At 44.3% G+C, this 72089-nt stretch overlaps 1 protein-coding gene across 1 annotated transcript; it reads left to right on the top strand.

Annotated features, from left to right (window-relative positions):
- Positions 1-14642: 14642 nt before the first annotated feature.
- On the top strand, positions 14643-71590 carry ARID3A (AT-rich interaction domain 3A). The gene is made up of 8 exons (XM_040420412.1): positions 14643-14986; positions 17553-17796; positions 50407-50479; positions 52350-52533; positions 59673-59923; positions 60024-60284; positions 65836-65928; positions 71249-71590. Exons 1-8 carry the CDS (start codon positions 14643-14645, stop codon positions 71395-71397), a joined length of 1599 nt encoding a protein of 532 aa, XP_040276346.1. The 3' UTR covers positions 71398-71590.
- Positions 71591-72089: the final 499 nt, after the last annotated feature.

Below are 72089 nucleotides of genomic sequence, written 5' to 3'. Positions count from 1 at the left end.
GGTGTCGGACCCCCACCGTTCAAATACTGATGACGTCTATAGAGGACTAGCAGAAGGACCTGGCTTTGCACGGGTATATTTCATCTATTTAATTTTATGTTTCCGTGTATCGTAAAAAGATATTGACAGTTTCCCCCATAACAGTGACCTCTACAGTACCCGTCCCTTTAACAATGACCTCCACAGTGCCCACCCCTTTAACATTGGCCTCCACAGAGGCCACCACTTTAACATTGACCTCCACAGTGGCCGCCCCTTTAACATTGACCTTCAGAGTGTCTGCGCCTGTAACAGTGCATGCCCCTTTAACAGTGACCTCCACAGTGCCCGCCCTTTTAACAGTGACCGCCCCTTTAGCATTGACCACCCCTTTAACAGTGACCTTCATAGTGGCCGCCCCTTTAACAGTGACCTTCACAGTGCCCGCCCCTTTAACAGTGACTTTCACAGTGCCCGCCCCTTTAACAGAGACCTCCACAGTGCCCGCCCCTTTAAAAGTGACTTTCACAGTGACCGCCCCTTTAACAGTGACTTTCACAGTGACCGCCCCTTTAACAGGGACCGTCATAGCCCCCGCCCCTTTAACTCCTTAAGGATCGGGCTCATTTTCACCTTAAGGACCAGGCCATTTTTTTGCAAATCTGACCAGTGTCACTTTAAGTAGTGATAACTTTAAAACGCTTTGACTTATCTAGGCCATTCTGAGATAGTTTTTTATCACATATTGTACTTCATGACACTGGTAAAATGGAGTAAAAAAAAAAACGACATTTTTATTTATAAAAAAAATACCAGATTTGCACAAAATTTGGAAAAATTAGCAAATTTCCAAGTTTCAATTTCTCTACTTCTATAATACATAGTAATACCTACAAAAATTGATATTATTTTACATTCCCCATATGTCTACTTCATGTTTGGATCATTTTGGGAATGACATTTTATTTTTTGGGGCTGTTACAAGGCTTAGAAGTTTAGAAGCAAATCTTGAAATTTTTCTGAAATTTAAAAAAACCTACTTTTCAAGGACCAGTTCAGGTCTGAAGTCACTTTGTGAGGCTTATATAATAGAAACCACCCAAAAATGACCATTCTAGGAACTACACCCCTTAAGGTATTCAAAACTGATTTTACAAACTTTGTTAACCCTTTAGGTGTTCCACAAGAATTAATGGAAAATAGAGATACAATTTCAAAATTTCACTTTTTTGGCAGATTTTCCATTTTAATAATTTTTTTCCAGTTACAAAGCAAGGGTTAACAGCCAAACAAAACTCAATATTTATGGCTCTGATTCTGTAGTTTACAGAAACACCCCATATGTGGCCGTAAACCGCTGTACGGGCACATGGCAGGGCGCAGAAGGAAAGGAATGCCATACGGTTTTTGGAAGGCAGATTTTGCTGGACTGGTTTTTTGACACCATGTCCCATTTGAAGCCCCCCTGATGCACCCCTAGAGTAGAAACTCCAAAAAAGTGACCCCATTTTAGAAACTACGGGATAGGGTGGCAGTTTTGTTGGTACTAGTTTATGGTACATATAATTTTTGGTTGCTCTATATTACACTTTTTGTGAGGCAAGGTAACAAGAAATAGCTGTTTTGGCACGGTTTTTATTTTTTATTTACAAAATTCATCTGACAGGTTAGATCATGTGGTATTTTTATAGACCAGGTTGTCACGGACGCGGCGATACCTAATATGTATACTTTTTTTTTTATTTATGTAAGTTTTACACAATAATATCATTTTTGAAACAAAAAAAAAATCATGTTTTAGTGTATCCATATTCTGAGAGCCATAGTTTTTTCATTTTTTGGGGGATTATCTTAGGTAGGATCTCATTTTTTGCGGGATGAGATGACGGTTTGATTGGCACTATTTTGGGGTGCGTGTGATTTTTTGATCGCTTGCTATTACACTTTTTTGCTATTACACTGTTTTTATTTTTATTTTTTTACGGTATTCACCGGAGGGGTTAGGTCATGTGATATTTTTCTAGAGCCAGTTATTACAGATGCTGTGATACCTAATATGTATACTTTTTTTATTTATGTAAGTTTTACACAATGATTTGATTTTTAAAGCAAAAAACATCATTTTTATTGTTTCAATAGTCTGAGAGCCATAATTTTTTCAGTTTTTGGGCAATTATCTTGGGTAGGGTATGATTTTTGTGGGATGAGATGACGGTTTGATTGGCACTATTTTGGGGTGCGTGTGACTTTTTGATCACTTGCTATTACACTTTTTGTTATGTAAGGTGACAAAAAATGGTTTATTTAGTTTAGCACCGTTTTTATTTTTTATTTTTTACGGTGTTCATCTGAGGGGTTAGGTCATGTGATATTTTTATAGAGCCGGTCGATACGGACGCGGCGATACCTAATATGTATACTTTTTTTTTGTTTATGTAAGTTTTACACAATAACAGCTTTTTTAAAACAAAAAAAATTATGTTTTAGTGTCTCCATATTCTGAATTTCTGAGCCATAGTTTTTTTTATTTTTTGGGCGATTGTCTCAGGGCTAATTTTTTGCGGGATGAGGTGACGGTTAGATTGGTACTATTTTGGTGGGCAAACGCCTTTTTGATCGCTTGCTGTTGTACTTTTTGTGATGTAAGGTGACAAAAAAATTGTTTATTTTGTGCAGTTTTTCTTTTTTACTGTGTTCATCTGAGGGGTTAGGTCATGTGATATGTTTATAGAGCCGGTCGATACGGACGCAGCAATACCTAATATGTATACTCCCCCCCCCCCCCCCCCTATTTTTTACCAATTTTTTTAACTTTATTTGGGGAAAATTAAGTTTTTGTTTATTTTTACTTGAATCTTTGAATTTTTGGGGGGAAAACTTTATTTCTTCAACTTTTTTTTTCACTTAATTTTTTTTCCCACTTTGGGACTTCAACTTTTGGGGGTCTAATCCTTTACAATGCATTCAAATACTTCTGTATTGGAATGCATTGGCTGTACGAGTAATACAGTGAGTATTACTCATACAGCTTCCTGCCTGTAAGATCCAGGGGGCTGGATATCACAGGCTCGTCACCGGAAGGCAGCGCAGATGCCTCAGGAAGGCATCGCGCTGCCTTCCATGCCATCGGGTCCCCCCTATAGCCCCACGGGGACCCGATGGCACCGCCGCCAGCAACCGCCACCACATGTAAAAGCCGCAAACCGCAGGTCTGAATTGACCTGCGGTTTGCAGCGATCGCCGACACGGGGGGGTCACGGGACCCCCTCGCGCATTTAGCCAAGGTGCCTGCTCAATGATTTGAGCAGGCACCTTGTTCTGATCACCGCCCGCCGGGCAGCGGTGATCGGAAATACACATGACGTACCGTTACATCATATGTCCTTAAGTACCGGGACAACATGCCGTACCGGAACGTCATGTGTCCGGAACAGGTTAACAGGGACCTTCATAGCGCCCGCCACTTTAAAAGTGACTTTCACAGTGACCGCCCCTTTAACAGTGACTTTCACAGTGACCGCCCCTTTAACAGAGACCTTCATAGCGCCCGCCCCTTTAATAACAGTGACCTCCACAGTGCCTGCACATTTAATAACAGTGACCTCCACAGTGCCTGCCCATTTAATAACAGTGACCTCCACAGTACCCGCACCTTTAATAACAGTGACCTCCACTGTGCCTGCCCCTTTAAAAACAGTGACCTCCACATTGCCCACTCCTTAGAGCAGTAAATAAAAATGGCCCGGTTGTTATGGAAACCTGGAGTAAAACTGTGTTTATAGCAGTTGGGAATTGAAGAGAAAGACTTGCAGGCTTGTATTGGCTAATGTGGTCCATTTTTTGGAAATATCTCAGGAACGGTATGTCCTAGAGAGCTGAGACCCACTCTAAAACCTTCCCGGACATCTGATGTACCTGTGTGCCAAATTTGGTGAAGATCGGTCTAGTCGTTTGGTCACGCATAAAGAACGTCCAGACAGACGTCTAGACAGACAGAAACTCATTTTTATATATAAAGAGACTAGCAGAAGGACCCGGCTTCACACGGGTATATTTCATCTATTTCATTTAATGTTTCTGTGTGTCGTAAAAAGATATTGACAGTTTCCCCCATAACAGTGACCTCTACAGTACCCACCCCTTTAACAATGACCTCCACAGTGCCTGCCCCTTTAACATTGACCTCCACAGTGCCCGCCCATTTAACAATGACCTACACAGTGCCCGCCCCTTTAACAGTGCCTGCCCCTTTAACAGTGACCTCCACAGTGCCCGCCCCTTTAACAGTGACCACCCCTTTAGCATTGACCACCCCTTTAATAGTAAACTTCATAGTGGCCGCCCCTTCAACAGTACCTTTACAGTGCCCGCCCCTTTAACAGTGACTTTTACAGTGCCCGCCCCTTTAACAGAGACCTCCACAGTGCCCGCCCCTTTAAAAGTGACATTCACAGTGAACGCCCCTTAACAGTGACCGCCCCTTTAGCAGTGACTTTCACAGTCACCGCCCCTTTAGCAGTGACTTTTACAGTGACCGCCGCTTTAGCAGTGACTTTCACAGTGACCGCCCCTTTAACAGCGAATTTCACAGTGACCGCCCCTTTAACAGTGACCGCCCCTTTAACTGTGACTTTCACTGTGACCGCCCCTTTAACTGTGACTTTCACAGTGACCGCCCCTTTAACTGTGACTTTCACTGTGACCGCCCTTTTAACTGTGAATTTCATTGTGACCGCCCCTTTGACTGTGACTTTCACTGCGACCGCCCCTTTAACTGTGACTTTCACAGTGACCGCCCCTTTAACTGTGACTTTCACTGTGATGGACCCATTAACTGTGACCGCCCCTTTAACTGTGACTTTCACTGTGACCGCCCCTTTAACTGTGACTTTCACAGTGACCGCCCCTTTAACTGTGACTTTCACAGTGACCGCCCCTTTAACTGTGACCGCCCCTTTAACTGTGACTTTCATTGTTACCGCCCCTTTAACTGTGACTTTCACTGTGACCGCCCCTTTAACTGTGACTTTCACTGTGACCGCCCCTTTAACTGTGACTTTCACTGTGACCGCCCCTTTAACTGTGACTTTCACAGTGACTGCCCCTTTAACTGTGACTTTCACAGTGACCGCCCCTTTAACTGTGACTTTCACTGTGACCGCCCCTTTAACTGTGACTTTCACTGTGACTGCCCCTTTAACTGTGACTTTCACTTTGACCGCCCCTTTAACTGTGACTTTCACTGTGACCGCCCCTTTAACTGTGACTTTCACTGTGCCTTTCACTGTGACCGCTCCTTTAACTGTGACTTTTACTGTGACCGCCCCTTTAACTGTGACTTTCACTGTGACCGCCCCTCTAACTGTGACTTTCACTGTGACCGCCTTTTTAACTGTGACTTTCACTGTAACCGCCCTTTTAACTGTGACTTTCACAGTGACAGACCCTTTTACTGTGACCGCCCTTTTAACTGTGTCTTTCACTGTGACCGCCCCTTTAACTGTGACTTTCACTGTGACCGCCCCTTTAACTGTGACTTTCACTGTGACCGCCCCTTTAACTGTGACTTTCACTGTGCCCGCCATTTAACTGTGACTTTCACTGTGACCGCCCCTTTAACTGTAACTTTCCATGTGACTGCTCCTTTCACTGTGACCGCCCCTTTAACTGTGACTTTCACTGTGACCGCCCCTTTAACTGTGACTTTCACAGTGACCGCCCCTTTAACTGTGACTTTCACAGTGACTGCCCCTTTAACTGTGACTTTCACAGTGACCGCCCCTTTAACTGTGACTTTCACTGTGACCGCCCCTTTAACTGTGACTTTCACTGTGACTGCCCCTTTAACTGTGACTTTCACTGTGACCGCCCCTTTAACTGTGACTTTCACTGTGACCGCCCCTTTAACTGTGACTTTCACTGTGACTGCCCCTTTAACTGTGACTTTCACTGTGACCGCCCCTTTAACTGTGACTTTCACTGTGCCTTTCACTGTGACCGCTCCTTTAACTGTGACTTTTACTGTGACCGCCCCTTTAACTGTGACTTTCACTGTGACCGCCCCTCTAACTGTGACTTTCACTGTGACCGCCTTTTTAACTGTGACTTTCACTGTAACCGCCCTTTTAACTGTGACTTTCACAGTGACAGACCCTTTTACTGTGACCGCCCTTTTAACTGTGTCTTTCACTGTGACTGCCCCTTTAACTGTGACTTTCACTGTGACCGCCCCTTTAACTGTGACTTTCACTGTGCCCGCCATTTAACTGTGACTTTCACTGTGACCGCCCCTTTAACTGTAACTTTCCATGTGACTGCTCCTTTCACTGTGACCGCCCCTTTAACTGTGACTTTCACTGTGACCGCCCCTTTAACTGTGACCGCCCTTTTAACTGTGACTTTCATTGTGACCGCCCCTTTAAGCAGTAAAGAAATATGGCTGGGTTGTTATGGAAACCTGGAGTAAAAGTGTGTTTATGGCAGTTGGGCTTTGAAGAGAAAGAATTGCAGGCTTGTATTTGGGTGGGGTAATTTTTTGGGAATATCTCAGTAACGGTACGTCCTAGAGAGCGCAGTCTAAAACCTTCCCGGACACCTGATGTACCTGTGTGCCAAATTTGGTGAAGATCGGTCCAGTCGTTTGGTCGCGCATAAAGAACGTCTAGACAGACAGACAGAAGACAGAAACTCATTTTTATATATATATAAAATATACGGCTACTTTCACACTTGCGTTCGGAGCGGATCCGTCTGGTGTCTGCACAGACGGATCCGCTCCTATAATGCAAATGATGGGATCCGTTAAGAACGGATCCGTCTGCATTATAGTTCAGAAAAAAATCTAAGTGTGAAAATTAGTCAGACGTTTGAAAATTGCACCATATTGTGTCAACTTCAAACGGATCCGTCCCCATTGTAAGTCTGGACGGATCCGTTTGCCTCCGCACAGCCAGGCGGACACCCGAACGCTGCAAGCTGCGTTCAGGTGTCCGCTTGCTGAGCGGAGCGGAGGCTGAACGCTGCCAGACTGATGCATTCTGAGCGGATCCGCATCCACTCAGAATGCATTGGGGCTGGACGGATCCGTTCGGGGCGGCTTGTGAGAGCCTTCAAACGGAACTCACAAGCGGAACCCCGAACGCTAGTGTGAAAGTAGCCTAAGAGATAGGTCATCAGTATTAAAATCTCGGAAAACTCTTTTAACATTACAAAAGTTGATGCCTTCCTGCTTCACTATTGTATTGCTGTATATGGGTGCTCAGGATGGCCACAGAACTCACAGGTAAATTCCCTGGTGGGTCAATGCCCAGGGGGCCGCCCAAGCCTTCCTCTCTGCTACTGGCAGTTTACATAATGAGCTCTCAGCTGTGAGAACCAGGTACTCATGTAGCCGGACAGCAACCACATGTGCCCGCCTGAATTCAACTGCTGGGGCCCGCATCTCACCTCCTAAGCCCCCTGCTCCATATCCTAAAAGGTTTGTCCCACGAAAAATATTTTACAGTTTTCAAACCAGCACCTGGATCTGAACACTTTTGTAATTCCATATAATTAAAAATTATGCATAGCCAGTGAGTATTTCAATGAAATGTATCTGTATAGCGCCACCTGCGTTTTTTTTTTTCTTATTTCTTTGACCTGCTCACTGGGATGGCCGCACATGCTCAGTTTCATCCTTCAACTACCTCCTGATCTGTAATAGGGAGAGCATGGACACGCCCCCTTAGCTGCAGCAGAAAAGACACGCCCCCTGAGCTGTAATAGGGAGAGCATGGACACGCCCCCTTAGTTGCAGCAGAAAAGACACGCCCCCTGAGCTGTAATAGGGAGAGCATGGACACGCCCCTTAGCTGCAGCAGAAAAGACACTCCCCCTGAGCTGTAATAGGGAGAGCATGGACACGCCCCTTAGCTGCAGCAGAAAAGACACGCCCCCTGAGCTGTCAGCTTGGTATAAATCTAGCAGAGCAATGAATGGGGAGATCTCTGGATCCATGTGAGGTACAGGGCTGGTTCTAGCTTTGGTAGAAAGAGTATTTTCATCTTTTACATTAAAGGGGTATTCTCATCTGAGACAATGGGGGCATATCGCTAGGATATATCCCCATTGTCTGACAGGTGCGGGTCCACTGCTGGAACCCGCACCTATATTGAGACCGTAGCGGGCAAAGTGGTAGCTGGAGGACTCCGGTCCTCTCCTCATAGAAGTGAATGGGAGCGCACCGTGCATGACCAGCCACCGCTGCCATTCACTTCCATGGGCCCGACTGAAATAGCCAGTGCTCGGTATTTTCGGCGGCCCCACAGAAATGAATGGAGGGCGGCGACGCATGCACAGTGCGCCCTCCACCCCGTTCGGGGCTCCGTTTAGGACATAAGACAATGGGGACATATCCCCTATTGTCTGGGATGAGACAACCCCTTTCATCAGAGATAACTGGAGGAGGAGAACAGAAGATGGCACGTATTGATGGCCACCACAGAGGGACAGCTTTTCGTCAATATCTGGTATATATTGCACTGGTATAATATATACACTGTGATATAGGATTCTGGTGGGACAGTATTTAGGGCTATGGTACTTGAGTTTTGCCACGCGTTGCCACACCGCCCCTGTGACTGGACAGCTGCCAGTGTATGCTGAAAATAAATACATATAATTATTCCCTGTATTTGCAACATTTCTCAATACTTGGCAGCTGGCCCATAATTGCACCTGCAGTAATAGGCACAAGAAACAAATGTTGGCACTACATTCATCTAGGTACTTTCTCATACGGGTCAACAGTTGTCAGACTCTCCCTAAGTCTGCTGCGTATAATAGCACTGTATACAATACACTCTAAAGGCGGCGCGGCGGTAATTTGTACACCTACCCTTAATCAGTTGAACTTTTTTATTTTTTTTTCAAACTCCTCCGCTGACTACAAAGGATGTTTATTTACAGACTGTCCCTATCTCCTCACGCTGGCAGACGCTCCCTTTAAAGGTTAGACCTCCCCTGCTCTCTAGTATTACGAGGTTGGAAGTTTGCCGACTCTCCCTGGATTGTGGCCAATCAGGTACCCCCCTCGCGTGGTTGCTCCGCCTTTCGCTCAGCTCCCAAGTTTCTCCTCCGAGAAAAAGCAGCGGAGACAGTGGGGGTAAGAGTGGGGTACAGCGGGGTGCTCAAGGCTCTGGCCAGTGGCGGGGAGGTCAACCGCTGGCTGCCTCGCTCATCTGAGGGGGTGAAATAAGTGGGCCTGCTGGGGTGTGGGATGGTGCTGGGGGGAGGGAGTGCTGGCAAGAATGACGTGGTGAGGGCTGAAGGCTGGGAGAGGACCTAGTTGGTGGGTGCAGGTGTTTATTTGGGGTGACGGGAGTTGTCGGGGGCCCCGTCCTACGCTGGGCGGTGACAGGTCGTAGGGTTGGGGTATGAGTGTGTACACAGTACGGCTGGTACTAGTACCCGGGGATCTGCTGCCCCAGCAGTATGATCCTACGTGCCACCAGGGCATCTGTGCGGGCACCTCATGTGGCCCAGGTGCTCAGAGCCATTCACAAGGCCTATTAACTCCTCAACTTGACAAATGGTGCCAACATTGCCCAGTGACTGTGTGGCGGCTACAGCTTGGTACCCATGTTTGCTTGTGGTTTAACCAGCTCCATGGTGACTTTAAAGCGTCCATGGTCCTCGTTGTGCGGCCAAGTATAGGACAAGACACACAGATCATCTGTGCGCTTTGTGCATCCGCGGTACACGAATGGCATCCGTATTTTGCAGATCCACAATTTGCAGACCGTGAAACGGACATGGTCGTGTGCATGAGGCCTAATGATAGAAACTAATACTAAAAACATGGCTGCGATAGGCAAACTGCGGCTCTCCAGCTGTTGCAGAACTACAACTCCCAGCATGCAAAGACTGCCTACAGCAGGGCATGGTGGGAGTTGTAGTTTTGCAACAGCTGGAGGGCCGCAGTTTGCCTATCACTGGGCTAGGGTGTCACTGTCATCATGGCCTAGATGCCAGGCTTTCTCCTGGCGCCCCCACCCCAGGCCTATCTGTGTATATTGACATGTCGTATTTCTTTCTGTACACAGAAGTATTTGTAATGGGAGCCTTGCCAGGAGCACAGCTGACTGGGAGATATTTGTAGAGGAAGTGCGGGGAATTTTAATTTTTCATGCAGAAAGTAATCTTCTGAATATGGGACCGCCCCGGTCACCAGTCGTGGGCTTGTAGGAAACTGTGATGTTCATACAGGCCCTCCAAGAGGTGTGGTCTTCAACCATTAATCAAATCTTAGGCTTCTTGCACACGACTGTATGGCTTTTTCAGTATTTTGCGGTCCGCAAAAAATACAGATGACGACTGTGTGCATTCTGTTTTTTGAGGTGCGGAACAGCTGGCCCCTGATAGAACAGTACTATCCTTGTCCGGTATGCGGACAATAATAGGACATGTTCTACCTTTGAACAGAAATACGGAAGGCATACAGAGTACCTTCTATGTTTTGTGTTTTTTTTTTTTTTTTTTTTTTTTTTTTTTTTTTCGGAACCATTGAAATGAATGGTTCCGTATACGGAACGCAAAAAACGGAACGTAAACGGGAAAAAAAAAACTTGTGTGCAAGAGGCCTTAACCAGATCTTCTTGATCTCTGTAGGCTTGCTATGATATCTAGGATAACTGGCCTCCTGAGCTGCATGTTTTCTATCGTTATTGTGTTAGGCTACTTTTACAGTCGCGTCATGGACGGATCCGTTCAGATAATATGACCGTCTGCATCTGTTCAGAACGGATCCGTTTGTATTATCTTTAACATAGTCAGGACGGATCCGTCTTGAACACCATTGAAAGTCAATGAAGGACGGATCCGTTTTCTATTGTGTCAGATTCTGTTATAGAAAACGGATCCGTCCCCGTTGACTTACATTGTGTGTCAGGTTTCGCTGCAGGCAGCGTTTTGGTGTCCGCCTGGAATGGATCCCACAAACGGAAAGCCAAACCGCCAGTGTGAAGGTAGCCTTAACAAGCCCTGCACAGAAGTGCACTCCAAGTGCGACTTCTCTAGTGTCTAAGACTTGAATGTCTTCCATTGATTGAGCCTCGTGTCCAAAACAAACCTCCCTTTGTGCCAGATTGGAGCACTGACCCTGTGTACAGGCACACTTTGGGAAGTGTCCCCTCCCCTCCTCCTTGGAAACATCCAGTAGCTGGGGGGGGGGGGGATTCCAGCTGCTGTATTAACCATTGAACGTCTACTTGTCTGGTTCCATTTGTCTCACAGAACAATGACGAGTTAGGTTGGCCTCGGGCAAGATATACCATGCTGGCTGTTTACAAGTATTCCTGGAAACAAGACCTTTCATGGGGAGGAGGCGGAGGGGCTTCTCAAATACTTCTCGGACTTCACACTCTTGTGACATTTTTTAAGTCCCTTAATAAATGGGTAAAGCGAGAACTCAAGCCAGGGTCTTCTGAGGAGTAAGTTCCTTGAGGTGGTTCACTTTGGCCTTATCTGGTTTCTACTTTGTACAGTGATTATTCTGTTCTGGTTTATTGTTCTCCAGAACATATAGAAAGCTCTGCTTGGCCTCCTGCCCTGCCCTCTTCTATCATGCTGACTACTGTGGCACACACTCAGTTAATCCAGTCTATCTGCTTAGATAATTAAGAGCTAATGTCCATGGGGGAGGTGTACAGCCCCTCCCTCCATTAATTCTCCCCCCCAAGGCCTCCCACCCTGTCTCCAGTTGGTGTATTTGTGTAATCTCTGAACACCCAGTGTGTGATCCCTCTTCTGTGCATCCACTTAGTGCCTGGATCTACTCTGCTGGTCAGTGGAGCCGTTAGGTGTATATGGCTTTTTGTTCTTTTATTTCTTTTTGGTGGTGGTGCGGAGTGAAGTATGACTTGATACATGTTGCTTGCTGCTCTATTTTGAGAAAGGGGGGGAGGATGTGGACTTGTTACCGAGGTGGGCTTTTTCTGTCCTACCAGCTAGACCTTGTGCTTTGATAGTGACTAATATTTAACCTCTGTTTGGCACAGGAGGTAGCGGTGACATAGAGCACATGCTGCTGCAGGCATTTTACGCTGTAGAGTTATGTCACCTTTTTTTCTTTTTTTGTAGGAATTGCATTGAGCCCACTCCTAACAGGATGGGGGAGGGGAGTTTGTTTTCCCCTTTAATTTCCTCCAGTTTTTGAGAACTCAGGCCTTTGTATTGATATTCCTTATGATGGGATCTTTTTGAGTTTCTATAACAGTTTTTTGCCATGTGTGGGATTTTCTATGCATGTTTAATATCGGTATAAGGCCTCTTTCTCACGACCAAATGGCTTTTTCTTCAGTATTTTGCGGTCCGTTTTTCACAGATCCGCTGTTCCGTTTTGTTTTTCCGTATGGCGTATACAGTAATTACATAGAAAAATTGGGCTGGGCATAAAATTGTCAATGGATGGTTCAGCAAAAACGGAACGGCTACGGAGTACATTCCGTATGTGTTCCGTTTTTTTTTTTTAAATTTTTTTTTTGCGGACCCATTGACTTGAATGGAGCCACGGAATGTAATTTGCGGGCAATAATAGGACATGTTCTATCTTTCAACAGAACGGAAATACGGAAACAGAATGCATACGGAGTACATTTCGTGTTTTTTTTTTTTTGTGGAACCATTGAAATGAATGGTTCCGTATACAGAACGCAAAAAAAGGAACGTAGACGGGGGAGAAAAAAAACAGTTGTGTGAAAGAGGCCTAAGCACAATCATTTTACACGCCACAACTTTCCTTTTACTGTTTGGAAAGACTATACTGTCCAGTGAAACTGATAGGAGAAGTGGTCTAAATTCAAAATGTCACCTATTAAGATTAAAAGCTTCTAGAAGCCAAATAGAAAAACTGGTGGGGGCCCTTGTATGGACTGGAGTGGCAGTGAGGTAGCAGCCAGTTAGTGGGACTTGCTCAGTTGTGGAGGGTATCAGGTTGCTTATCTCCCCAGTCATTCAGCGATCCTGATGATCTGGCAGATTTGAGTGTGTGTGGTCGCCATTATCCTGTACTGTCTTGTTGAGCATGTTTTTATATCCTTTTATGTGTGTGGAGTTGCTCTTGCGTATAGTTTGTTCTTTCTATTCATTATCCTTTACCTTGCCACTTTGTCCTTGGATATTTAGTAAAGGGCTTATTTCCCAGACATGATGGTGAAGTAGCAATTGGTTGGTCACAGCAGATCCAGCTTCTCCTAACCCTTTAACATATGTCCATTGATCCCGAGCCACATAGGATGGGAATGCCTGATGCTGGACACGTTACACCATGCATCCCCTGCCAGCACTCACATGGGGCATGGTGCCACACCTGTCAAGTAGCCATATCAATGTTCTTTGATCCGTCCCAAACACAACTAAAGTTTTATGCCATGTAACCAGAAAATACAATATCCTTATTTTACCTGGGGTGATGTTTTGATTCTGTCCGGTACCCTCACATTACTGTAGGGTCCCTTCACATTTTATGCCTGTTCTGGCGTAAATGCTGGTTGTTGGCCAGACCAAAAATCACTGCGTGCAAATGTATCTGTCTGGCCAAAAGCCGCCATTTATGTCGGATCATCATCCCATCCCATTATAGTCCAGGGGGACCAACGGCCAGGTCTGCCAATGCCGGATATGGTGCACCCCGGCAGGCTGTTTTCATAACTCTACGTATCTTTAGCGTATTGTTGGCTGAACCTGCAGTTCTTGATAGGCTTGTCTGACAGTTTATCTATTTTGCGTGAGGAGCTCCCAACTTTCCCTCGTGTGGAAAGGATCGGGCAAAAATATTCTCTCTCCTCCTGGGAGATAAACCACCGCCAGAGGTGTCTGGCATTGACTACACAAAAAATGTTCTGATGAACCAAAGGTGGAGCTGTATGGAGTCGGGAGAGAGAGAAGCTGTTGGCCGGACAACTATTAAATGTGTATGGGGTCCATGTAGTCTTGTGTTATGGAGTCATAGGCGCTGACATATGATGCTTCTGCACTGCCATTTTTATTTATTTATTTTAATTTTTTTTTACAAAATCCGCAAATTCCTACCTATCGAATCATAGGCATATGGAGGTACAGTAAAGCCCTGTACACTTCTGTATGTTCGGTATTACAAGTTCAACTTGGAAGGTAGTTCCAGCCACACAAGCGTGTGCCACAGGCATTTTGCAAGGGGTCATGTTTTCTAGGAATTTAATTTGTAGTCCGGAGAAAAACTTTGTGGAGGTGCGAGTCCCAGTGTCTGCTGTGAATTGTGTGTGTGCACTCTGTGAACTGGCCGATATAGTTATGTATGCTTTGTGTAACTGGTGATAGTGATGTAATACTTGTTCACATTATATCACCCTTTAATGTTGTGTTTTTTTTGTTTTTTTCTCCTCTACTGATAGAGTTCTTGCTGCAATCACATGGTTTGCCACCGATCTAACTTGACGCAACAGTCTTCGAACTGGCACATTATAAAGGAGGCATAGAGCCATTGCCATGCAGAAAGGCCCAGTTTACCCAAGCTGAGACTGTATCGCCATCTTACTACTTAAACCTTTTCGCTGCTGGAACATCACAGATCTTTGTTTGCTAGCTCTCAGTACATTCAGAAGGTGGAGGAGGCAGCACGTGGCCCGCCTCGCCCGCCTCACCGCGCAATGAAGCTGCAGGCGGTGATGGAGACGCTTCAGCGCCAGCAGCGGGCGCGGCTGCAGCAGGAACTGGAAGCAAGGCAGCTTCAGCAGGATTTGGTGGGTGCTCCACCTGATAGGGGTTATCCTACCAATGGTACTGAAGATGCTGAACCAGAGACCTTAAAAATGCAGCGGGCACAGGCAGCAGCTCTTGCCGCCATGAGGGCTGCAGCTGCTGGCCTAAGTCAACAGCCAAGTCCAGCAGCTTCAGATGACGACGATGGGGAGAGCATGGCATCAGAGGATGAAAGAGAGAGGGATGGGGAAAGTGAGCAATACCAGGACATGGGCTCAGAGGAGGATGAACTGTGAGTGTATATATTACAGGATTACTTTTTTGCATTGTCCCTCTCTCCTCCATGCTTGTGTGGGAGGCTTTACAACTTTTATTTGCAATCAGTCTGTTTTTCGGCAGTTCCTTACTTTGTTTGCACACTTTACCTTCTGTCTAAGGGTCAGGGTTATTCATGTAATGCAGAATGGTTAACCAGGCAGAAATTTAACTGCAATAAATAGTCACTGGTAGAAAAAAAAATCCTTTTATGCCAGTTTGCTGCCATTTTTTAGATCTGTTTAGTACAGTTTTATGTTATCAAGAGGTTGTCTCACTTCAGTAAATAGCATTTATTATGGAGAGAAAATTAATACAAGCCACTTTCTAATGTATTGTGATTGTCCATATTGTCTCTTGCTGGCTTGATTCATTTTGTCATTACATTATACACTGCTTGTATCCATAGGTTATGACCACCGAGTAATCCAGCCGATACAAGGTGGACCAGGGCTGCTGCACATGCATGCCTATGCGCCCTCCCACCTTCCTGGCTCTTTTTCCTGTAGTGTGCCAGTATGGTCATATCCCCTAGAAACGAGCAGGGTATAATGTGGTTTTCCGATTCTTTAAGGCCTCTTGCACACGACCGTATGGCTTTTTCAGTATTTTGCGGTCTGCAAAAAATGTATCCGCGAAAAATACAGATGACGTCCGTTTTTAACGGAACAGCTGGCCCCTGATAGAACAGTACTATCCTTGTCCCTTACGCGGACAATAATAGGACATGTTCTATCTTTGAACAGAAATATGGAAACTGCAGGCATACGGAGTACTTTTTTTTTTTTTTTTTTTTCCCCCGGATCCATTGAAATGAATGGTTCCGTATACAGAACACAAAAAAAGGTATAAAAAACGTTTGTGTGCAAGAGGCCTAATACGATCAGTATCTGATTGTTGAGGGTACGGCATTTTTGCAGCTTTCCCTAGGTCATGTGATGTCACTTTCGTTGGCCTAGGCTCAGCCCCCTTGAAGTGAATGGGTCTGAGCTGCTATACAATGTATGGTGCTGTGCTTGGGGAGCTGGGAGAGGGCCACAGCACTTACAGGATTATTGCTGTCTGCTCAAACAGCTGATCGGCGGGGGTCCCCGGGTGTTGGACCCCCACAATCAGGTACTCTAGTCTGAAAACCCCTTGAAGTGTTGATCCATTAAAAATGACTTTCCGTATCTACTGTCTGTTTGTATATGTGAAGAGTGAATATCGTTCTGTATTTTTAAGGTGGCCATACATCTTAGATCACTAGTCTACAAGTGCACGCAATGCTTATCCAAGAGTGCATTGGTTTCAGACCGCTGGCAGCAGAACCTGCAAGTACAAAGATTCAGCCCTCCTTTGCCTTGTCATCAGGGAAGAGTTGGGACATCTCCATCCAAATAACATGACTGGCGGGTTATCAGATGTGTATGAACACCTTTAAGGGCTGTTTCACACGAGCGAGTCCATTGCGGGAATCACGCTCCGTGTGTGAGTGTGATCCTCCGCTCTGGACTTGCAGGAGCGCACGGCATTATCATGATTTATAATGCTATGTGCCTCTGCTTGACCTTATTTCTACAGAATCATACTGACCGCTTTATGTCACCATGATTCTGTGGAAAAAAGGCCATGCAGAGACACATAGCATTATAAATCATGATAATGCCGTGCGCTCCTGCAAGTCCAGAGCGGAGGATCACACTCACACCCGGAGCGTGATTCCCGCAATGGACTCGCTCGTGTGAAACAGCCCTAACAGTATCACATGTTCTGGTTATCCCAAAAAAAACACAGATTAAAAAATATCCATTTACATGGGCTGATACACAGGGCAATCGTTGGGAGTGAACCATTTATTCCTGATCAGTGCCCTCTCATTTACATGTGGCAATCATCCTCTGTGTATGGGGGTGAACGATCGTTAATGAGATTGTTCATCCCCATACAGCTTCATTGTTTGTCGGCAGCACTGCACACCACTGTCTACACAGGACAGTGAGCTGACCACAAACTATTTTCTGTGCCACTTAAACAATCGGATCACCCAGCATTTTGCTCGCTTTTTGGGTGAGCATTCATACGAATGTGTTTGTTTTTTGTTTTTCCTCCATGGTACGCTCAAGGCGCATTTATATGGGTAAATAATTAAGTTGGATTTTTTTGGGGTAGAGGAAATCATTACATACTAATCTAATTACCAAATGTAATTGCCTGTGTCGTACAGAGAAGTAGTAATGTGTGCTGTCCCTTGGATGACCTAGAGATACAGTGTGTGCCAGAAGCTGGCAGCAGGCCTACATAAGTTGGCAGTCAGTCAGGGGTGGTTAGAAACCGCAGACAAACTGTTTTGAAGTGGCAGCATCTTTGTTCTTGCTAGCTGGGCCAAGTTATACATGGTTTATCTTATTGGATTAACTTTGACTGTAGTATGCTTTGGTGGAAGTACCGTATATGATTATGTTTATACGGCTATATCTGTCTACTCCTCATGCAGGGTTGATGTAAGAAGGCAACTGTTGGAGTGATTCAAACCAAATGTTTAACTTTGTTCACCTCCCTAGGAAGGGGAAATGGGATGAAGATGATTTTGAGGAGGAAGATGATTATGATGATATGGAGGAGGGACTCGATGTGGGTGAAACTGGCAGGCCCGGTAAAGGGGCAAGCTTGCCACCTAAGCACCCTGCTCAACAGACCTTACCATCTCGCCCATCCGGTGGAGTAGAACGTCCAGGACTGCCGCAAAATGCACATCCTCCAGTTCAGGACCATGGGGATTGGACGTATGAAGAGCAGTTCAAACAGGTGTGTAAAGCAATAAAGACGTGTTGCAAAATAATCAATAAAAAATGTACCGTAATTTGCATTTTGGCTACTGTGGAGAGAGAAATTGCCCTTAAAGGGTTTCTACCACCAGAAATACTGTTATGTAGCTGACTGACATTCGCAATGCGCTAATGTCAGCACTACACAACAGTATGTTTTTGACATTTCTCCCTGCAGCCGTTTTGGTAAAATAAGCACTTTTATAATATGCTAATGAGCCTCTAGGTGCTATGTGGGCGTAAAATCAGCACCTAGAGCAGTGGTGGCAAACCTTTTACAGACCGAGTGCCCAAACTGTAGCTCAAAACCCACTTATTTATTACAAACTGCGCTAATGAATGGCAACAGAGAGGCTCCCAGTGCCGCCTCTGGCACCTGTGCCATAGGTTCGCCACCACTGACCTAGAGGCTCCGTCCCCTGTTCTGCCCGCCCCGTTCCTCTTGATGTGACGGTTTGCAGCATCGTTGACGAAATCCTGCGCCGTTCACTTCTGTCTTCGGCGCAGAGAGTGAAGGCCGCTCTCCTGGTGCCGGCTTCCTCACTGTGACGTAGTCGGCCCAGGCGTGGTGAGGAATCCGGCACCAGGAGCGCATCATTCACTCACTGCTCCGAAGACAGAAGTGAACTGTGCAGGCGCGGGATTTCGTCAACGATGCTGCGAACCGTCACATCAAGAGGAACGGGGTGGGCAGAACAGGACCTGGGCGGGATAAAGGGTGAGTAGTCGGAGCCTCTAGGTGCTGATTTTACGCCCACATAGCACCTAGAGGCTCATTAGCATATTATAAAAGTGCTTATTTTACCAAAACGGCTGCAGGGAGAAATGTTAGAAACATACTGTTGTGTAGTGCTGACATTAGCGCATCGCGAATGTCAGTCAGCTACATAACAGTATTTCTGGTGGTAGAAACCCTTTAGGCTTAAGAGCCTGTGTCTTATTTTTATTTTTTGTCTGTGCTCTCAGCTTTACAACCATTGTAAATGACTGCTGAGCTAGTGCACTATTTGACTATATATTTTGGTCCTACTGGAATGTGACCATGGATGGGTTGGCCACCTCTCCACTGGGTACCCATGTTCTGGGATAATTTTGCTTCAGTGGTCAGACTGTTAAGTCTTTTGGCAGTGAATTTTGCTGTGCAGATTGCCATGATTGGCTAACATTACAGATAATTGCACACAGCAACACAATTGCCTAAAGAGTAATAAGTTGCTGTATATAACCTTTGAATTTCGTTGACATTTCTGTGCAATTTTTGTTACTCCTGGTAAATTTAGATATTTATGACCTATCCAGGTCACTGTGCCACTCAGCACTCCCACCCATCAGCTCTTTTCGGCTGGCTCTGGAAACTAAACAGTGCTGGGCTGCCGTACACTGGCATGGCCACTACACACTGGGTGGAGACTCCTGTTTCCACCTGTTAGTGGACCTCCACCAATATGGTATTAATGATCTGCATCGTAAATGACAGACGCCATGACAAAAACCCAATGGACCCATTTTAATGGTGTCTGTTGGTTTTCATCATAGGACAAATCCAGCATTCTGTAACTTTATAATATTTTTGCTCCTGTGATGAAGCAGAAAAACAAATTGTAACTGGGGTGCACAGATCCTAATGTTTCACTGCATTTAACGCTCTCCTTATAGTGTACCTGTCACCTGTCTTGGGGATGTAATCTTTGAGTTTGTTATGTTCACTTGCGGACCTTCAGTTAAATCTTTTTAGAGTTTATCATGATTTACTTTTACTTTTCATTTTCAATTGCTTTTGTCTAAAGGGTCAGCTCAAGTCTAAGGCCCTTTTCAGACGAGCCAGTTCCATGCTCTGGACTTGCAGCATGAGTATGCAGCAGCACCTGTCCTGACCTCCCAGCACTGACTGGGTCGCAGCGCATTATACTGATTTATGATGCTATGTAACCTAGGGTTGTTTCTGATATTGAACTTTCGATACCCAATTGATACTTTTAGCCCGGTATCGATATGATACCGGGATTTGTCTTTTATCTATACTAGGCTGTGCTACTGCACAGCCCAGTATCAGAGAATATGGATCGCACTGCTCTCAGCGTTCGCCATGTTCCCTCAGTAGCATGGAGAGAAGGAAGCAGTCTCCTCCAATGAGAGCGCGGAGGAGTAGAGGAGCTTTGGCCACTGTGCCACCAATGATGACTAACGTTTAATACATTACAAATGCGGGCTGTCGCAGAAACACATTGCCGTCACCCTGCCTCTGACAGGGCGATGCAATCCGTGGCAATTAACCCCTCAGTTGCCGCACCTGAGGGGTTAACTGCCGCTGATCGCAGCGCCCTGTCAGAGGTCGGGTGCCGGCAATGTGTTTCTGTCGCCGCCTGCATCTGTATATTAATCGCAGCTTCTGATCGGAGCCCCAGCAGTGTAATTGGGGGGCTTCAATCGGTTTCCTTGGCAGCCAGGACGCTCTGCTGTGTGTACTATGCACAGGGCAGCAGGGAGAGTGTAAGATCCTATTCACCCTAATAGAGTTCTATTATGGTCCATTCACACGTCCGTATGTGTTTTGCGGATCCGCAAAACATGGACAGCGGCAATCTGTGTTCAGCATTTTTTGCGGACCGCACATCGCCGGCACTCTCATAGAAAATGCCTTTTCTTGTCCGCAATTGCAGACAGCACATTGAAAATGAATGGGTCCGCACCTGTTCCGCAAAATTGCGGAACGGATACGGACCCATTTTGCGAACTTGTAAATGGACCTTAGGGTGAATAGGACAAAGGATTAAAAGATCCCAGGTTCTAGCCCCTAAGGGGGTGGAAATGGTTATTAAATAAAGTGTAATAAAAAAAAAAAAGTATAAATCACCCCCTTTCCCAATTTTACATATAAAATATATGAACAATAAATAAATAAAATATTTCATATCTCCATGTCCGAAAAGTCCAAACGATTAAAATATTTTAAAAAATCTCCTATGCAGGCAACGCCGTGAAGAAAAAAATAGCGTGATTCGCTTTTTTTTTTTTTTTTAATCCCCCCCCCCCCCAAAAAAAAAAATATGATAGGACTGTTCGATTATGGGCCAGACATTCCATAAAATGCGGAATGCACGCAGGTTTTTTTTTTTTTTATGGCATAGAAACCGAATAAAAAATGTTGGTATCGTATCGAAACTACCCTATGTAACCCTTACAGTTCTGTAATGACCTAATGTTGTCAGTGTTATCCATATATTGCAGAACTCTAAGGGTTATTACATAGCATTATATTGATTTATGATGCGATGTGACCTATTCGGACGAGAGCTGCTGCATACTCGCGCTTCATGTCCAGAGTATGGAACTTGCTCTTCTGAAAGGGGCCTAAAGGCTCCAGGTACAGAGATGACTCGTCAGATTAAGCATTATGTCTTAGGTGACATTATTGACCAGTCATCCTTTTTTAAACCGAGTTTGTCACCTCAGACAGCATCTATAAACTACCCTAATGGATGTGTGTTGTACAAACTCAGATCAGTAATTCTCACATTTTACACTCAAGCCACCGCGATGCATAGAGGACTGTATGTATCACAGTCCTCTATGCATCTGTATGTATCACACGTCCATTTTGCAGGCACACTGAAAGTGACGGTGGTGGGTGTGAAGATAAGAATCGCTGATCTGAGCTCAGCATCCTGAACACTATTCCTATGAATACCAAAAAATAAAGATGGCTGGAACCCATGCTTGATGCAATAAAAGCAGTCTTTATTGAAGTATGATTAAACGTCCATCTTTAAAACATGTTTCTGGGTTCTACACCTTCTTCAGTTATAAAGGACAATCGGTGCACTTATTGAATGGAGCTAAACTGTTTGTGGACACCTGCTATTTTTTTTTTCCATCGGCATCTGTCCAGATACCGCACTGGGAAAATGCTCTGTGTGAACAGGGCCTGAGCTGCGCGTACGCCACGTGACTGAATGTGACATCACTTGGCCTAGGGGAAGCGGAGAGAAGGCCATGGCGCTACTGAGAGCACCGCTGCCTCCTCAAACAGCTGATGGGCAGGGGTCCTGAGTGTTGGACCCCCACCAGATACTGATGACCTATCCAGAGTATAGATTATCAGTATTAAAATCTCAGAAAACCCCTTTAATCCTGCCTCTTTGTAACATTATTGGTAGCAGTGTGGGGGTCATATAAAACCTTTGGGGCACATTTAACATTACTACTTTTTATTGCTGATGTCTGACATAGCAGCTCCAGTTACACAGAGAATACAGCCCATAGAGAGGTTGTACATCGCTGTACAGTCTTATTGCAGAGCTGGTCTGGGTCTGCTAAGACCCAACAGCTTGCATAGACTCCTGGTAATCATTGCTGCTTCCTGATCTCTATGCACAGCCTTTATAGAGAACTGTTTTATAGTTCACTGAGGAAATCAGGGATGGTAAAATGTCCATGTCTTCTCTGTGGGGAGACCTGTGGTCACTGACAGTGGCCAACCTGCTCCCGCAGCTGCAGTATTTGCAAGGACCTTTTACAATTCCCGTACAGAGATGTGCCGACCACCCAGATGTATGTAGTCAGTGGGCGTTAAGTAAGCAAAGTCAACAAGTAAGTGGTATAAACCTGGGCTAGACATTGTATAGGTGCACCAGATTTATCACCCAGTTTCGGCCACTATGATAAGTCTAGCTTTTTACAGTGTCCTACTTTCAGTAAATGTGGGCCACTATGTACATGCCGCTGTCCTGGTATTTTATATTGTGTGTTATAAGCTAGCTGTGTGTATATGCTGGTATGTAGAAACTTACTCGAATTTTATGTGAAATACAGGGACCAAGCAGCCATCTGTTTCTAGAATGTATGCCCTTCTGCTGTGCACTTGATCTGTGTCCATGGTCTAGTACAGGGGTACTCAACTAGTTTTATTAAAGGTCCACATACCAGGGTCTGCAGTCAGGTGAAGGTCCGAGCTGAACGCCAACAGTAAAGATGCCATGCGATCATGTGATACATGCGCGTGGGGCGCTCTGACGTTATAGTGGAGCGCCCCGGGTAAGTCCCAGAATTAGTAATGGCCACATTAGTGCCCCAGTAAGAATAATGTCCCCATTAGTGCCCCCAGTAAGAGTATTGCCCCACTTCTCTGCTTTTGCAAAAAAAAAAAAAAAAAAATTGCATTCACCTGGCTGCGGTGAACATTCGCTGCTGACTGCAAGCTCAGGACCGGTGCTCCAACGTGATGGCGTCTTGTAGGTCCTGTCCTGAGCTTCTAGTCAGCAGGGAGTGTTCTCCACAGCGTCAGCAAATGGAGGTGGAGGTACCGTAATACAGTGTTTCCCAACCAGTGTGCCTCCAGCTGTTGCAAAACTACAACTCCCAGCATGCCCGCACAGCCAAAGGCTGTCCAGGCATTCTGGGAGTTGTAGTTTTGCAACAGCTGGAGGCACACTGGTTGGGAAACACTGCCGTAATATATATTTTTTTTTTACTAGCACAAGTAGCGGTGGAGGTAACGGCTGTACTATGGGCGTTCCATGATGGAAGCGCTCATTAGTAAGGGTACTTTCACACTTGCAGCAGGATGGATCCGACAGGCTGCTCACCCTGTCAGATCCATCTTGCCACTACTTCGCCGTGCCGCTGCTCTGTGCCCATCGACTATAATGGGGATGGGGGCAGAGTTACGGCGCAGCACGGTGAGAGGCCGCCAGACTAAAAGTACTACATGTCCGACTTTTTCGTCTGGCGGCCCCCTCAATATAATAAACATTGGTGGCGCAGTGCACCCCCCTATCACAATAAACATTGGTGGCGCAGTGCGCCCCCCCTCAATATAATAAACATTGGTGGCGCAGTGCGCCCCCCCATCACCCCAGTATAATAAACATTGGTGGCGCAGTGTGCCCCCCCTCAATATAATAAACATTGGTGGCGCAGTGTGCCCCCCAATATAATAAACATTGGTGGCACAGTGCGCCCCCCCTCAAAATAATAAACATTGGTGGCGCAGTGTGCCCCCCCATCACAATAAACATTGGTGGCGCAGTGTGCCCCCCCCCCCTCAAAATAATAAGAATTGGTGGCGCAGTGTGCCCCCCCATCACCCCAGTATATTAAACATTGGTGGCGCAGTGCGCCCCCCCTCAATATAATAAACATTGGTGGCGCAGTGCGCCCCCCCTCAATATAATAAACATTGGTGGCGCAGTGTGCCCCCCAATATAATAAACATTGGTGGCGCAGTGTGCCCCCCAATATAATAAACATTGGTGGCGCAGTGTGCCCCCCAATATAATAAACATTGGTGGCGCAGTGCGCCCCCCCTCAAAATAATAAACATTGGTGGCGCAGTGTGCCCCCCCATCACCCCAGTATAATAAACATTGGTGGCGCAGTGCGCCCCCCCAATATAATAAACATTGGTGGTGTAGTGGGCAGTGCCAATGAGGGTTAAAAAATAATTTACTCACCTCCTCCAGTTCATCGCGTAACTGCCGGTCTCCAGTTCTTACTTCTTTCTTCAGGACCTGTGGTGACATCACTGAGCTCATCACATGATCCATCACCATGGTAATGGGCCATGTGATGAGCTCAGTGACGTCACCACAGGTCCTGAAGAAAGAAGTAAGAACTGGAGACCGGCAGTTACGCGATGAACTGGAGGAGGTGAGTTAATTTTCTTTTATTATTTTTAACCCTCATTGGCACTTCCCACTGAGCCACCAATGTTTATTATAAGGGGGAAAGGGGAACGCACTGCGCCACCAATGTTTCTTATACTAGGGGGGGGGGGGGGGGGGGGGGCACTGTGCCACCAACGTTTCTTATACAAATACAGGAGGCGGGTGCCGGAATCAAATAGCCGGCACCCGACCTTTGTGACAGGGGGCTGCGATCAGCTACAATTAACCCCTCAGGTACCGCACCTGAAGGGTTAACTCAACTGCAGCGGATCGCAGCTCCCTGTCACAGAGGTCGGGTGCCGGCTATTTGATTCCGGCACCCGCCTCCTGTATTTGTAATACAGGTCAGTTTTCTTCATTGGTGGCGCAGTGGCCACAGCCCCTCCCCTCCTCCTCCTGCTTCTTCTTATTGGCAGCGGCGGGGACAGCAGCAGCACAGGGGGGAGGGAGAGACTCCTCCTGTGCCCGCCGCTGTATTGAGCAGAGCTGCCAGAGTGTGCAGGAGGAGGAGCGCTACATGTGGAGGAAGCCCTGTCTCACTGCGCTGTGGGACAGGTGGAAGTGCGCCGGTAAGCTCCTCCTCCTGCACGGCACAGTGTGCAGGAGAGGAGCAGCGCTCTGAAGGAAGGCCGGGGTCCGGACAACTGGCGGCCGCGGTCCGTATTTGGACCGCGGTCCGCCAGTTGAGTACCCCTGGTCTAGTAGATGCAGTTGTTTTCCTAATGTGTAGTGTGAAATACCAGGCCAGACGTCTGTACTTAATGTACACACACAGTCGCCAAGTAGAATGTATTATGGCCCAGGCAGATGCCTCCTAATAAATTAGGCACATAATTACCTTGCCATGCGCTAGAAACGGAAGTCTATGGTAGTTTCTGGCAAAAGTTATAGTAAATCCGGTGGTTTCCCCCCCCCCCCTCTCGCCCATCCCCATCCTCATTTCTTGTCACAAAAAGTGGCAAATTATGGCGTGCATCATAATTTGTGACTTTTTCACGACGCGTAAAATCTTTAATAAATGTCCCTCATTGTCTGTACGGACAGGTAGATGTTTTGGGCTACTAGCACACAGTGCTGTGTACTGATTTTATAATGCTGTATGTCTGCATGACCTGTGTCTACTGAATTATACTGACGGCATTATGCGAATATAAGCGTCCATTCACACGTCCGTAGTGTATTGGGGATCCGCAATACACACGGCCTGCACCCTCATAGATCTGCCTATTCTTGTCTGCAATTGCGGACAAGAATAGAACATGTTCTATTTTTTTCGGGAGCCGCGGACCGGAAGATCCGGGCCGCGCTCTGGAAATGCGGCTAGCACACTGTGTGCTGTCTGCATCTCTGCCGGCCCCATAGAGAATGAATAGGTCTGGATTTGTTCCACAACGTTGCGGAATGGATCCGGACCCATTCTACGGACGTGTGTATGGACCCTAATTCTGAAGGCGTAAGGTCATACAGAGACGATTAAATCAATATAATGCCATGCGTTTCTGAGAGATGAGCAGTGTCCATAACAGGGAATCGGGCTCGCACACTGAGCGCGACTCCCGCTCACACACGCTCGTCTGAAAGGAGCCCCTAATACAGTATCGGCAAAGTGAATGAGATTTGCCAAATCTTATTCACACTTTGCTTATTTTTAATGTGTGGAAATTAACCTGCCCTGCAGATTTTGAAACCTTCAGAATGTCCATAGTTTCTGCAGATATTTTATTTATTTTTTTGTGCCGATTGCGCAGAGTGAGATTGGTGCAAATCCACATGCGGAAATGCAGAGAAATCTGCGTGTAAAATTTGTTTGTAAACCCGCACCCGTGTGCAGGTAGCCTGAAGGGGTTTTCCAGTGAGAGAAACCCATTTTGCAGCCATCATGAACGTATACATTCTACTCTCAGGCGGCAGCTGTTTGCTTTGTGCAACTCCTCTACTCTTCCTTCACACCAGTTTGGTGCCACATGTCTGTCACAGTAACTCCAGTGTGCAGGACGCTACGCTGGTTTAGTGGCTTGAGTTTATTAGGCTTTGTTTTTGACTTGTATAGGAGACGGTGTGATTTCTGACGGCTGCCTCCATGTGCACCAGGGAATGCTCTTTGCTTTTTCCTTTCTAGCTGTCGGTCTGCCTAGCAGCAGGTATTGCGTGACTAGATCCTTGTTTATATCGCTCGGCTTCCCCTCTCCTCCCCTGATAATGCTTCTCTGTGTGGGTTTTTCTCTCTCTCACTTCCTGTAGCAGGGGGGAGGGGGAGTAGGGTGTGACACTGCAGGGTGGGCACATAAGGGGTAGCTGGAGGTGTGTGTGTCTGTGCCTACTGATACATTGCAAATATAGCAGGACCTTTTTTTATTTCTTCTCTCTCCTCCCTCTGTAGCCATGCACAGGGCAGTTGGTCTAGACAAGTAGTCTTTGGCCACTGTATCTGCACACTGCCTAAATCTGCCATGTGAAATAGGTTGCCTTCAACGTTCGACAACTTGACAGTAGTTTGATTTCATGTATGCAAAGATAGGCTTGCAGAAGATAAGCTGATATTAGCTGCTTTTAGATCACCTCTAGTGTGGCATGTACATGACGGTATATAGTCTTAAAGAAAAAAGGGGGCGACGTGATGGAAAGACTAAATAGGGTGCAGAAGGGAAGAAACTGAGCACAAAACAAAGGGGACACAATCCGAAATTAGAAATAATGTCAAAGTATTACTTTAACGAGAGTGGTAGATGCTTGGAACTAATGTCCGGCAGATGTAATTGGAAAATCAGCAGTAAGTGTGTGTGTATGTAATATATATCACACACACACCCTAAGATAAAAAGAAAATTATATTTATAAATAATAAAAAGGCAGACTAGATGGACTATGTGATCCTATTTCTACCTTATTTCTATTTCAGCTCTAATATAGCACCTAATTAAATCTGTGAGCCTATACTATACCTCTGTCTGCCTCTGATTTCATGAGACCCCCAAAACAAAATGGTGTCATTAGTGAGGTATTTTGGAGATGTAACCTCTGTCATACTTGGTCCTTGCACACAGCTTGCCGTATTCTGCTTTCATGGCAGAAAATGCATATTGCTATGGACAAACCAATATATGTTTTTATAATTACTAGGCCATATGAAATCTTTAGGCCATGGCTTTATAACAGCTAACATCACCTCTTGCCAGTCAAGTAAATTTCTGTTTGGGGCAGGGGGGTGGAATAACATATATTAAATGGGTTGTCCGGGTTCAGAGCTCTCCCTTCGCAGGGAAAGGGCTCTTTTATTTACAGTAACACACTGCCGGGCAGAGGCTTCTGCCCAGCAGTGTGTTTGTTTGGTGACGTCACCGGCTCTGATAGGCGGGCTTTAGCGCTGCCTTAGCCCATTTTGCAGGCTAGGGCAGCGCTAAAGCCCGCCCATCGGTGACGTCACCGGGCTCACTGCTGAGTAATTCAACACAAGAAAATCCTCGATGCAAATTTTTTGCATCGAGGATTCATTTGTCTATTACTTGCTATTACTTACCGCTCCGTGATCACCCGCCGGCCCGCACCACGCTGCACTTTCTTCCTGACACATCGTCGGGTCACAGTGCACGTAAGTGCGCACTATGACCTGATCCTGTGTGACGTCAGGACGACAGTGCAGCGCGCAGAGAAGAAAATGGAGGAGCTATGGAGCGGCGCCCCTACAGGAAAGGTAAGTACTGTCGCTGGGGTCATGGCACTGGGGGAGAGCTGAAATCACTGGGGGAACAGAGCTGATGGCACTAGGGGGAACTGATGCACTTGGGCTGATCGCACAGGGGGGAACAAAGGGTGTTGGGGACTGATGGCAGGGGGTCTGAGTTTTTATAAAAGTAAACAGTCTATTAATATATATATTTTTTTCTTATTAGATTACTCTATTAATCGTAAAAAATAATCGATAGAATAATCTATTTCTAAAATAATCGTTTACTGCAGCCCTACACCTGTGTCAGGCATTTGGTTCTGTCATTGGAGAACAAAAACAGAATACTGATCCATCACATGAAGGACCCTATTGACTGCTACACTATTTTATCCAGAAGGAATCGGCAATAAAACAAGAGTTACTTACCTGTCTGCCCACCTTCCTTTCCAGTGCTTCGGCTTAAAGGGGTTGGTCAATTTGCCATATATCCTCTATACAAGCATACATGACTGTATATTGTCGCCTAGTTATCCTAATGGAGACCCCATCCAGTTAGGGTGAATTCACACGACTAAGTGTTTTGTGGTCCGCAAAACGCTGATAACGGCCGTGTGCATTCCGCAATTTGCAGACCGTATATGGCCAGCGCTATATAGAGAATGCCTAAGCTTGTCCGCGGACAAGAATAGGACATGCTCCATCTTTTTGCGGGGCCACGGAACGGAACAGCAGATGCGGACAGCACAGGGTGTGCTATCCGTATCTTTTGCAGCCTTATTGAAATGAATGGGTCTGCACCCTGCGGAACGGATGCGGATCCATTTATACGGTCTGGTGAATGCACACTAAGTGAACTAAACATCCTGTAGTCCTCCTTGACCACAGGCTGTAAGATGGCGACGTCTGCTTCTTGCTGCTGTCCATTCATGTATGTGCAGCAATCTTAAAGGGGTTCGATTTTAATAATTTTTTTATTTTTATTACTGATCTATCTGCACTAGCTCCACAGCTTTCTCAGTGCCTTCTGCATAGGTGCAGTAGTCACGAGTGTCATGTGGCCTGGGTGCAGCTCATCTGCATTGAAGTGAAGGGTTGAGCTGCGCCCAGGCCACGTGAAATAGTCAGGACGTCACTGGCCTGCGAGAAGGCCACGGCACTAGTGCGAGTGCTGCTGCCTTCTTAAACAGCTGATTGGCAAGATCAGTAAGAAGAAGTTAGAGGGGTATTCTGGTAGGTACAAGTTATCACCTATCCACACAATTGGTGGGGATCCTACTGCTGGGACCCCCCACTAATCACAAGAAGGCTGCTCTACTAGTCTACTCTGGAACTCCCATAGAAATGAATGGAACAGCTGCGCACATGTGCGACCCGCCGCTGCTGTCATTTCATGGGAGCAGCAGGGGGTACGGGGCTCCCGTTCTCGTGTTCAGGGGGTGGTCCCAGTATTAGGATCCCGACCGATCTGATATTTATGCTCTATCCTAACTTGTACCTACCCGAATACCCCTTTTAAATAATTAAAATTCTATAAAAAAAAAATATATTGCAGTTAGACTTTCAAATGCCAATCTTACTATATAGTAAATGTTATTTCTGAGTAATTGAGCAATAAAGGGGTTAAATCTGAAGAACCTGTGAGCGTCAGACTAAAGTCTTCATATTGTGGCAGTTACAGGTGCACATATGTTCCCGGCCAGGTTATTTTTACCCCGCTCCCCCTGAGTACAGATCTTTTTCATGTCTGCGGAGGGAGGAGATCTACCGGCTGCACCTGCCTCACTCCCTGTCTGACTTTTTGTGTAACTGAGATGCAAAAAGGAGTTGGTGTCACCGAACATGTGGGGGCAGTTCTTTTGTCTCTGCTAAATGCCAGGTGGAACGTTAAAGTTTGTTTAAAGAAGCGCGTCTGGGGACTGTAACCTGTTTATGTGCCGTATAGGTTATTGTACAATGGTGAGGGGGAGGATAAACAGACTCTCTAGATCCCCCACCCCCACGTGTTGTGCTTGTCTCTTAATTCTTACTATGTACAGGTGAAACTCAAAAAATTTTAATATTGTGCAAAAGTTCCTTTATTTCAGTAATGCAGGTGAAACTAACATATGAGATACTCATTACATGCAAAGCGAGATATGTCAAGCCTTTATTTGTTATCATTTGGATGATTATGGCCTGCAGCTTATGAAACCCCAAAGTCACAAGAAAATTAGAATATTGTGAAAAGGTTCAATATTCTAGGCACAAAGTGTCACCCTCTAGTCAGCTAATTAGTCCATATCCCCTGAGCAAAGGGTACCAGAGCCTTTATATTGTCTGTCTGCCCACACTGCCAAAAGTACCAGAACCTGGTTCAATGACCAAGGGATTACTGTCCTTGATTGGCCAGCAAACTCGCCTGACCTGAACCCCATAGAGAATCTATGGGGCATTGCCAAGAGGAAGATGAGACATGAGACTGAACAATGCAGAAGAGCTGAAGCATCCTGGTCTTCCATAACACCTCAGCAGTGCCATAGGCTGATAGCATCCATGCCAAGCCGCATTGAGGGGCCCAAACCAAGTACTGAGTACATATGCATGATTATACTTTTCAGAGGTCCTACATTTTTCTATTTAACATCATTTTTTTTTTTTTTTTTTTTTTTATTGATTTCATGTAATATTCCAATTTTCTGAGATTGTGACTTTGAGGTTTCATAAGCTGTAAGCCAGAATCATTCAAATTATAACAAATAGAGGCTTGACATATCTCACTTTGCATGTAATGAGTATCTCGTATATTAGTGTCACCTTTTAAGTTGCATTACTGAAATAAATGAACTTTTCTGCAATATTCAAATTTTTCGAGTTTCACCTGTATAATGGAAGATTTGTGAGTGTGGGTTTTTATTATTTATTTTTTTTGTCACAATTCCTGTTGTGTTTACAAAAGTTTCAGCAAAAAATGACAAAATGCGTTTTGATCTAATGCTGCTAAAAGGAATCGGGTGTGTGCGTGTGTTACTTAATAGCTGCCAGTAATTTCTCGGAGCCCAGCATCACAGATGAATGTTAATGTGCAGGTTCTCTCCAGGAATCATGGTTTGGCTTCTTGCCCGCCGTCTGGTGATTGTTTCCCGTCTTTGGTTTGGGTTCGAGCCATGTTCTATAAACCTTAATTACTTGAAATAACTCCTTCTCTTACACGACCAACCACGAGCTCTGATTTCAAGAGTTTCACAGGTCCCCTCTCTTGGTGACTCAGTTTTTTGGCCAGCGTTTTGAAGCATGACTCGCAGCAGTTTATGAAGACATCTGTAGCAACCATGCAGCGGCTTTATGTTGGTCAGTTTGCCTGACAACGCCTGTTAATGTAATGGTGTGTCTTCCCCGGGTTTAGTAGAGGCAAGAAGGAAGGGAAATTCCTTCTTGCGCTTTGTTGGTGCTTCTCCACTGTACATTTTGCTGATGTCTGTTGCCATGCTTCCTTGAATGATTGGCTCCTGTTTCACATCTGTGTTTTAAGCAGATCCAGGAACAGCCTGCCAGATCCGTCACTGCCGTAAGTCCCCATGATGGTGAATGGGACCGGACGGATTTCCAGGAGTGATATCGCATTCACATCTATGTTTAAGCAGATCAGGCATGCTGTTCCAGCTGGGAACAGCCTGCCCTATCTGCTTAAATGCAGATCTGAACCAAGGCTACCTGCACAGATTTTCTGCGCAAGTTTTCATGTTTTTATTTTTTATTTTTCATGTTTTGTTTTCATATTTGTACCAAAATCTGCATGTGTTGGGCCTGTTTCACACAACGAGCTTTTCGTCCAGATGCGTGTTTTGAAACCGCATCCGGACTGGATCCTGACCCCTTCCTTTCGCTGGCTATGTGCACATGAGCATCATTTTTGACAGTTCACCTCTGCGTTCAGCAAAGAATTGCAGCGTGTTCTATATTGTGCATTTTTCACACATCCCTGGCCTTCTAGAAATGAATGGAGCTTGCTTAAAAAACAGAAGGCATCTAGATGCACTGTTGATTTCACTATTGAGTGTTATTCTTTACTCGTGTGAAAAACACATGCAACCCGGATACCATTTGGACGGAAAAGACGCTCACACTGAACGCAGTCACAGACCAAACTTATTGAACTTGCGTGCACAGATCCTGACTCATTCCATATCGCTTGTAATATGCACAAAAAATATATGCAAAGTGTATTGTATTACGCTGCAGTTTTTCAGCAGAAAAATCTTTGTGTAATCCACAACCTGTGCAGGTAGCCTAAAGGTGGCCATAAGCATTCTATAGAAGGTGGTTGATGATTGAACAGCAGTTAAACGAATAATCATCTGGTGAACAAACATTTCGCAGACACTATTTCGCAGAACATATCAGCCATTAGTTTACATTTACATCTCCATTTTGGAGATTCGGCGCAAATGCCGGCTGTTGGCCAGACAAAAAAAAACATTGCATGCTATAGTTCTTGTCCTGCTGAAACCTGGCGTTTATGCCAGAAATCGGCCAGATCACTGCCGGACCCCATTGCAGTCAGTGGGGAAGTAGAGGATCCAGTGGGCTGCTCTGTGCCAGAACAGTCTGCCGGATCTCCTAATGGAAATGTGAACGAGGCCTATGTTGTTCGAATTGGCCCTGCACATTCAATGAAACTGGGAGATGGTCGAAAAGTTATTTCTGGAAACGTTCTTTCAAAGGAGGATCTTTTGACTATGAACAATCACTATGTGAACTAAAGCGCTTTTATCTGACTATTGGACCAAAATTTCAAACGAGGCCGACTTTTTTTTCAGGCGACAATGATCTGTCATTGATCCGCTATAACAATGGCTTGTCGTTAAATTCCATCTGAAAAATTATCATTTTGGTTGAAATTGTCCATTTTGTTCAACTTTAGACTCAAGACTTTAGATTGTATGGCCTCCTGCGTGGCAGTAAACATGGAAAGAACTGCTTTTTCTCTACAGTCATTCATAGGATTTTGAGTTGACCTCTGCTACATTTGTGTTCTGTCTCAGGTTTGACATGGCTTATTTAGCTTTATGACGACGCCATAGGATAGAGCCCATATATGCATGGTGTAGCTATTCACTTAGGCTACTTTTCACACTGGCGTTTTGGCTTTCCGTTTGTAAGATCCGTTCAGGGCTCTCACAAGCGGTCCAATACGGATCAGTTTTGCCCTATTGCATTTTGAATGGAAAAGGATCTGCTCAGAATGCATCAGTTTGCCTCCGATCAGTCACCATTCCGCTCTAGAGGCGGACACCATAATGCAGCGTTTTTCTGTCCGCCATGTGGTGCGGAGCAAGACGGATCCGTCCTGACACACTATGTAAGTCGATGGGGACGGATCCGTTTTCTCTGGCACAATAGAAAACTGATCCGTCCCCCATTGACTTTTGATGGAATGCAAGACTGATCCGTCATAGCTATAGAAGACCTAATACAAGCAGATCCGTTCATGACGTATGCATGCAGTTGTATTATTGTAACGGAAGCGTTTTTGCTGTCCGCATCCGTTGCTCCGTTCCGTGGCCCCGCTAAAAAAAAAAAAAATAACATGTCCTATTCTTGTCCGGGCTTTGCAGACAAGAATAGGCATTTTATATTGAAGGCTGTCCTTGCCATTCCGCAAATTGCGAAACGCGCACGGACGCCGTCCGTGTTTTGCAGACCGCAAAACACACCACGGTCGTGTGCATGATGCCTTACACAAACGTGTTTGTTGAAATTTTCAAGTACTGTGTTTGCAATCTGATTAGACGCTTGTAGTAAAATGAAACACAAATAAGTATATGCATATAACGACTGTGTATATGTAAATATATAGAGTTCCAAAGCTGTATTTGTTTTCTCGAATTCCTCCGCCTTGTCTTATGCTTGTGGACCCTTTTTAACCCCTTAAGGACCACCCTCTGTCTTTTGTCGTCGCTGGTTTAGGAGGAGCAGAGCACTTCTTTGAGCACTCCTCCTCAACGAGTGAACTGTAACTGCTCTGATTCTTAGAGCAGCCTTTTACTCCACAGGCAGGATCAGATGTAACTGCAATCCCAACTGTTAACCATTTTATTGCCACAGTCTGTGACCGCGGCCCAATCAGAGGGTATTTCCCCCTCTGATTGGGTCCCAGTGATTTGATATGATGCTGGGTAAGCCCTCTGCAGTCAGCCTTAGGGACCTACAAAGTACCCCAGGACTGTATATTCAGTAATCGTGCTGTTAGGGAACACTAGCATTGCCCTAACTGCAGTCTGTGTCATAGAGGCACAGAGCAGAATATGTTGGCATACAGAAGTATAAAATCATTTTTTTAAGAGTGTGTAATTCCTCAATGGGTTTATTAAAAATGTAATCCATTTTGTAAAAAAACAAACAAATGCAAATTAATTTTTTTTTATTTTTTACAAAAAGTGTAATAAGGGATTATTTTTTTGTATAACATTTTATTGTTCATACTCTGCATAAAATAAAAACTAGGGTATCTACACAACCAAAATAACCTGAATAACTCATTTGACAGGTTATTCAGTGTGAAATATGTACAGTGTAAACAAAGTAAAGGAGTGTCAAAAATAGATTTTTATTTATAGTTGCAATGTAAAAAATATATTATATAATCTATATCTCGGCATTCTTGATCCTGATCAGGTATGCAACATTTTATAATATATATTTATATTATAAAATTTGGGATACCTGACACATCTCAAAGTATTTCAAGCGGCACAAAAATATGCAATTTTTTTCCTCTCATAAAACTGTCTTACACAGCCATGTCAATGAAAAAAACTTATGTTCTGCTTAAACCTGAAGAGGTAAAAATTTGCTAGTTGTTAAGGGGTTAAATATCTGGTTGAATTTTCCTCTTGGGTTTTGTAAAATGTTTGGTTTGTAGCTTTGTAGCTCATTTTCATGCCCTAATGCAAGATCGCGTGAGGAAGTGTTGAGATAGACCGATGATCAAACTTCCTTTTGTGGGCTAAGGAGCCACCCGTAAAAGACTATCTATCTATCTATCTATCTATCTATCTATCTATCTATCTATCTATCTATCTATCACACTGTAAAACTGTACAACACACGATCTACAATGTAGATACTTAGTATATAGTGTTGTATATTCCTTTCATATGTTAGAGCTATATGTGGTGTTTTTGTTTAACAATTAGTAGCCAGAATGCTCTTCATCTCAAGAACCCAATGAGCGATGTTCTGTTCTGGATATTGGAAGGATGTTTCTGTAGGGTGGTGGAGAGCTACGGAGGTTAAATGGTAACTTACACTCTTATTGATCCGAGTCCGCCCTATAATTGGCTGTCATAACAAAACGTATGGCTGGTCAGAGATGTCTTTACAGCTATGTCTACCGATGGCTCCATGTTATGTATGAGGAGCATAGGCGTATATGCAGTGAAATGTAGTCATATATTAGCATTTGGACAGTTAGAAGCACATGATGCTTGCCTGGGAGTATGAGCTAGATGCGTTTTCAAGAACTGGGTGATGGAAGGCGACAGGCCATTACGAGGCGTGACAAATTGGTAACTTCCGGGTGAATGGGAGGTGGGGATCCATGCATTAGTGTTAGCCCTGTCAAACAAAGGACACGTGGAATAGGACGTGACCTCTGTGCTGAAGATGTACAAAGGGGTCTGTCTACCCTGGAAACATTCAGTGCTTCGGTGGATGGACATGGCAGTTAGGGAACATTTTAATTATTTAGTTCATTCTTTTAATCATTGTAAGGGCTCATGCACACCTGGTATGTCTCTGCTGGGTAAGCCCTCTGCAGTCAGCCTTGGGGACCTAGAAAGTGCCCCAGGACAAAATTTCTGTAATCCTGGTTTGGGTCTGCATCCGATCGCCCCCCCCCTTCAACACACACACTCACACTCTTACTTAAATGGGGCTGCAATAGATTCAGACAGCACACTGTGTGCTGTCTGCATCCATATGGCTGTTCGGTGCCCTCCGCATTACGGACAAGGATAGGCCTGTACTATTAGGGTCCAGCCCTTCCATTCAGCAAAATGCAGAATGCACACGACCAGTATCTGTGTTTTGATCAGCGATATGCGGACCGCAAAACCTCCAACGGTCGTGTCCATGAGCCCTAAAGCTACTTAATAACATGTAGCCCCTTTGACTGTTTTCTGATCTGGCATCGTAGGAAATTATAGCAACGTTGTAAGCAGATTTGCCACAAATAAAACACACCCTGTTCCTTTGCTAAATGTGTTTTAATTGCACGAATTCTATAAGGAAATTCCATGCACACGGCAGGAAGTCTTATCGCCCAGAACACATTTTGTGCTTCTAGATTCTGAGACGTTATTACTGCATTTATTCATCTTCACATGGGAAAGCAGTGTGGATTTTTATGTCTGGGATCGGCCTGAATATAGTTTGGAGCCGCTGCATGCTACATATATAGTCTTCTGTGTCACACCTCCCCCAGCTTTTTAATGACCGAGCGTCACATGTCTTTAGATATTTATGTCATGGCTACACATACAGACTCCAGTGCAGAAGCGTCTTACACACGTCATAGGTTTAAAAACCTTCTCCGTGTCTGTGGATCTGTATAATAATATTTATATATATATAAATATTATATCTCTCCTAGTGCCTGCAAAAAGTCTAGTTGCCCTTAGCAATGATCCTATTTCAGCTCTAATTTTTCCAGTGTGGGTTAAAAATTATAATCGACTGATCCATCTGTTTGGCGTGTCCTTTTTGACCACATTGTGAGCTTTCTTTGTAGTTTGTGTGTGTGTTTCCCCCCCCCCTTGATGACTTTGAGAACCTGTCTGCTAACAACCATTTGTCAGTTTATTCTTAGGGCTGTATTACACCAACAGATTATCTGTCCAATCAGACCAATAGTTGGTGTGTGTGTATAAGGAAAGATCTGTGTGTAAACGGCCATCTGACCAAAGAATGGTCAGAAAATGTGTCGGATAATCTGGTGTAATACAGCCCTTAGGAGGAATAAGGGAACTGCATGATGTAAAGATCTAAGAAAAGCTGTTTAGGAATTGATCATTTTGATGGGGAATGCAGGTATTTAGTAAAACAAACGTGTCCGGAGAAGTAAGAGATTACGACAGGAAAATCGCATGTGCAGGATTTACATAGAGACGCTACGTTGGCGTGGTCTTGAGCTGCACTTACTGCTACGTGCCGTGTTCTGGATCTTATGCCAGTTAAGCATTAAACACTATAGGCTATGTTTGTGAATTACCGGATGCTACATATCAATAGTATAACCCCTTCTGTACATATATCATTTAGGAGCCAAACCAATGCTGGTGTCCTAATTGCGGTCATCCAGTCTCCTAGACGGCCAATCTGCTCCCTGTTTCCATACGATTTGCCTGCCTCTCTTTACTAAAGTATAGGCTTTTAAATCTGCTAGTCAAACATTACTAGCCAAGTGGGGAAACAAGTCTGTGGAGTCTTAATGGAAATTTCCAGGCCCGGGGTTTATGTACACAGGCTAATGTAACAAACAGGCCTATCCAGTCTGTCCGATTATTTATGTTGAAAGCACAACGACTAATGTTTAAAAGTACATATTGTGATGGTATTTAAATGTCTGCAGTTACATACCAGTCTTTAGGCTGGGGTTTCCATGGCAGACTTTTATTACAAACGGCCGTAATGTCTGTGGAGTAAGAGGCCAGCATAATGCGGCTGGATCCAGCTTGTCGCCCTAGCTGCCCATGTGGTATCTGATAAAATGATATCCCTGGCAATGCCACACACCCGTTTTCTCCTCAACGCGCCTAATGTCTGGCTTTTTTTCCTTTTTAATATATAGGCTTTTTTCACTACTTTTTCTTTTTATATACTGCTACTGTGTTTGTGTTTTGCTGATAAGGATGTTGCCTATGCACGACTGATATCTCTCGACATGGAGAGCGAGCGTTCATATGACACGCAGCCATCTTCAGGCTTGAGCGAACCGTATAATGATCATCCCTCCCCAATCCCGATACAGATTCATTTTTTTGAGGGAGTTTTTATAACGCCCTTTGCGTCAAAAAGTCACAAAATAGGGCTTTTTAGCATTAAGTGTTGTGACTTTTTCGGTTGTACCAGTTATGTAAAGTGGGTGGAAAAGTTGGTGCGGTGAGCTATGTTAATTAGTTATACTCCAGATTTATCACAGAGGGGAAAAAAAATATTGCACATTCCCTCAAGTAGGGGGATAGTGTGGAAAAAACCGGAGGAGGATTTGTAGACACGGGTTAGGTTTAAAGATGCACTAAATTTAACGAACAGCGTAACATCTGATAAATTTGACACCTTCAAATATTACCCTCTTGATATATTCCCCCCTTTGTTTGTCTGCAGTACTTCCCTGTTTTACCTAGGGTGATGTGCTGACAGAAATGTTTTTTTTTTGTGCCTTATAAACGGTTAAACAGTTGGATCACCTGACAAACGAGCATTTATTTATTTTTATTTTTTTTAATTTTTTTTCTAGTTTGTCAGGTGATATAACAGGCTAGTTATGGGGACTGAGCATTTGTAGGAATGTTTGTTCCCGGTTAATAGACAACCGATAATCCGCCTATGTAAATGGCGTTTACTTGCGGCATTACATTCATACAGATGTGTCCTTCCATACCTGTCATTAAGGAACTATTGGGGTAATTTATCAGATGGGTGTGAAGTAGAACTCGCTTAGTTGCCTACAGCAACCAATCAGATTCCACTTTTCATTTTGGAAAGCTCCTTTGGAAAATTAAATGAGGAATCTGGTTGCTATGGGCAACTAAGCCAGTTCTACTTTACACCAGTTTGATAAATGAACCCATGCCTCTTCAGTTTCTCCTAAAAACACAACTACTCTTATGGTCTAGAGGTCTACCAGGCTTTCTTGGGTAATTGGTTTACGTGGAGTTACAATTTAGTTTCCTCTCTTAAGGCCCCTTTCACACGAGCGAGTCTTCTGCGCGGGTGCAATGCGTGACATGAATGCATAGCACCCGCACTGAATCCTGATTTCAAGGAGTCTGTGTACATGAGCTCTTTTTTTTTTTTTTTCTTTTTTTTTTCCCCACACATCAGTTCTGCATTGCATAAAAAACGCAGCATGTTCTATAGGCCTCATGCACATGACCGTTGTGTGCATCCGCGGCCGTTGTTCAGTTTTTTTTTTGCGGACCCATTGACTTTTAATGGATCCGTGGAAAAAATCGGAAAATGCACCATTTTGCAGCCGCATCCGTGATCCGTGTTTCCGGTCCGTCAAAAAAATATGACCTGTCCTATTTTTTTGACTGACAACGGTTCACAGACCCATTCAAGTCATGGGTCCGTGAAAAAACACGAATGCACACAAGATTGTCATCCTTGTCCGTAGGCTACTTTCACACAGACGGATCCGCTGATCCGTCTGCATAAAAGCTTTTTACATCTGATTTTTTACTTCGTGAAAACTCAGATCCGACAGTATATTCTAACAGAGGCGTTCCCATGGTGATGGGGAGGCTTCAGGTTAGAGTATACTAAAAGAACTATGTACATGACTGCCCCCTCCCTCCCCCCCTGTATTTAACACATTGGTGGCCAGTGCGGCCGGCCCCCCTCCCCCACCCCCTAATTAAAATGACCGACCCCTTCCCCCCCATCATTGGTGGCAGCGGAGAGTTCCGATCGGAGTCCCAGTTTAATCGCTGGGGCTCCGATCGGTTACCATGGCAGCCAAGACGCTACTGCAGTCCTGGCTGCCATGGTTACTTAGCAATTTTAGAAGCATTATACTTACCTGCGATGTCTGTGACCGGCCGGGCGCTCCTCCTACTTGTAAGTGAAAGGTCTGTGCGGCGCATTGCTTATAGCAGAGACCTTTCACTTACCAGTAGGAGGAGCGCCCGGCCGGTCACAGACATAGCAATTTTAGAAGCTTTATACTTACCTGCGAAGTAACCATGGCAGCCAGGACTGCAGTAGCGTCTTGGTTGCCATGGTTACCGATCGGAGTCCCAGCGATTAAACTGGGTCTCTGATCGGAACTCTCCGCTGCCACCAATGATGGGGGGTCGGTCATTTTAATTAGCTGGGGGGAGGGGGGGCCCGGCCGCATTGGCCACCAATGAGTTAAATACAGAGGGGGGGGGGGGGGGGGTCTGCTGCCTGGCAGCACCTGCCAGGCAGCAGGGGGCAGTCATGTACACAGTTCTTTTAGTATCTTCTAACCTGAAGCGTCCACATCACCATGGGAACGCCTCTGTGTTAGAATATACTGTCGGATCTGAGTTTCACGATCTGACTCAAATCCGATGGTATATTCGAACATAGAGGCGTTCCCATGGTGATGGGGACGCTTCAAGTTAAAATATACCATCGGATTGGAGAAAACTCTGATCCGATGGTATAATATTGACTCCTGACTTTACATTGAAAGTCAATGGGGGACGGATCCGTTTGCAATTGCACCATATTGTGTCAACGTCAAACGGATCCGTCCCCATTGACTTGCATTGTAATTCAGGACGGATCCGTTTGGCTCCGCACGGCCAGGCGGACACCAAAACTACTTTTTTTTTTTTTTTTCATGTCCGTGGATCCTCCAAAAATCAAGGAAGACCCACGGAAGAAAAAACTGTCACGGAACAATGGAAATCCGTTTTGCGGACCGCAAAAAAAAGGTTGTGTGCATGAGGCCATATTCTGCATTTTTCACTCAGCCCTAGCCCCATAGAAGTGAATGGGGCTTCAGTGAAAAACCCATTTCATCCAGATGTAACCTGGCTGCTGTTCGGGTGCAATGCGTTTTTCACTGATGGCTGCTAGGAGATGTAGTTTCTAAACCTTCAGGTTTTTATCACATGCGTGAAAAACGCATTGCACTCGCGCGGAAAAAACGCAGGCAAAATGGTGTGAAATTCGCTGAACGCATCCAGACCTAATCAGTCAGGCTCGTGTGAAAGGTGCCTAAGGGTCCTCCAACACATGAATTTGACATGTATGATTATTATTATATATATTTTTTTTTAAGCCATTTACCGGTGGTGTTTCTTCACTGCCCTCACCACTTGAATAGGGAATGGTGTGGGCAGGGTCATCTTCCCTTCTCCCCCCCCAACACATTTTGCTGTCCTTTTACACCGGTTAACTGGCATAAATGACATTTGAAATCTACTTCAGGTACCAGCTGAAGTAGACTTCAATCTAGGTGCACAGACTGCTTGAAGATGCACCTAACTTATAACTAAGGCCGAATGCACACTGCCGTGAGCGGTCAGTGGTATCCCGGCCTGGCATACTGCTGAGAGCAGGAGCGCACGGTGTCATTGGTTGCTATGACGCCGTGCGCTTCAATGCCACCGCTGCAGTACCGTAATACACTCGTATAGATCATACGAGTGTATTACTGTAGTGCGGCGTCATGAAGCGCACGGCGTCATAGCAACCAATGACACCGTGCGCTCCTGCTCTCAGCAGGATGCCAGGCCGGGATACCACTGACCGCTCACGGCAGTGTGCATTCGGCCTAAGTCTGAGGCTCATCATAAACTGGACACATGCTTCGGCCGGCAGCATGAGGGATATCAAAGCCTGGCATAAAATGCTGGTCTTTAATACATGACACTCTGCTGGTCTTTAATACAGAACAGCATTCTGCATTTTTGAAAAGCAGCAGGAAAGACAAAAATGCCGGTAGCAATATAAATGCAGGACATTTGCAGAAACGCCAACCTGTGTGTGAAAACATCCTAAGGCCTCAGGCACACGACCGTTTTTTTTTCCCCCCATTTACTGGCCGTTTTTTGCGTTCCGTAAACGGAACCATTCATTTCAATGGTTCCGCAAAAAAAACTGAATGTACTCCGTATGCATTCAGTTTCCGTATTTCCGTTTTTCTGTTCCGTTTAAAGATAGAACATGTCCGATTATTGCCCGCAAATCACATTCCGTGGCTCCATTCAAGTCAATGGGTCCGCAAAAAAACGGAACACATACGGAAATGCATCCATATGTTTTCCGTTTCGTTTTTTGCTGACCCATCTATTGAAAATGTTATGCCCAGACCAATTTTATCTATGTAATTACTGTATATGCCATACGGAAAAACAGAACAGAAACGGAAACACAACGAAACAAAAAACTGAAAAACGGACCGCAAAACACTGAAAAAGCCATACGGTCGTGTGCAGGAGGCCTAACAGTCGGGTATCCTTTTCTGGTCCGAACATTTTGATCTCTAGCCCCCCCCCCGTCATTTAGCTGATGCTGCAGCAACTCATTAAATAATTAATCTTGGGAAGTGCTGTATAGCCATTCTCATCTTTTATTTATCCTGGCTTCAGAGAAGGACAGGCCCTGCACACTCTGTACTTACTAAACACCTCTATATGTGTTGTCAATGAAGTGGGCTCAGGATTGTGCATGGAAAGGTGTTTTTGTGTTTTTTTTTTGCATGCCCATTCGAAAAACCACTTTTGTCACTTTTCTTTTTTCTCTGTGATACATTTTCATGATGCATGGTTTTTTTTAAACATGGGGAAATGAAAGGGGAAATCTGTTTCACTTTTAATTTTTCAGGCTTTTCCTGTAAATGGTGCTGACATATTGGCACCACTTACAGGGGGACAACCCCTGGGGCCTCACGGCAAAGCTGAAATGCACTTGCTAAAATCCAGCAGCTCCTGCAGTTTCCGAGTGATCATGGAGGCAGGATTAAAAGCTGCTTCCTGAATTGCATACAGTAATCGGGAAGGCATGGACTGTAATAAATGGTATCGGCCTTGTGTTTGTGTGTGCAGGGAGGGGGGACCTGCTGTCACCGATTGCAGGCTCACTTCTGCTTCTGCACAGTCTCTATGCAGCTGCAGACTCCGCAAGGACGTTCATGGAACCTGCTTAGTTAACCTCAAGTAGTTAATTTTGGATAATTGCCATTTTTACATAAAATGACCACAAATAACATTTAGTTCCACAAGACCTCCTAAATGAAGTCATGAGCTTTCATGCTTATATGGGGAAAGATCATGATCTCAAATCAACTTCATGTGTTAATCTGATCACTATCTTTTTGCCCTTTTACACTGGGGGGGATCTTAATGGGCGGTCAGAACAGTAATGGCTTTGCTTGAGCGACCTTTTATAATTTCTATCCCTGTGCATTTCTTCTACCCAAGAGCTCTGACAGATCAAATCAACGTTAGGCCCAGGACACACATGAAATTATTTGCTGCAGTCACAGTACCAAAATTTACTGTGGAGTCTTGGTATTCCTCAGCTAGATAAACGCCAAAAAAGTCAGCTTATTCTTAGAAACAATACTCTGTCCTACTTCTCCTTGACCTGTCCTCTGCCTTCGACACTGTTGACCACGCCCTTCTGTTGCAAACTCTCTCATCTCTTGGCATCGCTGACCTGGCACTCTCCTGGATCACATCATAGCTCACAGACCGGACGTTTAGCATCTCCTACCCTCTTTGTTGGTGTCCCGCAAGGCTCTGTCCTAGGACCCCTACTCTTCTCTATCTACACTTTTGGCCTGCGACAGCTCATAGAGTCCCATGGTTTTCAGTATCACTCCTACGCTGACGACGCACAAATCTATCTCTCTGGTCCAGACATCACCACCTTAGGCCTCATGCACATGACCGTTGTGTGCATCCGTGTCCGTTGTTCCGTTTTCCATGATTTTCTGCGGACCCATTGACTTTCAATGGGTCCGTTGAAAACTCGGAAAATGCACCGTTGTTCATCCGCGTCCATGTTTCCTGTCCGTCAAAAAAAATAGGACTTGTCCTATTTTTTTTGACTGACAACGGTGCGCGGACCCATTCAAGTCAATGGGTCCGTGAAAAAACACGGATGCACACAAGATTGTCATCTGTGTCCGTAGGCTACTTTCGCACAGATGGATCCGCAGATCCGTCTGCATAGAGCTTTTTCAGATCTGAGTTTTCACATCGTGAAAACTCAGATCCGACAGTATATTCTAACACAGAGGCGTTCCCATGGTGATGGGGACACTTCAAGTTAGAATATACTAAGAACTGTGGACATGCCCTCATCATCTCCCGCCTAGACTACTGCAACACTCTCCTCTGTGGCCTTCCATCTAGCACTCTCGCACCCCTCCAATCTATCCTCAACTCTGCTGCCCGACTAATCCACCCCCACCCTATTACTCCTCTGCCAATCCCTTCACTGACTCCCCATTCCCCAGCGAATTCACTTCAAAGTACTAACAAATACATACAAGGCCGTCCATAACCTGTCCGCTCCCTACATCTCTGAGCTACTTTCCCGATACATCCCCAGACGCACTCTCCGATCCTCACAAGACCTCCTTCTCTCCTATCCTCTTATCACCTCTTCCCACAATCGCCAAGATTTCTCTTGTGCATCCGCCATTCTCTGGAACTTGCTACCACAACCTATCCGACTCTTACCTACAGTGGAATCCTTCAAAAGAAACCTGAAAACCCACCAGACAAGCCTACAACCAGTGACCCTGCTGCCTCTATACCGCCATGACCAACTTCACCCTCACCTACTCTGTCCTTCTCCCATACCATGTAGATTGTAATCCCTCACGGGCAGGGCCCTCTCTCCTTCTGTACCAGTTTGTAACTCGTCTTGTTCATGCTTAGTGTAATTGTCTGTATTATGTATGTATACCCCTTCTCATATGTACAGCGCTATGGAATGAATGGCGCTTTAATAATAAGGCTAAGAATTATTATTATTTATTACACATTGCCATAATGTTACAGATCAATGGTAAACTCGGTGATTGGTGCTAGTTTGCATTGGCTATAGGGACTGTGACCGTACTGGCCACAGTGGGCTCTAATTAAACTCGCGAAGAACGCAAAAAAAGCCACAAACCAGGTCTGAAAAATGCCTCTAAAAAGTGTCAGTATATCATAGGCTACTTTCACACCTGCGTTAGGTGTGGATCCATCTGGTGTCTGCACAGACAGATCCGCACCGATAATGCAAACGCTTGTATCCGGATCTCACAAGCGGACCCAGCAACGCCAGTGTGAAAGTAGCCATAAGAACATGTCCACGTGGGAATGTAAACTGAGCATAAAAAAATCAGTGCGGAACTGTGCCGAAATCTGCACGAGTTAGTCGTGGTTTTGGCTGCGGGGTTTGCCGTGAGTTTCTCCCAGTGTGTCGCAAAGGGTGAAATCTGCAGCGACTGTTAGCAACTAAGGTCAGCAGTGTTTTAGATATAAATCCACACCGCAGGTCCGTTTCTGAAGTTTGTATGAGACCTGGTAAAATCTTATCCACTTTGGTTCTGCAGTAATACACCGTGGTATCTCCACCCTCAGAATCCAAATGGAAAATATCCAGCATATCAGCCCCATGTGACATGCCTGTATAACATTGCGATCCCATTATCATTCATTCTCCCTCTGTTATTGAACAGTTTAATTAAGAATAACTAGCTCCAGTCCACCTGAATATAATCTACCCGCACTCATTATGGACCGAGGATACATCTGTCAGCAGATTTGTACCTAGGACAATGGCTGACCTGTTACATGTGCGCTTGGCAGCTGAAGGCATGTTGGTCCCATGTTCATAAGTGCAGCATTGCTGAGAAAAATTACGTTTTAATGTATGCAAATGAAGGCTCTAGGAGCAACGGGGGCGTTTCCGTTACACCTAGAGGCTATGTTTTCTGCAGCTGCCACACGCTCTCCACTTTGACAGGGCCTGGCAGGTGTGATTCTGTTTGACAGACAGGCAGTGTAAGTTTGACAGGTCCCTTTTTTAATGACCACCAACTTTCTTTTGTCGTCGCTGCTTTAGAGGGAGCAGAGCACTTCTGTGAGCACTGCTGCGCTACCAATGAACTGTTCTTGGAGCAGCCTTTTGCTTTACAGCCAGGATTGGCGGTAGCTCGAAGTTTAACTTTTTTAACCCTTTGATTGCTGCAGTCATGAATAAAGAGGACCCATTGATCTGATTGGAGGCTGTGTAAACCTTCTACAGTCTGCCCTGGTGACCTAGAATGTACTCCAGCAGTCATCTACAATACACTGTGCAATGCAGGCAACATGCAGGTAAACTTTGAAGTACTAGCACCGCAATCCCTTCAAACTGCTGATTGGCGGGTGTACCAGGAGTCAGACCCCCACCGATGTGATACTGAAGGTCTATCTGGGGGATAGTTCACCAATATTACGCCACAGCAAAACCACTTTCTCACTTTAGACAAAAAAGATACTGATGGCTGAATTTGGAGATTGTGATTCCCCCATTGTGGACAGGCCCTGATCTGGGGATGAATAGCTCTATATAGCGCTGCACAATATGTTGACATCTTCATACACATGGAGTACAGTACACGTCTTGCCATTTTTCTCTAAAAACAAATTTGCAGCATATTCCGTATATCAAATGTGAAAAAAAATCTCATCTTTCAAGTGTTAAACTAATCTGTGCTACGTAAAACTAAGGCTACTTTCACACTAGCGTTTTGAATTCCGCTTGTGAATTCCGTTTGTGAGATCAGTTTCAGGGATCTCAAACGGTTCAAAACGGATCAGTTCAGCCCCAATGCATTCTGAATGGATAAGGATCTGTTCAGAATGCATCAGTTTGGCTCTGTTCTGCCTCCATTCCGCTCTGGATGCGGACACCAAAACGCTGCTTGCAGCGTTCGGGTGTCCGCCTGGCGATGCAGAGCCAAACGGATTCATCCTGACTTACAATGTAAGTCAATGGGGACGGATCCATTTTCACTGACACAATATGGTGCAGTTGAAAACGGATCCGTCCCCCATTGACTTTCAATGTAAGTCAGGATCCGTTTTGACTTCGACTTTTTTTTAAAAAGAATAATGCAAACTGATCCGTTCTGAACGGATCTAAGCGTTTGCACTATAGGTGCGGATCCGTCTGTGCAGATACCAGACGGATCCGCACCTAACGCAGGTGTAAAAGTAGCCTAAGGCTACTTTTACACTGGCGTTTTGGCTTTCCGTTTGAGATCCGTTCAGGTCTCTCACAAGTGGTCCAAAACGGATCAGTTTTACCCTAATGCATTCTGAATGGAAAAGGATCCGCTCAGCATGCATCAGTTTGCCTCCAATCAGTCTCCATTCCGCTTCTGCAGCGTTTTGCATTCTGCCTGCAGCGTTTTGATGTCCGTCTGATGAAACTGAGCTAACTGATCTGGCACAATAGAAAATGGATCAGTCTCCCATTGACTTTCAATGGTGTTCAAGATGGATTCGTCTTGGCAATGTTAAAGATAATACAAACAGATCTGTTCTGAACGGATGCAGATTGCTGTACTATCTGAATGGATCCGTCTGTGACGGATCCGTACAAAACGCTAGTGTAAAAGTAGCCTTAAGGGTTGGAACCAGGGCTAATAGGGGTTTGTTTCGGTGGCCACCTGGCTAAGAATAAACGGCCTGCTGTGAGCCCCTCTCTCACTGTCATGGTTGTTGGCAGGCGAGGGATGTCTTATTGTTTAACCAGCAATTAGGTAATCTTGCTCTGTGGCCGCTGTGCATTGTGTGTCTCCCTGAGCCTTTCGAGGAAGGTTTATGGGAGCAGATGTTGGGAAGGAGTTAAACACACAGCGTAATCGTTGCTGGCAATCTTGTCATGTAAATGAGTACACTGATTCTGGCAGATTTGCACACTTTGCGTGGCTGCGTGCCAATTCCACGCACCACGTGTTCTGCTGGAGAGGTAAACACGGTTCTTACACAGCTGTATGTCATCATTGCAAATGTCAAGAATTTTTGTGCCTGTGATGGCGTTTTCTCCTCCGATATGGGACCTCGCCAAAGCTGTACACCCTGCGGGTTTATTACCCCTCTGACAGTTGCTGGATCTAGTCCAAAAGCCTTCTGTCTGACTCATTCATCCAGCCTGACTCTTTCATCTCCTCCTTTTACAGTAGCAGCAGATGTTGGGAACTTGTTAGCTTTTAGTCCCAGAATCCCCGATATTCCTGGGAGGTTAAGCAGGGTGGACACGGTGTGTTTTTTTGTTTTTTTTTTAATTTGGGAATTTAAGCTTTATGGAAGGCAGGATGTATTCATAAAATGAATGCTTTCTATAGGTATTGAACAGGGGTGTCAGTCACCCATAGTGTTCATTTCTTAAAAACAGGTACAGCTGTTCTACATGGCGTTCTAGTATAGCGGTAGAACAATCGAAGAACTAGTACTACAGGTTAAACTTTTTTTTTTGTCTAATGTAACCCTATGGACATGTTTACTGTGTTAGTCAGGAGCTTTCCCAGTATATACATGCCAAACATACAGAGTATCGGAGGGAGAGAACTATTTCCAGGCCATTACTATACCACGTCATGTAGGTCCACGAAATCTGCGACGTCGCACATATGAATTTGCGCACACGTGCTGGTGACCTGCTTCTCACAGCATTGCCGACTTTGCGCTATGGAGTGTATTCAGACGTACTGTCCAGGTGATTTAAATACCATTCATGGCTGCAGTGAGGATGAATTGCGTTGGTGGAAATTGCACTTGTGATGGTGCTTTCTGCTATATAACAGAAGCTAGACGCGTTTCAGGGCCCAGTAGCTGATGGTGGAAAAAACGACTGCAGAAATCTTCAGCGTGTCAATTCTTTGTGCAGAGTGAAACGGGGGGGGGGGGGGGGCTAGTGTTAGTGCATCAAAATCGGCAAAAAAATCCTCCGGTAACACATGCGGATTTGCCGTGGAAACGCTGAGAAATGTGCACAAAAATCAGTGTGGAAATTCTGTTTTGTAAACCCACACCCTTAGTGTGCCACGATTGATTCCAGGCTGCTGCTTCCGGTCTGGTCCAAGTCCACTGCTTTTGTGCTGAAAATTAATCATTATCAGACGTTTTCTGAAATGTTCTTTCTAGATTATTGGATTCCAAATTAGTTATCTACTGTGTCAGATAAGCAGGACGTGATATTGCTCACAGGTTTGAGGTTGCTACATCTTTTCATATGTTCTAGCATTAATCACTGTAGAGTCAATTTCATTGCTGCTCTGACGTTTTTATTTCGGAGCCTGTTTGTTGTAGTATAGTGCGCTTTCTGCAAAATCCAAAGCTGATTAGAAGCGTTATCGGCCTGTGAAATTCGGTCACTTTCTGTTAAGCATATTTCTAAATGCTCCAAATACCACTCCAGCATTTCTGGAGAGTATTTTATCCCTTCCCATTTTACTTCAGCGGAAAACGTGGGTGTAAAGTGTTTTGGAGAAGTGTCACGTCTTGAAACATTTTTTTGATAACGGCATTGTTTAAATGAGCTCAGTGTGAACTATGGCATGTATTTCTACCCAACAATGGAGAGCCTCCTTCGGTAATTTTTATTTTTATTTTTTTGTGCCAAAATGCACTGCACATTTTGCCGTGTGAACATAGCCTCCTGGTGTGTGACTAATTTTTTTTAGTTTGATGCTTGAACTTTAATCATTTGAAATATAAGGCATTATTCTGTTTGAGCTAAGGACTATGGGTCCTCGCTTCTGAGAAATAAGTTCCTGTGAATCGGAGGCAGAAGTGCCCACAAACCCTCTATTCCCACATGTAAGTTCCTGTACGGTTACTGGAGATGAGCCCAGTAAGAAACCCTGCCATCTGTTAGGTCTGAGCGATGACTTGTCTTCACTTGTTCTTCACCTGCTTAGAACATAAAGAAGAAATAACCAGTTGTTTTAAGAAACACCTTTTTATTTTATTTTTTTAACTCTTGAAATGTGTTCACCCAAGTATAGAAAACTAGTACAATAGGGAATATAGGAGCTTTCCTTACTAACCTTTGCAGTTTTTGCTTCAAAAATATACTTCTCTACAGTCTTTGAATTGCCATGGCTATGGAAAGTGGCCTTGGGAGTCCAAATGTTGGCTATTACAAGGTTATTCTATTGTTTCCCCACATCTGCCGACCCACCCCCTTCACCCTAGAGAATTGGGGTGTTAAATGCTAGTTCCAGCAACAGATGTGTGTGATCATGGGAGGTTTTAATAGCTTTACGTTCTTTTTCTCTTTGATTTTATATTTCATGTTTTAATATCCTATATGAAGTTTGTGCATAGAAACCTGGAACTCCAAGCCAGCCTTGGGCTAGATGTAGCATCCTTACCATGCGGCACAACTTTCTCTGTCGCTCTCTACCCATGTCTGTCTTGTCACTAAGCATGTTTGCTTCCTCTATTGAACCTGGTGCACCTTGGTTTTAATTTTGTATTATTTTTTTTTTTGTCTTTTTTTTTTTTTTTTTTTTTTGTAGCTTTATGAACTGGACGGTGATCCAAAAAGGAAAGAGTTTCTTGATGACTTATTCAGTTTCATGCAAAAGCGAGGTACGTACAATGCCCAGATATCTTGTCCTATAATTTTATACCAAGGTGTGAAAAAATGGGTGCAGTTTAGGGCTGAAAGGGGGAGGGGGTGCTGCAGAAATTCCAGGTGGGGGCTGGTGTTTGATCTAGATGGCCTCACTCACCTGGGAATGCTGCATTCCAACCCGCCTTCAGCCCTCAGGGGGATTAGGCCTTATCAACAAAGCAATTAGTGGAATATGCAGGTCTACTAGCAAATGGGGAATTACTACTTTAACAACTTTTATATGCTTCCATTTGGGAGCTGTATGTGCGGAGATATTCTCCTCTCAAAATAATGCTGGAACGTGCCAGAATGTGTGATAGAGATATATACATACATAGCTTGAGAAAGACCGCAACAAGCGGTTGAAACGTCGCTACTTGACACTGGGTGAATAAACTGCACGTGTATTTTGATCTTATTGGAGTGCTGCTGGCTTTTCTTTTTATTGAATGGGACCTTGGTGCCGATTCGTATTGGCCTGATTTTGCACCCAACCAACAGTGTGCTGCGTCTTCATTATTTATTTATATATATATATATATATATATATATATATATATATATATATATATATATATAATCATCACCTAAACAGGGATCTGCTGCTCAGAAACCATGATTCTGTATGAGGACAAGGGATCGCAACAGCAATCCCTCGTCCTGATACAGTGAGGGAGATTACTGCGTTATGAATGAGCAGCCGACTGTCGGTGTAAATTCAACTTCACAGTTTGGTCGGTCTTTTTTGAGCTGAAACCTGTAGTGAAGCCTACTCAGAGAAGGTATAATGGAAAAATTTACTCCTGTCCTGTTTTTGAGCCACACCCGGTTTTACTGAAAATCACTGATCAAACACTGACTGTGTGAAAACGGCATTAATATGGCTGCGTGCATGAGCCTTTTAGGAGTCAGGATCACAATTTTTTTAGCTCCTACTGTCGTCCCCCCCCCCCCCCGACAATGGGCTCTGAGTGCTGACATGGGGGGGGAACAGGGGGCAGTAGAAAAATAAAAAATAGTGACCTGGGTTCCTTACCTGCAGCACTACTCATTTCTTACTGTAAATAAATGGGCCATCTACAGGCATCCAAGGACTTTCTAACAAGCAATGAGGCGAGAGAAATGCCTCTATACAGTTGGTAGTGCCACATTATCCGCTTCAGGGGCATTTAGGAAACATTGCTAAAAGCCCCTTTACACTGGCTGAGCGTTGAGTAGATAATCGTTAACAAGCATTGGTAGTAAGGTTAGTTGGCAATGATCTGCCGGTGAAAAGGTGCTGCCCTTTACCTGATGAATGAGCAAACAGCTTGTTCATTGACGATAATCTACTCATCAAGCAGTGTAAAGGGGTCAATCAAGAAGCCATAATCGGATGCGTAAAACATTTTAGCTATGGTTGGGAGAGAAAAAAAAAATCTAAATTTGAAATGTCTAATCTGAGCAGTTTTAAAAAGAGTTATTCATATTTCTGCAGATGTTTGTTTTCTATAGTAAATAACTCCTAGATCGTACCGGTAGATTCCTTTTTTTTTATAACTGGGTTCCATGCCTATTTGATTCACTCATTTGGCACTTACAATGACAGCCCTGTGGATAGGAAATTGATTTTGCTGTATTTTTTTTCTTTTGGTGCCATTTTATTGACTACATTTTGGTCTGACAATGTCCAAAGTAATTTTCATGCTCTTTGAAACCATTGCCAAAGTGACAGATTTCTGAATGAAGATGATAAAAACTCAATACGTAGACCATTGTCATTTGTGGAATACAAGAAGAAGCTGACATTGCAATGCTGACCATTTGTATAGAGCTACTAACTAACTTTCATGGTCTGTTTCCTAGGGACACCTGTGAACAGAATTCCGATAATGGCCAAGCAGGTCTTAGACTTGTACATGTTGTATGTCTTGGTGACTGAGAAGGGAGGGCTAGTAGAAGTAATCAATAAGAAGCTCTGGCGAGAGATCACCAAAGGCCTAAATCTGCCAACATCAATCACCAGTGCCGCCTTTACTCTGCGCACTCAGTAAGTGTATACTGTTAATTTTAACACTGGCAAAGAAAAGAGCAGGCCACGGCACTTGCTGGAGCCCTGCAAGGCCTTCATTCTGTGGATTTCCAGTGGCTCTGAGAGGTAAAGCTCCATCGATAAATATTGGTGGCCTATTCTTAGGACTCACAAGCCAAAAATGAAGTAATCTGTTATGGTAAAGACACATGCTGAGAGTAAAAGTTAACATGGTCGGCACCTGAAGAAAATGGCGTGGTTAACCGGAGACCCGTAAAACATCCTGGCACAGTGATCCAGCACATGAGGCAACACTGTACACTTGGATTTCAGTGAAGTTATAAATGGGAAGGGGGGGGATTTAAGAAAGGAGGGGGGAAAGCAAATGAGTCTAAGGTTGCTCCATCGATAAGTGATGCTATATTATATAAGAGAACATCAGAGGGTCACCACATGTTTCATGTTCTAGGTACCAGGTTGTAGATTTGAAATGAGCTTTGACTGTATCATGGAAGAGTGCTGGCAGAATTGTTGTAAAGTTTTCCCATATGTGAATAAACTTTTTGAGTAGTTGCCTCAGCCCATTCCATCTTAAATGAATATGTAAGTTTGTCTAAGAACTATCTTTGTGGCAGGGCCTGTGGTTGTGTACACTCTTGTAGAATTGCCTTGCACACTGCTGCCCAGATCAAGGGGAGTCATTTTCTGGTCCCTGGATCACAATGGTATTCCTTAGTGCCCACCCAACTAAACAGACCCCAAAGAGCTTTAAAGGGTAAAAAGTTGGTTAAGTGCATTTGGGTAAAGTTGTGAACTCCAGACCAGCGAGGTTAAATGGCATCGCAAAACCATAAACAAGAAGCAATATCTTCTTGTGGACAGATCACAGTGGAAGCATGAGTCTGAATGGTAGATACCCACTATCAAACAGATGAGATGTATGACCTGTGGAAGGTCAGCAGAACTATATCCAAATATCTGGCTGATAGAAGTGTTTTAAGAGAGTAGTCCGTTCTGTTTAAAAGTTGTGGAATGTCCAAGACAGAGAGCCATGCCTTCAGTCCTGTGGAGCAAGCACGATAACCTCATGTAGAGTGTAGGGATTTATATATAGCAGTGATTTGCTTGTAGAATGGTTGAGAACCTCACTTAAGGGTCCCATTCAGCCTTGGAGAGAGAGAACTTAAAGGATATGTGTCACCACAAATATCTGCCAGTTAAAACCAGATGTCAAACATCTCCTTTTTTTTCTTTAAAAAAATAAAAATAAAAAATGCTTATGTACAAAAATATTATACCTCAATGCACCAGGTACGTGTGTGCAGAGATATGTCGTACCTCCTATAAATTTATTTACCATATGTAGACTGAGTATATATAAAATTTAACTTTTACTATGATTTCACTTAAAATACGTTGGTGGTAGCAGTGAGACAAAAACAATAGACTTACATACATATAAACACTTACTATGCCACCTAATAAGACCACGATATAATAGTACTGGGTGGGTCTTACCCCGTCCTGTAGATGCACGGTCAGGGTTAGTAGGTGGCGGTAGAGCTCCAGTGTGGTCGCAGGCACTGGTGTCCAGTTGTTGGGAATAATATGGCAGTCTGGAAACTCCTGTTATGCCCTGGTCTAGAGCCCTCCCTATATAGATGGTCAGGGGCTATCCTCATAGACCTGCCTCAACGACACGGAGCACTCGCCCCGACAGGGGCGACCCCATACGGAACCTGTCCCTATCTGGGACCTATTCCCTAAATGGTCCCTTACTGAATGGCCCTACATGCCATGTTTCGTTCCATAAAATGGAGCTCATCAGGGGCTCATTGAAATCAGAAGGTTTCTACAAAATACACAAAGAGAGATATGCATGGCGTAGTTACTACCAAGCGTCTATTATAATACAAATTTAAACAGCATTAGGTATATGGTCTCCAACTTACTGTTTCAGTAGAGAATTGCTTGTAAATACAAGATGGTAAGAACGATCGATAATACACGTCCCTGCCGGGGTATGGAGAAGTGTCCCCAATAATACCCACTCCTCACCTCACTGCTGTATGCCGGCAGTGTGGGAACACAGCCCATTCGGCCGCCCCACCTTTTAAAATCAGCGCCTCCAGCTGTTACCGCCCTCCTGTTCCACCTTCCCCCGGTGGAACGCATGTGGAACGCACGCTATTTCCATGCGCTCCACTCCACCGGAAGTCAGTGTCACATGACCACTCGGGCTGCCGGAAGTACATGCGGATGTGTCTGAGCGCCACCCATCGCATAGCAACCGGATGACGCGCAGGCACTCCACGCTGATCCGCCGTCTCAGACGCCGGACAGCTGTTCTAGAGAATACAATCATTCAAAGGTTGGATTTCTTTAACAGGTTTCCTCCATACTGATTTTTCTGCATGCACTTGGCCATACAGTACTTATAAGAGGGGAAATACTGGACACACAGGTCCATTTTTGTACCACAGAAAACTTGCAGAATGATGATATTTCATGTCATTAGACAAGAAAGAATTTTTACACTTATTCCACAATAGGGGGTATTATTGACTTTGTCAGGAGATTCATGTCCCAGATATTTAAGATTTAACAATAAGATCATATCTAGGTTGGTGTAGAGGAAGGTGAAGGGGGGTATAAGACAATGAATTCCTGCCCTCCTTAGATATTAAAATTTATAGACAGATGTGGGACCGGTCCTAACCATCATATCAGCCAGATATTTAAATAAAGCACGTGAAGCTCTGTAGCTCATTGAGGCCATTGGGGTATATTGTCTTCAGGTAAAAAATCCACCTTGCCTCGCATTGGAGGATTCTCTTATCCCAATCCCCACCTCGCGCCAGTGGCCTCACTTTTTCGATTCCCATAAATGAAAGGCACCTTGGATCCCCGCCATGCTCAGCACGCACATGACGCGAGACCACGGTGTCCCTACCATTATGGACGTCATTAATGTGCTCTCCGATTCTTCGTCTCAGCTCCCTTTTTGTTTTGCCCACATATTCCTTGTTACAGGAACATGTGATTTTATAGACAACCCCCATAGTCTTACAGTTTATCAGATCCCTGATAATGTATGTTTTTCCTGTATTACAGCTCCTAAAGGATTTTCCGCACTGCATGTACTTACAGGCTATGCACCCCCCACATCTGTAGTTTCCATGAACTCCTTTTTCCAGCCAGGTTTTTGGGGCCGGTTTAGGAGAGAAATGACTATTCACCGTCCAATCTCGTACACTCCTTCCCCTCCTATATGTTATACTTGGGTGTTCTTTTATGGTAGTGCAGAGGTCGGGGTCCATCCTGAGTACATGCCAGTGTTTGGCAATTATTTCTCTTATGCCTGCGGAGGCTTCATTAAATGTACTGATTAAACGTGTCTCCTGAATCCCTGTTGGGGGTACGTTCTCAGTATTGCTCGTTTTGTTAGGGGTAAGAAGGGAGCTACGGGAGCGAGCTTTTGCAGCTTTATAGGCTGGTTTCAGTGTCCCAATAGGGTAACCCCGGTCCATAAAGCGTTTTTTAAGGTCTGTTGCCTGCCTCTGAAATTCCACCTCATTCGAACAATTTCTCCTTAATCTCAGGTATTGACCCCGAGGAATTCCCCTCCTGAGGGGGAAAGGGTGGCAACTGTCCCACCACAGGAGGGAATTCGTCGAGGTGGGCTTACGAAAGATTGTTGTTTCCAACCCTCCATCCTGATCTTTAGTAATAAGAATATCAAGGAATGGCAACCGCTTCTCGTCGCACTCTGACGTGAAGCGCAGACCAATCTGGTTATTATTCAAACTTGCTGCCCAATCCGAAAAAGACTTGCGGCCACCTTTCCAGACAACCAGCACGTCGTCAATATAGCGTGCCCATATCTGGACGTTTAGGGCCTCACATGCTGTCTCATCACAAAAAATCATAGTGTCCTCCCACCAGCCCAGGAGCAAATTTGCATACGACGGGTCACATGAACACCCCATCGCGGTGCCCCTGAGCTGGTGGTAGAATCTACCGTTAAAGAGAAAATAATTTCTGCATAATACAAACTCCAACAATTGAAGGATGCTCCTGGGCTGGTGGGAGGACACTATGATTTTTTGTGATGAGACAGCATGTGAGGCCCTAAACGTCCAGATATGGGCACGCTATATTGACGACGTGCTGGTTGTCTGGAAAGGTGGCCGCAAGTCTTTTTCGGATTGGGCAGCAAGTTTGAATAATAACCAGATTGGTCTACGCTTCACGTCAGAGTGCGACGAGAAGCGGTTGCCATTCCTTGATATTCTTATTACTAAAGATCAGGATGGAGGGTTGGAAACAACAATCTTTCGTAAGCCCACCTCGACGAATTCCCTCCTGAGGTGGGACAGTTGCCACCCTTTCCCCCTCAGGAGGGGAATTCCTCGGGGTCAATACCTGAGATTAAGGAGAAATTGTTCGAATGAGGTGGAATTTCAGAGGCAGGCAACAGACCTTAAAAAACGCTTTATGGACCGGGGTTACCCTATTGGGACACTGACACCAGCCTATAAAGCTGCAAAAGCTCGCTCCCGTAGCTCCCTTCTTACCCCTAACAAAACGAGCAATACTGAGAACGTACCCCCAACAGGGATTCAGGAGACACGTTTAATCAGTACATTTAATGAAGCCTCCGCAGGCATAAGAGAAATAATTGCCAAACACTGGCATGTACTCAGGATGGACCCCGACCTCTGCACTACCATAAAAGAACACCCAAGTATAACATATAGGAGGGGAAGGAGTGTACGAGATTGGACGGTGAATAGTCATTTCTCTCCTAAACCGGCCCCAAAAACCTGGCTGGAAAAAGGAGTTCATGGAAACTACAGATGTGGGGGGTGCATAGCCTGTAAGTACATGCAGTGCGGAAAATCCTTTAGGAGCTGTAATACAGGAAAAACATACATTATCAGGGATCTGATAAACTGTAAGACTATGGGGGTTGTCTATAAAATCACATGTTCCTGTAACAAGGAATATGTGGGCAAAACAAAAAGGGAGCTGAGACGAAGAATCGGAGAGCACATTAATGACGTCCATAATGGTAGGGACACCGTGGTCTCGGGTCATGTGCGTGCTGAGCATGGCGGGGATCCAAGGTGCCTTTCATTTATGGGAATCGAAAAAGTGAGGCCACTGGCGCGAGGTGGGGATTGGGATAAGAGAATCCTCCAATGCGAGGCAAGGTGGATTTTTTACCTGAAGACAATATACCCCAATGGCCTCAATGAGCTACAGAGCTTCACGTGCTTTATTTAAATATCTGGCTGATATGATGGTTAGGACCGGTCCCACATCTGTCTATAAATTTTAATATCTAAGGAGGGCAGGAATTCATTGTCTTATACCCCCCTTCACCTTCCTCTACACCAACCTAGATATGATCTTATTGTTAAATCTTAAATATCTGGGACATGAATCTCCTGACAAAGTCAATAATACCCCCTATTGTGGAATAAGTGTAAAAATTCTTTCTTGTCTAATGACATGAAATATCATCATTCTGCAAGTTTTCTGTGGTACAAAAATGGACCTGTGTGTCCAGTATTTCCCCTCTTATAAGTACTGTATGGCCAAGTGCATGCAGAAAAATCAGTATGGAGGAAACCTGTTAAAGAAATCCAACCTTTGAATGATTGTATTCTCTAGAACAGCTGTCCGGCGTCTGAGACGGCGGATCAGCGTGGAGTGCCTGCGCGTCATCCGGTTGCTATGCGATGGGTGGCGCTCAGACACATCCGCATGTACTTCCGGCAGCCCGAGTGGTCATGTGACACTGACTTCCGGTGGAGTGGAGCGCATGGAAATAGCGTGCGTTCCACATGCGTTCCACCGGGGGAAGGTGGAACAGGAGGGCGGTAACAGCTGGAGGCGCTGATTTTAAAAGGTGAGGCGGCCGAATGGGCTGTGTTCCCACACTGCCGGCATACAGCAGTGAGGTGAGGAGTGGGTATTATTGGGGACACTTCTCCATACCCCGGCAGGGACGTGTATTATCGATCGTTCTTACCATCTTGTATTTACAAGCAATTCTCTACTGAAACAGTAAGTTGGAGACCATATACCTAATGCTGTTTAAATTTGTATTATAATAGACGCTTGGTAGTAACTACGCCATGCATATCTCTCTTTGTGTATTTTGTAGAAACCTTCTGATTTCAATGAGCCCCTGATGAGCTCCATTTTATGGAACGAAACATGGCATGTAGGGCCATTCAGTAAGGGACCATTTAGGGAATAGGTCCCAGATAGGGACAGGTTCCGTATGGGGTCGCCCCTGTCGGGGCGAGTGCTCCGTGTCGTTGAGGCAGGTCTATGAGGATAGCCCCTGACCATCTATATAGGGAGGGCTCTAGACCAGGACATAACAGGAGTTTCCAGACTGCCATATTATTCCCAACAACTGGACACCAGTGCCTGCGACCACACTGGAGCTCTACCGCCACCTACTAACCCTGACCGTGCATCTACAGGACGGGGTAAGACCCACCCAGTACTATTATATCGTGGTCTTATTAGGTGGCATAGTAAGTGTTTATATGTATGTAAGTCTATTGTTTTTGTCTCACTGCTACCACCAACTTATTTTAAGTGAAATCATAGTAAAAGTTAAATTTTATATATACTCAGTCTACATATGGTAAATAAAAATAAAAAATGTCATCAGAAAATTATATTATATTTCCTGAACATTATTATGGGGGTGGCCATCTTGCCTGAGCTGTTCTAAACAGCATTTACACAGCAAAAATTGCTTTATAACAGCCCCATTGGCACAATGGACAGAAGGGGACCCTATTGATTTACATGGGAGAGTTTTCAGGGCATGCTTTGTGACCTGTGCAGGTCATTGTATAAGAAAAGTAGAAATTATTATATATAAATATATATATTTTTTTATTTTTTTTACAAAGTTTATGCCAGGCCTTCCATACTGACATTAAAGGGGTTTCCAATATCATATAGCTTTTTAAAATACCCTCACTCAGCAACAACTGTCGCTTTTTTTAAATTTATTTTTATATAGTTTGGTCTACCCTTTTTTTCATTTTTAACATTTATCTCCTGTTTCTTTTGCAAAATGACTCCAGACACAAGTGCTATAACTATACAATTATCCTCTGCAGATACATGAAGTATTTATATCCCTATGAATGTGAGAAGAGAGGCCTTAGCAATCCTAATGAACTGCAGGCCGCTATAGACAGTAACCGCCGAGAAGGGCGCAGACAGAGCTTTGGGGGCTCCCTCTTCACATATTCCCCTAGTGGAGCTCCAAATATGCTTTCTTCACCAAAGATTCAGATGCCTGCCATGGGGCTAGGAGGAGCGGTCACAAATGGAAGCCCTTTAACCACCATGCAGAAGATAAAGAAGGGTGAGTGCGAATGAGCATGTTTTTAGCCCGGTAATATGTAGTTTGGAAATGCTTCAAATACAAGATTGTCTTGAACTTTTTTTTCTTTTTCCTTCTCTAGAAGAGGACTCCCCTTTGTCCTTGACTGTGCCATCACGGATACCAGTCACACTGGCAGGGCACTCTATGGTGGCAGCTCAAGTGGCTGCTCAGGCAGCTGCTCTGGAACAGCTCAGAGAAAAGCTAGAGTCTGGGGAGCCCCCTGAGAAAAAGTTGGCAATGGGAACTGACGAGCAGCAGCGCTTGGTGCAGCGAGCAATCCAGCAAAACCTCTTGGCAATGACCACACAGTTTCCCATGAACATCCGCATTAACAGCCAAGGTAGTTTACTGTTGACATAATAATTGGCGATCCAACTGTACTAGATTGATTACAATGCTATTCAATACTAAGACAATTGTGTCTGACATACAACATTTTTTATTTTTCTATTTACAATTGTAGCATTTGCTCAGTTACTGTACAATATACGCAATGACTGTGAAAGGTATAATAGTGTATGCCGTAGTGCGATAAGAAGCAAATATTCAGGTCTATGGTAAACCTAAGAAAACAAAACTAACGTTTGTTGGCTATGTTATGCAGGGTCATATATCTTACATATCGCATATTAGTCTGGTACAGAAAACGTGTTTCCTACCTTTAACATTGCCTTTTTCTCACTCCTAAATAGGAATCCACAAAGACTCTGATTAATTAGTGCGTATACATTCTTCCATGCAAATCAGCTTTGGTACCGTAGAAGGAAAACAGTCTCTGTAAAGCCACCTATAGGTAGCTAGCTAGCTACTCCATAAGTCTCCGTCCAAGAGCATTGAAACATGACTAGACTTTAGCTAAGCCAGAGTCTTCTCCAAAAGGAAGTGAGCCCTTTATAGACAGCTGTATGGATATTGATTGTAATCAGTACAAAGCAGGTTACTGATAGCTTTAGAGAGACACAGTGCTCTCTTGTAAAAGGTATACAAAGTAGCTCTCCTCCAGAAAGAAGAAAATGGTCTTTCAAAGCCACCAGTGCCCTGCTCTGTAGAAAGGAGACTCTGACTTGGCTTCATGTTTCAAAACAAAAGGCTGGACATTGACTTGGAGCAAGGGGTGTACAACCTGCAGCCCAGTGCCACATGCGGCCATTGACCACTTGCTGTTCATCCCCAACCATCCATCTGCTGGTACCTGGTGCACTTTGTGTTTAGCTCTAGGACCCCCATAGACCTGCACAGTGGGAGTCTCCTGACCCCTAAATGGAACTCTAGAAAGGATAAGAGGTGGATAGGTGGTCATTCATTGCATTTTATCGGAATAATGAAGCATCCTGCAGTTTCAGAAACTTGCTGGAGAACGCAATATGCATGCTTAGCCCCCTCCTTTCTGGAGTGTGAATGTGGGAGAAGGGGGGGCCCCCCCCCATTCTCCGAACAGGAGGGAGTTTTGGAAGTGGAACTGGCACTTATCAGACATTATGGCACATTATTTAGTCATAAATGTCTTCGATTTTAAGGGGTAATTAACCCCCTTAAGGACCCGCGCGTACATGTACGGCGCTGGTGGACGTGACTTAAGGACCAGCGCCGTACATGTATGGCAGGCTGATCGGGCAGGAGCTGCGCCCGCCCGATCAGCGGCACGGACCCTGCAGTTACTGACAGCCGGACCCCTGCTGCATACGCCAGCATCTGTGAAAACTCTGATGCGGCGTGTTAACCCCTTGTATGCCACGGTCAAAGCTGACCGCGGAGGGTGCCCGTTGCCCTCCACTTCCCCATCGGGTCCCAGTTTTCATAATAAAAAAAAATATAAATAATTTCCCAAAATAAAACACACAAAATTGTAAAAAAGAAAACCAGACATATTGGGTATTGCCGCATCCGTAACGACCGGCTCTACAAAAATGACATCATCCACCCCCTCACTTTTTTTTTTGTCACCTTACATCACAAAAAGTGCAACACCAAGCGATCAAAAAAGGCGTATGCCCCCCAAAATAGTACCAATCAGTCACGTCATCCCGAAATTAGCCCCTACAAAAAAATAACAAAACTATGGCTCTCAGAATATGGAGACACTAAAACATGACATTTTTATTTATTTATTTTTTTGTTTCAAAAATGCTGTTATTGTGTAAAACTTAAATAAATAAAAGTATACATACTGGGTATTGCCGCGTCCGTAAGAACCTGCTGTATAAAAATATCACAAACTAACCCATCAGGTGAACACCGTAAAATAAAAATAATAAAAACTGTGTAAAAAAAAAATGCCTTATTTTATTTTTTGTCACCTTACATCACAAAAAGTGTAATACCAAGCGATCAAGTCATATGCACCCTAAAATAGTACCAATCAAACCGTCATCTCATACCTAAAAAAAATAGCCCCTACATAAGACTGTTTCCCAAAAAAAAACAAAAAAAAAAACTTTGGCTTTCACAATATGGAGACACTAAAAAATAATTTCAAATAATAAAGCATATAGATATATTTTTTTTAACTGACACAAGCAACCAATAAAAGTAATCATATTTGGTATTGTCGCATCCGTAACTACCTGCTCTATAAAAATACCACATGATCTAACCTGTCAGATAACCATTGTAAATAAAAATAAAAAAATTATAAAAACGGTGCCAAAAAAGCTATTTGTTACCTTGCCTCACAAAGTGTAATATACAGCAACCAAAAATCAGATGTACCCTACAATTAGTACCAACAAAACTGCCATCTTATCCCATAGTTACCAAAATGGGGTCCTTTTTTTTGGAGTTTCTACTCTAGGGGTGCATCAGGGGGTCTTCAAATGTGACATGGCAACTTAAAATTTTCCCAGTGAAATCTGCCTTCCAAAAACCATATGGCGTTCCTTTCCTTCTGCGCCCTGCCGTGTACCCGTACAGCAGTTTATGACCACATATGGGGTGTTTCTGTAAACTACAGAATCGGGGCAATAAATATTGAGTTTTGTTTGGCTGTTAACCCTTGCTTTTGTTAGTGGAAAAAAATGGATTAAAATGGAAAATCTGCCCAAAAAGTGAAATTCTGAAATTTAATCTCAATTTTCCTTTAATTCTTGTAGAACATCTAAAGGGTTAACAAAGCTTGTAAAATCAGTTTTGAATACCTTGAGGGGTGTAGTTTCTAAAATGGGGCCATTAATGGGTGGTTTCTAATATGTAAGCCCCACAAAGTGACTTCAGACCTGAACTGGTCCTTTAAAAATTTGGTTTTGGAAATTTTCTAAAAAATTTTAAGATTTGCTTCTAAGGCCCCTTTCACACGGGCGAGTTTTCCTCGCGGGTGCAATGCGTGAGGTGAACGCATTGCACCCGCACTGAATCCGCACCCATTCATTTCTATGGGGCTGTGCACATGAGCAGTGATTTTAATGCATCACTTATGTGTTGCGTAAAAATCGCAGCATGCTCTATATTGCGCATTTGCGGTGCGATTTTTCACGCACAGTTGCTAGGAGACGATTGGGATGGAGACCCGATCATTATTCTTTTCCCTTATAACATGGTTATAAGGGAAAATAATAGCATTCTTAATACAGAATGCATAGTACAATAGCGCTGGAGGGGTTAAAAAAAAAAAATCAAATAATTTAACTCCCCTTAATCCACTTGCTCGTGCAGACGGCATCTCTTCTGTCTTCTTTGCTGTGTACAGGAAAAGGACCTGTGGTGAGGTCACTCCGGTCATCACATGGTCCATCACATGATCAATCACCATGGTAAAAGATCATGTGATGACCGGAGTGACGTCACCACAGGTCCTTTTCCTGTACACAGCAAAGAAGAAGACAGAAGAGATGCTGGCTGCGCGAGCAAGTGGATTAAGGTGAGTTAAATTATTATTTTTTTTTTTTTACCCCTCCAGCGCTATTGTACTATGCATTCTGTATTAAGAATGCTATTATTTTCCCTTATATCCATGTTATAAGGGAAAATAATACAATCTACACAACCCCGATCCCGATTTTTCTCACGCGCGTGCAAAACGCATTACAATGTTTTGCACTTGCGCGGAAAAATCGCACATGTTCCCGCAACGCCCGTGTGAAACCAGCCTAAGCCTTGTAACGTCCCTAAAAAAGAAAATGTCATTTACAAAATGATCCAAACATGAAGTAGACATATGGGGAATGTAAAGTAATAACTATTTTAGGAGGTATCACTATCTGTTTTAAAAGCAGAGAGATTAAAATTTTGAAAGTTGAGAATTTTTTCAAATTTTTGGTATACGTTTTATTTTTTTATAAATAAAAATGAAATATTTTGACTCCAATTTACCCCCGTCATGAAGTACAATATGTGACGAGAAAACAATCTCAGGATGGCCTGGATAAGTAAAAGCCTTTTAAAGTTATCACCACATAAAGTGACACTGGTCAGATATGCAAAAACTGGCCTGGTCCTTAAGGTGAAAAGTGGCAGGGTCCTGAAGGGGTTAAACCTTTGTAAGAAAACAGGAATAACAGAAGCGCTGCTTCCTCTTCAACTTTCATCTGGACTCTCATATATGGATCCCATATATTTTCTATGGCAGAGCCGATGAACGTTGAAGAGGCAGACTGCTCTGATTAGAGCTTTTGCCCCCGTGTTTTCTCCAGAGGTTTATTGTTCTTAGGATTGCTTCAGTTGGGTAATGTGGCTGTTGGACCAGGAATATTTGTGCATCCCTGCTACATATAGCTCACTTTAAGAATCCACCATCACTTACACCAGTGATGGCTAACCTCCGGCACTCCAGCTGTGGTGAAACGACTCTGAGCATGCTCTATTCATTTCTATGGAGTTCTGAGAACAGCCAAGCAACTGTACATCTTTGGAGTTGTAGTTTTACCACAGCGGGAGTGCCGGAGGTCAGCTATCACAGACTTACACCGTTCGGCAGTTTCTGCATAGAGAAAAACGGTAGCCCTCTAAAAGCTACATCCGTCAATTTCTACTGCCCAGATTATCATGTCGGGTCAAAGTGTTCGGAGATAGCTAGAAAGATCTAGAATATACAGTGTATTTGGTAGTATGATGGTTCAGAAGCAGGCAGTGTGGTAAGCTGGTATATCGGTGTTCACAGAGCAAGCTTATATATGGGAGGATCGGGAGCCATGGCTGTTGGCAAAACAATTGTTTGCCCAAGAGTTTGTTTTATGTGTATGCCCCAGATAAACTGTATATGATATAGCCCCTAGTGTGTGTCATAAGAAAATAGTTTTTGGCCCCAATTAAAACACTTGTACAATAAAGCAGTGCAACAGTACAAACTATCGTGTATTTTGTCATTAAGGTAGTAATAGACATAAAAAATGATAGAGTAGCTGTCTGAAACAATCCGGATTACCCACCATGTTTACAAAGCGGTAAGGTGTCATTTTTATGAGGCGGTCGGTCTGACCAACACGATAAACTAAACGTACACTGGAGACAAGACAGGAACGGCAGAAGCCCATCATTAATCCGAGGGAAATGACCAAGTGAGTGAATATTTACGTGAACACATCTTTGGCCAACCAAACCGAGAAACGTGAAGAAATGCGAAAATGGAGCCATGGCTCCCATGCCTCAGTGTAAACAGATTCTGGGACTCATGTGACTTATGATGTGAGTGATTACAAGTGATTACAACCTGTGGAGAGTACTGCAGAATAGGTTTGAAAATAAACTACATAGGATGGCTGATTTCATATATAATATAACTGCAACTTTTTATTTTTTATAAAATTGGCGATTCCCATCAGTTATGACAAACCCAGGCTCGGCCAGTTCATAAAGTGGAAATGTAGAAACTCCCACAGAAAACTGCACATGGTATGAATAAATGTCTGTCTGGTTCTGAAGGTACGATAAAGCCTCTTTCTGTTCATTTGATTTTTCAGCTGAAGGTAGACAGGACTCTGCTGTTAACCTTACTACCAATGGCACTAACAGTATTAGCATGTCCGTGGAACTGAACGGTATCGTATACACTGGTAGGTTTTTGCTTTGTTTTTTACCATGTCTTCCCTCAACCTGTTTGTGGATTGTACCAGTCGGAATTTTATTCACTTATCCCATATTCACACATTAAGAATTTCCATCAGTGATTCTGAGCCAAAACCAGATACGGGTCAAAAACACAGAACTGGTGGAAATCTTTCCATTGTACCTGATCTCTGTGGAGGCTCCACTCCTGCGTGTGGCTCAAAATATCGGACCAAACACTGACCTGTGTATAAAGCCTTAGCCAATGACCTGCCAGCATTTACTTCTTGGACTGTTCATGTGAGAAGTGTGCTTGCTTAGCTGTTCAACCTTCTCAGGATTAGAATCCAACAGTTTCACAGCCATTTGCAAGTTTGAGTGTCTAAATGTAACCATGTTGGATAGAGGTGACATCTATATTAATGTAAGTAGTCCTTCCCTTTGCTTTGATCTTCTATCAAGATGATCTTGTTCTTGAGACTAATGCCTATGTTAATTTGATCCTATTGTCGGGAACAAATAATTCTATGAAAACTCGTTCCTAATATTTGTCCCATGCAAATGTTCCACTAATGTGATTTATTTATGCAGCACATAAAAAGCTTGTTTTTCGGCAGTCCGTCACCCTTCTTTAACAGGGGTGTGGTGTCGACAAACACATGAAACGATATGCGTGCGAATGATTGTTACTATGATCGTTTAAACAGAGGGGATGATTGCTTCATGCAAATGTGGCTTAAAGGGGTTCTCACTTCAGCAAGTAGCATTCATCATGTAAAGAGAGTTAATACAAGGCACTTATTAATATATTGATATTGCCTCCTTTGCTGGCTGGATTAATTTTTCCGTCACATTATACACTGCTCGTTTCCATGGTTACAGACCACCCTGCAATCCATCAGTGGTGGTCGTGCTTGCACAATATAGGAAAAACACTAGCCTATGTGCACTCCCACGGTCCCGTCCACCAGACAGGCTGACGCTTTTTCCTATAGTGTGCAAGCATGACCACCACTGATGGATGGACAATCACAATACATTAGTGTCTTGTATTAACGTTCTCTACATGATAAATGCCACTTACTAAAGTGAGACAACCCCTTTAAGCGAGTGGTGGTGGTGGGGGGGGTTGTTCCCCATGGCCCTGCGTATCGGCTTGTGTAAATGGATCCTAAGTTATAACATGCTCTGTTTTACTTGGGCTTTAAATTTCATATGTAGAAGGGGTTTTCTGTGATTTTGATAGTCTATCCTCAGAATAGGTCATCAGTATCTGATTAGCAGTAGTGCTGGGAGTAGGACCCTCACCAATCTGCTGTATGAAGAGGCTGAGGCACTCATTGAGCACTTATGGGGTCATTTATCAAACTGGTGTAAAGTAGTAACCAATCAGATTCCACCCTTCATTTTTCAAAAGGAGCTGTCAAAAATGAAAGGTGGAATCTGATTTGTTTGCTATCGGAAACTAAGCCAGTTCTACTTTACACCAGTTTGATAAATGACCCCATTAGTCCTCACCTTTATCAATCACATGGCCTAGGTACAGTTCAGTCCCATTCAAGTGTAAGGGGCTGAGCTGCAGTAGCATGGCCGACGTACAATGGACAGCTCTGTGTATTGTAATCTGTGAGGAGGCCAGGGAGCTCCAGTGAGTCCCGGGGCTTCATTGAACAGCTGATTGGCGGGGTGCCGGGGGTCAGACCCCTATCTCTCATATTGATACATACATAGAACTAAAAGTAACAGCACACTGCTTACTGCACAAAAATATGTTGGGCCCATCTCCCGCGACAAGGTGGCTTCTAACAGACGGTGCCTAATCTAACATATGCCTCTCCTGGGCTTTTCGCCTACAATTGGGCAAAGTAGGATCCAGCTATGTAATAGCTGGATCCTGAGGACAGACATATCCTGAGGATAGGCCATCAATATCAAAATCCCAGATCACACCTTTAAGGTTGTATCACTGTTATCTGCTTTTCTATACATTGTTTGCTTGCTCATGATTTTCTTTTTCATTGTGATTACCAGCTTTCTACACACAGCATACATCAGTGACCTCCTTAAAGAGGACCTGTAACCTCTTCTGACACATCTGTTTTATTAACTACTTACATTCCCCATGTAATAACAATTCTGGAGCATCTTTTCTTATGGCTCTGTGTCATTCCTTTATTATTCTTACTAGACGTAATGAATGAATTGCGCACAGTTTGCAATTAGGATCCAGATGGTTATTACCAGTTGGGTAGGTGTCCCTGCACAGTCTGACACTATCCATTCAGTACTGCCAGTGTCACATCCCCAACGGATAACACCTATCTGGACCATCATTAGAAACTGCTAGTAGTTCCTTCATAGCTTCTAGTAAGCATAATAAATGAATGGCACAATATAGTCATAAGAATGAGAGCTTTAGAACTAAGAAAAGAGGGTTAGTCAGCACCACCCAATGTGCAGGTGCACGCTGCCATGGCAAAGACCTAGAGAAAAAAAAGACAAAATACAATGCAGCAGCACCCTGCAAATCAGATAAAGTACAACAATGCCATAGTCACAAACAATATTATAGTGCTAATGCTACGCTTATTTATAAAGTGAGATGCTTGGCAAATGCATTTTGTACAAAATCATCTGAGCCCGTCTGCCAGACATCAAGGCAATCTCTGTAAGACGGGTCCTAACACAAAATTTTACCTGTTATGCGCCATAATGGCCGCCATAAAGTTCAGGAAGTGTTGGATCCACAAGCATGCTGGGTCCACTCTGCCTTTTACCATTTTTGGTGCCATAATGGCCTCTTACAAGGGATGCAGGTACCAACATGCATGCCGAGCCCACTCCATACCTTTTCCTTGTGCCAGACAGCTTCCAATGAATGTAGTGAGAGCAGGCCACAGCTTTATACTGAAACTAATTAAAATCAGCCTATGGGGCAGACAGGCTAATCAGGAGAGCACGACTCGCTAGGAGTGCCACATCTCCAGCACTGTAACTCTGCAAAGAAAAGGGGGTTAGTCAGCACATCCTAATGCGCAGGTGCACGCTGCCATGGCTAAAAACATAGAGAAAAAGAGACAATACAGCAGCACCCTGCAAATCAGATAAAGTACAATAATGCCATAGTCACAAAAAATATTATAGTGCTAATACTACGCTTATTTATGAAGTGAGATGCTTGGCAAATGCATTTTGTACAAAATCATCTGAGCCAGTCTGCTGAACGTCAAGGCAGAGTGGACCCAGCATGCGTGTGGATCCAACACTTCCTGAACTTTATGGCGGCCATTATGGCGCAACAGGTAGTATTTAGTGTTGGGTTCCCATCTTACAGAAATCGCCTTGACGTTCAGCAGACGGGCTCTAATGGTTTTGTACAAAATGCATTTGCCAAGCATCTCACTTTATAAATAAGCGTAGCATTAGCACTATAATATTTTTTTGTGACTATGGCATTATTGTACTTTATCTGGTTTGCAGGGTGCTGCTGCATTGTCTTTTTTTTCCCTCTTCTTTAGAACTACACAGAGAAGCAGGTAGTTACGAAGACTTGTCAGGAGAGTTTACAGCTCATCTTTTAGTCAGAAGTATTAGCATCATTAAAACTAAAGCTCCATCTTAGTTCTCCTTTGTGACATACATATGTCCTCTATTAATGTTTGGAGTGGGGAGGATGTCTCCCGTTCAGGACACTCTGGAGGGCTTGGAGCCACCATGGTCACCCATTCATTTCACTGTGTGACATGTAATTCTTCCCTGAGACAGATCTTACACTTAGGCTGGTTTCACACGGGTGTTTTGGGAAAAGGTGCGGGTGCGTTGCGGGAACATGCGCGATTTTTCAGCGCGAGTGCAAAACATTGTAATGCGTTTTGCACGCCCGTGAGAAAAATCTGCATGTTTGGTACCCGAACTTCTTCACAGAAGTTCGTGTTTCGGTTAGGTGTTCTGTAGATTGTATTATTTTCCCTGGTTATAAGGGAAAATAATAGCATTCTTAATACAGAATGCTTAGTACAATAAGGCTGGAGGGGTTAAAAAAAATAATAATTTAACTCTCCTTAATCCACTTGATCGCACAGCCCGGCTTCTCTTCTGTCGTCTTCTTTGCTGTGCACAGGAATAGGACCTTTGATGACGTCACTGTGCTCATCACATGGTCCAATCACTTGGTTCATCACCATGGTGAGGGACCATGTGATTGGATCATGTGATATTACGTCACCACAGGTCCTTAGCCAGCAGCTCAACATTACAGAAGACCGAGATCGGCAACTACGCGATCAAGTGGACTCTGTGAGTTAATTTATTTTTAACCCCTCCATCACTATTTTACATGCATTCTGTATTCAGAATGCTATTATTTTCCCTTATAACCATGTTATAAGGGAAAATAATACAGATCGGGTCCCCAGCCCGATCGTCACCTAGCAACCATGCGTGAAAATCGCACCGCATCTGCACTTGCTTGCGGAAGCTTGCGATTTTCACGCGGCCTCATTCACTTCTATGGGACTTGCGTTGCGTGAAAAACGCAGAATATAGAGCTTGCTGTGATTTTCACGCAACGCACAAGTGATGCACAGCCCCATAGAAATGAATGAGTCCGGATTCAGTGCGGGTGCAATGCGTTCAACTCGCGCATCGCACCCGCGCGGAAAACTCGCCCGTGTGAAAGGGGCCTTAGGGTTTCAGTTGTCAGACAGGAAAAATAATTTTAAAGGGAACCTGACCTCTCAGATATGCAACTTTAGCTGTCCACAGTACTTTATTCATGTGCTTAAGGAGCTCTGGAAGCAGTTCTTGTTGTGGTATTCTTACTAGTAAATATGCTAAAAATGCACTTTTAATTATCTTCCCGTTGAACGGAAATGAATTTGTTCAAGTCAAGGAGGCAACGGTTTACTCCTGAATCAAGGTTTCCCCGCTCTCCTTCTGTAGCTTGATTTGACGTTCTCTCGGGCAGGGAACATTATCACCAGGTCTCATTAGATGCCACACAGGCTCCGTCAATCAAGCTACAGGAGGCAGGGGTGACTGCAAACCTTGACTCGGAGGAGTAAACTGCCTGCCTCATTGACTTGAACGGACTCCTTTCCATACAACAGGAAGATGATTAAAAGTGCATTTACTAGTTAGAATACCGCAACAAGAACTGCTTCCAGAGCCCCTTAAGCGCCTGACTGTGGAGATTGTCCACTATCTTATTGCTAATAATACGTTTCTTTCTTTAAATGCTAGAATTGTGTGATAATATGGGTTTTTTGGGGTCTTAATCGACCGCAAGTAAAAATTTTATATTTCATCGCATTTTTATTTTATTTTTAGGGGTCTTGTTTGCTCAACCTCCTACCTCAACATCTGGAATCGGCAAAGGAAATGTTACCAGGACAGCAAGTGTGGGAGGGACCAGTAGCACATCACTGGCTCCATCTTCGACTCCCCATGTTCCCGGTTCTAACAGCTCTTCACCCTGACATTTCCGCCAAATCCAGTACAGCTGAAGCCAAAAAAAAAAAATCACTCTGTTTCACACTCAGGTTTATTACTCCTTGTCTGTGGGAACCTCCGGAATGCATTGATGGGTTCAGATGGGGTTCAGGTTGAGCCAGTATAGAGTTAGAATTAACTCTATGAAAAAAAAAAACAACAACTCATATACCTCATTTCTTGCACTGCAACAATACATACATTTTCTTTCAGATACCTCCAAATACAGAAAAGAAAAACCAAAAACCCTCATCCCAACTTTGCTCTCTGGAACCCACATGCATTTTTATTTTTTTAATGGCTACAAACCACAAAAATCTATGAAATTTAAAGAGGGTTTTTGTGTACATGCCTTTTTATTCTTAAAGGAAGGACGAAAAATGTAAACTTCTAAAGAAATCTATATAAAAAAAAATATATATATATATAAATAATGCTGTATTCCTGGCGCTGGACTTCTATGGGGCAGAGAATATCTACACGATGGGACGTGCCTGCTTTCCCTTCACAGGCTTGTATCTAGTCATTCCCACCCTTCAAGCTCTGGAATGTAGTCAAGAGGAGCAGGGAATGCAGATAATGGAATGTTGCTCTTGTATTTTTTATTCCCCTTCCCCCCCATTTTTCCTTTGGGTTGCCTGAAGTATTGGGGTTCAGGCAGCATCTGAACCTCAAGTAG

Source organism: Bufo bufo, chromosome 2 (genome assembly GCF_905171765.1).
Source record: "Bufo bufo chromosome 2, aBufBuf1.1, whole genome shotgun sequence".
NCBI classification, from domain to species: Eukaryota; Metazoa; Chordata; class Amphibia; order Anura; family Bufonidae; genus Bufo; species Bufo bufo.
This window is presented reverse-complemented; position numbering and strand designations above follow the sequence as displayed.

Coding starts and splice junctions, on each gene's coding strand:
- ARID3A (XM_040420412.1), top strand. CDS start 14,643: ATGAAGCTGCAGGCGGTGATGGAGACGCTTCAGCGCCAGCAGCGGGCG. Junction 50,480..52,349: donor CAGTTTCATGCAAAAGCGAG/GTACGTACAATG, acceptor TCTGTTTCCTAG/GGACACCTGTGAACAGAATT. Junction 59,924..60,023: donor CATGCAGAAGATAAAGAAGG/GTGAGTGCGAAT, acceptor TTCCTTCTCTAG/AAGAGGACTCCCCTTTGTCC.